Source organism: Helianthus annuus, chromosome 15 (genome assembly GCF_002127325.2).
Source record: "Helianthus annuus cultivar XRQ/B chromosome 15, HanXRQr2.0-SUNRISE, whole genome shotgun sequence".
In the NCBI taxonomy this organism is placed as follows: Eukaryota; Viridiplantae; Streptophyta; class Magnoliopsida; order Asterales; family Asteraceae; genus Helianthus; species Helianthus annuus.
The window spans coordinates 150,899,599-150,971,687 of record NC_035447.2 but is presented as its reverse complement, the minus strand read 5'-3'; the positions used below and the strand labels follow the sequence as shown (position 1 = coordinate 150,971,687).

At 38.6% G+C, this 72,089-nt stretch overlaps 1 protein-coding gene across 1 annotated transcript; it reads right to left on the bottom strand.

The window, feature by feature from the left end:
* Positions 1 to 29,784: 29,784 nt before the first annotated feature.
* Positions 29,785 to 32,596, bottom strand: LOC110912925 (trifunctional UDP-glucose 4,6-dehydratase/UDP-4-keto-6-deoxy-D-glucose 3,5-epimerase/UDP-4-keto-L-rhamnose-reductase RHM1). Its single transcript, XM_022157762.2, has 3 exons — positions 32,389 to 32,596; positions 30,432 to 32,020; positions 29,785 to 30,334 (listed from the first exon to the last, which is right to left on the bottom strand). The coding sequence occupies exons 2-3, from the start codon at positions 32,007 to 32,009 to the stop codon at positions 29,891 to 29,893; spliced, it is 2,022 nt and encodes a 673-aa protein (XP_022013454.1). The 5' UTR covers positions 32,010 to 32,020; positions 32,389 to 32,596; the 3' UTR covers positions 29,785 to 29,890.
* Between the last annotated feature and the right edge of the window lie 39,493 nt (positions 32,597 to 72,089).

The window sequence follows — 72,089 nt, the reverse complement described above, 5'->3', positions numbered from 1 at the left end:
TTTTGTGGGTTCTTAAGAACCTATCCAGTTTAGAAAAAAATGAGAAAAATTAGTGAGAATCTCGTATGATTTGAAAAAAAAATAGTGAAAATTAATAAGAATCTACCAAAAGAAACCCAATGAAAAAAGATCTTAGATCCGCCACTATCATTAAGGATCTAAAAACAAAATGGTTGTAGGTAAGTAACGTTTTGTAAATTGAATCGGTTGTTGAACGGGTACTTGACGATTACACGGTCCAACCAGTAAATGGGAAGCCAAGCATTGGTGGGTTTTTCCTAATGTAAACGAGTTGATTCGAGTTTAACTTTACTCATGAATATTTTTATAAGTATGGGATGGGATGGGATTGACTTGTATATAATTATATAGGATTAGGATCAAATACAAAGGATTCTAATTGTAAGAAGTGTAAGAAGGATTTATAGAGTGACAAATGTCCAATAACCTAAAAAAACCCACTACACAAAAAACCCCACTAAAAAAAAAAAAAAAAAAAAAAAAAAAAAAAAAAAAAAAAACTTAAACATCCACCACCACCAAAAACCTAAACCCTCCCCCCCCCTCCACCCCCACATCACTTTTTTTTTTTGCCGAGGGGGTGGGGGTTTAGGTTTTTGGGTGGGGGTGGGTGTTTAGTTTTTTTTAGGTTTTTTTTTTTTTTTTTTTGGGGGGGGGGGGGGGTTAGGTTTTTTTAGGTTTTTGGGGAAGTGGGGGGGTATGTTTTTTTTAGGTTTTTGGGGGGTGAGGGTGGGGTTATGTTTTTTGGGGGTTTTTTTGGTGAGGTATAGTTTTTGTTTTGTTTTTATGCCGGGGGTGGGGGTTTAGGTTTTTGGGTGGGGGTGGTGTTTAGGTTTTTGATGGTGATGTAGTGGGTTTAGTTTTAAGTTATTGGACACTTGTCACTCTATAAATCCTTCTTACACTTCTTACAATTAAAAGCCTTTGTAGAATAACTTGACCCTAAGTATATATACTAGGATTTTGACCCGTCGCGTGTTGCGGCGGCGTCTAAAGTTAAAGTAACTCGTATTTATACTGTATATTTGACCCGACTCTTTACTTAAAAAAAATACATCGCCATCGAATGAAAACGTAGTATATTTGACCCGACTTGCTTTCAAATACAGTTTACGAACGTACACAAAATAAGCAGAACATAGATAAAAAAAAGTACAATAATTTGTCCAAGTTGCCGTGTAAAGTCGTAAAAGTCATTTAAACCAAATGAGGTGTCAAATTATTAAGTAGAAAAGGTTAAGAAGGTCAAAGTTGTCAATTACTGAAAGTTAGAAGTAAATGTGCAACTTACTTAAAGATAAAGATTAATAGTATTTCATGTCAAAAATTAAGGGTGTAAAGTAGAAAAACTTGAAAGTATAAAGGTCTTTTTTTTGTTGGTTCAAAACTTCAAAGAAAAGAAACGAAAATGTAAAAAAAAAAGTCAAAGGAAGCAATAGAGGTCTGGCAACTCTAAACTCTAGAACTCAGTCATTGAAGCAAATAAATGCACATTTTCTTTTTTATGGAGGATATAAAGACAAAGGTCACCGATCTTTGTCTTTAATATTATATAAATTTGTATACATAGTCATAACATTTATACAACATGTAATTTTATATATAATAACAGATATACGTGTGTAGGGGTAGGTGACCGCTAAAATGAAAACCACCTCGAGTTGTAAGAACCGTGAGAACTACACTGTGCGGGGCGAGGTGGACCAAATTTTTTTTTCATAAACGTAGTTGCGTGTATTATAAACACATTTGTAAAAAAAAAATTCAAAAAAAAATGTCGTGTGTGTAGATTTGAGCACTACAAGTTTGTGTTTACGGGTACCGTAAATCTAACCGGAAAATTTACGGGTACCGTAAACACAAACTTGTGGTGCTCAAAACTACACACACGACATTTTTTTTGAATTTTTTTTTTTTTTTTACAAATGTGTTTATAATACACGCATCTACGTTTATGAAAAAAAAAATTGGTCCACCTCGGCCCGGATCAAAAAGTTCTCACGGTTCTTACAACTCGAGGTGGTTCTTATTTTAGCGCAATTCTACGTGTGTGTGTGTGTGTGTGTATATATATATATATTAAGAATTAAAAAATATGATAAAAAAGCTTGTTTAGGCTCGCGAGATCCTACTTGCGCTCGCTAAATGAAGCTCGGATTCAGCTCGATTCGATCTTTTAGCTAGCCGATCTTGAGTAGCTCACGGGCCACTTACTTATATAGGTTTTAGCCGTGTTGTGTCCTTCACCTAAAATAAGTTGAATCACAATAGCTTTTAGTTTACAGGCGTTGGAGTCGGCCTTTTAAATCATTGTTGATAATTATTGAATGTCAATTATCCATTATTGAATGTGAATTATGAATTACCCAACCCAATTGTCTTTCATATGTGTCACAGGTTACGTACAAATACGGCATTTTAGATGTGAATGGACGGAGACACGGTGAACGCGGAAACACCCAGCCAGCTACGTCGGTGGAACATAAACATTATAGAGGCGGTGATCTGGTGGACCACATGCAGACATGCTCACCCCAACTGTCATCTTTAAATATTCTTCTTGCAAACAAAACAAAACACCTCATTTTCTTCAAAAGTCTATACTATTTAAACTACATCATTAAGATATTTTTACTAATATTTTTTTCAAAGGAAAATGTTACACATACATTTTAACCTTAGTCTTAAGATATTTTTACTAATATTTTTTTCAAAGGAAAATGTCACACATACATTTTAACCTTAGTCTAAAAAGAGCAATGTGCATCTAAAGCGGGCTAGTCTCATATTAATAATTTTCTATTTTACAAATCTAATTTAAAACTATCTCATAATTTATTAAGGAATCTAACAATTTTATTTTTATCAAACTCTTATCGGAATATGTTGTAATATTGTATGATAAAAAAAATACATAGGTACACACGTTTTCAGGCGTGTTTAATAATTCAGTGACGGATCTAATAACCTTTTTTTACTGGGTTCCATTTGTTAGATTTTCACTAAGGTGGTGTTTATTTTTTCAGATACAAAAGGTCTGCAGTTTACGGACCACATTTGCAGGCATCTGCAGAAGAAGAGGTGGACCAAAGGTCTGCAGTCTTCAAAGAGAAGAGGGTTTGTTCTTTTTTACTTCTACAAAAACCCCTCATTTTTAATAAAAAAAGCCCTAACCCTCTGCAGCCCTAACAATCAGTCGCACACCCACCTCCACTCCTCTCGATCTCTCTCCCTCTCCTACTGGTCTGGCTGCCGGCGACGAGATACACAAATCCCTCACCCTCTCGCCCCTCTTTCAGTTTCGACGGGGATAACAGCAGGCCAAAGATGATGTTGCCGATGGTGCACCAGCGACGGTGGCAGATGATAATGGTTGTTCACATTAATGATAATGGTCGAAGACGAAGTGGTCGACGGCAGTGCCGTCCGACAACAATGGTGGTGTTGTTTTCGGTTTATTTTGATTTGATTCGAGTTGCAGCTCAAATCCGGCTTCAGGTTCATCCAGTTTAGGGGTGTAATTGTATTTATATAGGCAGAGATGTGGGGGTGGAGGTGGTGGCGGAGATGTGGTGGTGGAGGTGGTGGCGGGGATGCAAAGAGTGGCAGAGATGTGGTGGTGGAGGTGGAGATGTGGTGGTGGAGGTGGAGAGTGTCTGTGTTTTGAAAGAGAGAAGAGGTGAGAAGAGGTGGGCTTATGTCTGCGTGGGGAAGAGGTGGGAAGGAGATAAAAGGTGAGAAGTGCTTCTGGAAAACAAACAAGCTGCAGGACCCAAAGGTCTGCGCGACGCAGACATAAGTGGCCAGAAGTGCTTCTGGCCAAAAAACAAACAGCACCCAACTCTCACTTTTTTTTTCAAATTATACAAGGTTCTCACTAATTTTTTTCCAAACCGAATGGGTTTCTGGGAAAATGTGAAAGAACTGTTTAATATATTTGTACGTGATGTATTGAAGATAATCAGAAGTAAAGCTGTCTATATCTTATCCTCTGACCCTATCTTAGCTTTGCTATTGGTGGGATTTACGATGATGATGATGTATTGAAGATAATCAGAAGTAACGAGATAGTTATATAACAATTTTGTGGACAAGATTGAAAGAAAATAACAAGAAGTGTTTATTCAGTTGTAGTTGAAGATACATATCCGGATCCGGAATTGATCCCGGAGAACGAACCGAACCACACTTGGACGGACATTCTAAAGATGTCCGTTCCCATATCGCCGAGGACGAACACCCATTCAAGTGCGTTCGGACGAATGACGTCATGCCAGTTGACCATTATAAATACCCCATCAAGTACAAGGCCAAGTATAATTTTCTGAACCTTCGTCCTTATTTTCTCTCTCTACTTTCTCTCTCTACCAAATACTTATCCTCACGCCGGAGGGTGGTCGTAGAGGAGCCCTCCCATCTCTGCGGCGAGCCTAACGGTTTTCTGTTTTGCAGGACGAGTTTCCAGCTTCTACACAAGGTCCAAAACCATCATTTACAGGCTCCAGCCTTAAATCGATTCTTTGGATCTTCAATTGGCGCCATCCGATTTCACAGCTCACAGTCCTTCACTATAGTGAATTTCTTGAGCAGCAAACTGATCTATGGCGGCCTCGGGTTCTATGAACTCGGGATCCACAGCTGCTAGTGTACAAACTACAGCTCCGACAAGTTTTACTTCTACGGTCTCAGCTCCTCTGAGCTCGGGACCAGGTTCAACTTTGCCATTTATTCTGATGCCAACTTCACAAACATCAGAATTCGATGCGGAATTTCTTTCCAAAAATGCAAGCCTCTTACGGCGCTTAAAAGCTCAGCTAGCCAGAGAGCAGCAACTCCTCGGTTTGCGAACAAGACTTTTTCATGATGAAACTCCGGTAAAGACTACAGGTCCTGCAATCTCCGCTTCTCCTACTTTCTCCACAATTATTACTTCGGAAGCTTATAATAATTACATGCAGGTCTCATCCGGACCGTCTCCAGCAATCATGATACGCTCTGATCCGCAGATAGAGGTGATGAATGATCTAGACCTCACAAAGCCGTATCATCCGGTCTTAATGACAACCAAATCCAAATTTAGTGCCCGCATCACGCATGCTAAGCTTCCTCCCAAGATTAAAATGCCAACCACCGTAAAAAAAATATGATGGCACCACGGATCCGGACGATCACATGTTTGATTTCGATGGAGCCGCACGAGTTGAGCAATGGCTGATGCCCGCCTGGTGTTTCATGTTTGCTCAAACATTAACCGGGGCTGCACGAGTATGGTTTGATGCTCTGAATGAGGGCGAAATCAATGATTTCGAGGAATTCCGAAGATTGTTCCTTCAGAATTTCAGCCAACAAAGGCACTACTCCAAATAAATCACCGAAGTACACAACATCCGGAGGAAAGATGGTGAATCTCTAGATAGTTTCATCGATCGATTCAATCGAGAAAGTATGCAGATCAGTGGGGTCGTGGATCAACTGAGAATATCCGGATTTTGTCACGGAGTCAGGAACAACCAGTTGCTTGAAAAGTTGCACGAAAATCTCCCAAAAACAATGGAAGTGCTCATGGAACGGGCCAGAGCTTTCGCTCGTGGAAAAAACGCATGTAATCCGGCACCAGAGTCAGATCAGAAAATGTCTTCCTGGAAAAATAACGGAGGGTCCGTGTTTGATAAAACTTCGTCCGGAAGTAGGGGACGGTCACACCCTTATAGTAGAAATGATCGGCATCAACGAGGACGAAGCTCCGGGTCACGGTTTTATAACCTATCGGATCTTTCGAAAACTCCGAGTGAAATCCTCAGTGCCGAGGGAGCGAATTTTCCCACACCTCCGAAGCTTCGGAATCCGGGAGACAAAAACTCTAAGAAATACTGCGGCTATCACCACGCACGAGGTCTAACACGGATGATTGTTGGTCTTTAAAGCAGGAAATTGAAAAGGCAGCCCGGTCCGGTAAGTTGTCACATCTGGTGAAGGAGGTTAAAGAGGGAAAGTCTTCTAGTAATTCGGTGGATAATCCGAATAACCAGTCAGCAATTTGCATGATACGGAAAATGAATAACCAAGGAATCAAACGGACTAATCATCATATGGCCGTTTGGATGCACCAGCCGATCGCTTTCCCTCCGATGACTCCGGGTGAAATCAAAGACGGATCGATCATTGTGTCTGCTGTAATTGTTGGACACAAGGTCCGGAGGATCTACGTTGATAGCAGAAGTGCTTCCGAAATTATGTACCAACAGTGTTTCCAACAGCTGGCTCCGCAAACCAAGGCAAAGCTAATACAAGTATTTGTGCCATTGGTAAGTTTCTCCAGAGAAGTGGTCCAGCCAATCGGGCAGATCACACTACCGACCACACTGGGTGCAGGAAGTCTAGTTAGGACTGTCAATCTAACATATCTGGTGGTAGGAGCAAGGTCCGTTCATAGTGTCATATTAGGTAGACCAGGGATGTGTGCTTTTGGCATTATCAGCTCCACCACTCATGGATCATTGAAATTTCCTACCGAAGCTGGTGTAGCAACTTTGCATTCTGAATCCACCATGTGCGTAGCTGAAATACGACAAAGCGAGGGAAGTAATGCGCAGCCACCATCTCTCCTCACGGAGGAGTGGGCTATCCACCCACACTTTCCAAAACAAAAGATTGCCATTGGGGCTCAACTCCCCGAAAGAACCAAGAAGCGACTATGGAAGCTACTGTCCAGTTCTCTTGATGTTTTTGCTTGGCAAACTTCTGATATGGTTGGAGTCCCTCGCTCATTAGCTGAGTACAAGTTAAAAGTATCGCACTCAGTAAAGCTGGTCACTCAAAGGAAGAGAAATATGGCTCCGGCTCGTCATAAAGCCATCGCAGAAGACGTACGGAAGTTGCTAAACGCCGGAATTATCAGAGAAGTAAGGTATCAAACCTGGGTTTCCAACCCGGTGATGGTCACTAAAAAAGATGGCACCTGGAGGATGTGTGTCGATTTCTCCGATCTTAACAATGCATGTCCGAAGGATTGTTATCTGCTTCCGGAGATCGATCTAAAAATTGATTCCTTAGCAAGCTTTCGCCTTAAATGCTTTTTAGATGCATACAAGGGCTATCATCAGATACAAATGGCTCTGGAAGACGAAGACAAGACGGCATTTGTGACCAATGAAGGGCTTTTTTGTTACACCAAGATGCCGTTCGGATTCAAGAATGCCGGAGCTACGTACTAGAGGCTGATGGATAAAGCATTTAAAAGTCAAATTGGAAGAAACTAGGAAATTTACATGGATGATTTAGTCATCAAAAGCGAGGCCGAAGATAACATGATCGACGACATACTCGAAACCTTTACCAGGCTTCGGAGTATCAATCTCAAATTAAACCCTAAAAAATGTTCTTTCGGTCTAGATTAAGGCAAGTTTCTGGGAGTATGGATAACTCAATCCGGAATCCAAGCACATCCGGATAAAATTCAAGCCGTAATCTCCATGCAACCTCCGGAGACGGTGAAAGAAATCCAGTCTCTGAACGGCAAACTTGTGGCTCTCCACCGATTTATCTCCAAAACGGCTGACCGTACCATTCCTTTTATGAACGTGCTGAAAAAACGAACCGGTAAAGGCCAGATAGAATGGACGGAAGAAGCTGATTCGGCATTTTGGGAATTAAAAGTTTGTCTTGCCTCGTTACCCACTTTAACCGTACCAATTACTGGAGAAACCGTCACCGTATATCTATCCGCCTCCCATTTTGCCATCAGTGCAGTACTTGTGGTGCACTGAAACCAAGCACAGATACCGGTTTACTACGTAAGCCGCATCTTAAAAGATTATGAAATTCGATACCCTATGATAGAAAAATTGGCACTCGACTTGGTACATGCATCCAGACGACTCCGAAGGTATTTTCAGGCTTTCAACATAGTGCAAACTAATCTTCAAATCCAGCAAATCCTGAGGAAACCAGAGGTCTCCGGGCGACTCACCAAGTGGGCAACAGAGCTCAGTGCTTTCGACGTTACCTACCAAACCAAAGGTCCGGTAAAAGGTCAAGCAGTAGCAGATTTTCTCGCAGAAGTCCCTTCCAGAGAAAGCACCAAGGAGAAATCCGGCTTGCCAAAAGTCTGGAATTTATACACGGACGGAGCTTCTAGCAAAGAAGGATCCGGAGCGGGTTTAATTCTCATAGACCCGGAAGCGATATAATACACCTACGCTCTGCGTTTCAAGTTCAAAACTTCAAACAATGAAGCATAGTACGAAGCTCTTTTAGCCGGACTCCAAACAGCGGCCAAAGCAGGTGCAAATTCCGTCTTGGCTCATGTCGATTCGTTATTAGTCGCTAATCAGGTCAACGGAGAATATGAAGCACGGGAGGAAAACATGATCCAGTATTTAAGCCAAGTCAACAGACTAGCATCTACATTCGACTCATGCAAGGTAGTTCATATCCCAAGGAGTAAGAACAAAAAAGCCGATGCTCTAAGTAAGCTTGCATCCGTAGCATTCTGTCATTTGTCCAAAGAGGTGCTGGTGGAGACTCTGCAAGCCCCGACCATTAACCAAGCGGAAGCCGTAATGTCAATCTCCTTTTAAGAAAAATCATGGGTGACTCAGATCCTCGACTATTTAAAAGACGGCACACTCCCGTAGGATAAAGCTCAGACACGGAAAATGAAAGTGAAAGCGCTTCAGTACCAAATCCACGATGGAAAGCTTTATCGGAAGACGTTCTTGGGACCGCTCCTCAGATGCTTAACTCCGGAAGAAGCTAGCTATGTTATAAGAGAAATCCATTAGGGGATCTGCGATATCCAATCCGGGCCAAGGACTGTAGCAAAAGCAATGAACGCCGGATATTTCTGGCCGGGCATGCATCAGAGCGCCGTTAACGAACTACAAGCATGTGAAGACTGTCAGCGGCACGCCCCCATCAGCCATCGGGCTAAAAACAATCTCGTCCCTGTAACTTTGGCCTGGCCGTTTCAGAAATGGGGAATTGACATCGTCGGTCCTTTCCCTGTTTCCACAGGAGGAGTAAGGTTCTTGCCGGTAGCTATTGATTACTTCACAAAATGGATCGAAGCCAAGCCTCTTTGGACCATCACCGGAGATCAGATACTGAGGTTCGTCTGGGAAAATATAGTATGTAGATACAGAATGCCGCTCTGTATCATCAGTGATAACGGGAAGAAGTTCGCGGAAAAATCGTTCAAAACCTGGTGCGAAAGAATGCAAATTGAGCAAAACTCCTCAAGCTAATGGACAAGTAGAAAGGGCCAACCGTAGCATTGTGGATGGCATAAAAAAGCGTCTAGGAAAGGAAGGAGTCTCCTGGGCAGATGAGCTACCGCACGTCCTATGGGCACTCAGGACGATGCCTAAGACAAGCACCCGGGAAACGCCCTTTAGTCTGACATATGGCACGAAGGCAGTCATTCCTGCCGAAGTTGGTATCCCTACCCCTCGCATGCTCCTAAGCCAAGATGATAACGAACAACAACTCCGCATGAACCTCGACTTGGTCGAGGAAAGAAGAGAACTCGCTGCCATCCGAGAAGCCAAATACAAAAAAGAGTTGGAAAAACATTACAACTCAAAAGTCAAAGAGGTCCGGTTCAAAGAAGGAGATTATGTTATGCGGAGTAATGATGCAAGCTTGGCCGAAGGAACAGGGAAGATGTCTCCAAAGTGGGAGGGACCTTATCAAATCAAAACCGCTGGAAAGAATGGAGCTTATACGCTCACGAAGATAGATGGAACCCCCGTTCCTCGAACTTGGAATGGGGTGCACCTCAAACGATGTTTCCTTTAGAGAACTTTAGAATATTTCAAAATAAGTTTGTACTGCGGAGGCTACGGCCCCGTATCATCCTTACTTTCCTTGTAATACGGAGGGTACTGCCCGTACAACTATTTTATCTTTCCATGAACTGCGGAGGGTATTACCCGCAGATTATTATAATGTTTTTACCAGTATGTGTTAACCGGAGAATATACTCCGGAATTGATTAAATAGAGAAAATTTCTATCGTTAAGAAAATTGCAACATATAAGTTATCATCGGCCGAATCAGGGATACTAACCCTAAAAGGCAAGGACGAACTGGCATCGTTCGTATTCCAGCTTTCATCTAAAAAATTATCCTAAAGTAAAACAAATCGGATCCGTGCATTAAAAAAAACGTTCTAAGAAAAAAATAAAATGTAAGCATAAAAAGCATTGACGCATGTAAGACAAAGTGGTTACATAAAAAATAACCGGCTCAATATAACCGGAAGTCATACAAACCATTTACATATTAAAGGGTAATTGTTAGATACACATGTACGGTAAAAACATCATTACATCTGTTCCAAATCAAAACAAGGTGCATATCCCAAATTGCCGGATATGTCCACCTTCTTAACAGTTGATCAAATAAAATTCACACAGGTGCATACCCCAAGACGCCGGGCATGTCCACCTCATTCTTTCGAAGGTTCTCCACCCGCAAAGAAGAGAGCATCCTTGATTGTAGAAAGCGGTTCATTGACAAGCTTCGGAAGATCTTCTATCACCGGGAAAGTAAGGGAATCAAAGCGAGCAACCGCTGTGTTTAATTCGTCTCCAGCATTACGGTTCAACAGCAGAACTTCGGCATACGGAGTCTTTTTCTTCAGAGCATGGATATACCCGTTCTGAAGTCCAGAGTTGACACCCACGGCACTCATCGCGTTATTTACAGCGGCAACAGCCGCAGTCATCTCCAGACCTTTATGTATATTCTTGGCAAGTAGTTTTGCACCTTTCGAAAGTAGCCAAGTTTTTGTTGCTTGAAGATCCTCCGCATTTGCTCTCAAATCAGCATTCTCCATCTTGATTTCCTCAATTTCGGTTTTACGATGCCCTTTCGTTTCTTCAATCTGAGCCTTTAAGTCGGCCTCCCCTGTTTTAAGTACATCCCGCTCTAACCAATGTGTTATAAAGAAATAAAAAAATCAAGTAAGGTGCAAAGCTGCCATCATATTCGCATAGGCCAAACGAGCATTCGAGCAAGACTCTTCCATCTTTGACAAAACCACCTTGTCCTCCTCATCCTTCTTCTTCGAAGACTCAACAAAATCCTTTAACTCCGCAGCTATCCTGTCTCGGTCTTCTGAAGCAGAAGCAGCGACAGCTTGAGACGATTGATTTTGAGTGGTCAAAGACTTAACTTTCTCCTTCTAGGTCTGAAGGTCTTGAGAAAGCTGGGCGATCTTCTTCTCAACATCCGGAGTCCTTTGAATCTTGCGTTTCAAAGAGAGGGTCTCTTTCTCTAAGTTTTCCCTCACTAACTCCGCCTCAATCCACCTACAATAAAGCTCCGTCACATAAATGTTGGATTGAGCCTGATTGGACAAGACCATGGCACCTAAATCCAGATTTTTCATCTTCCGGCTCCGGGCATGGTCCAGCGGAGTGCTGATATTAAAAAGAAGCATTCTGGCCACAAGTTCATCCATTACCGAATCCTTATTCCGGATGTCCTAATCCGGAACAAATTTCTCATCGGCCGTCGCCGGATCAATCTCCATATCGTCCGAGAACACATCTGCATATCGAAAAAAGGACATCAACTCGGGTCCGAACCAAGATGGAGGAAGAGAGGATACTTGGTCTTCCTCGCCATCAACAAAGCAGTCCGGACTCAGAGATGAATCCAAAATCGTACCTGAAAAGGTCACCATCTTCGGTTCCCCATGAGCTTTCCCATCACCTTTGCCCTCAACCACCGGATTCTCCACATCCATACTTTCGACTTCAGCAACAGGAAGAAAGCCCCAGGAGAAAACAGGGGTAGGTTCAGAACGAGCACGAGCGGCCTCTTTCCTAGATGATTTCCCACTAGAAAGGTGTTCATCAAATTCAGTCATCACATCGCCGCCGGAATGAGAGGACCCCCTTTTGTTTTTCTTCGTTCTCGGTATAGGAAGAGGGTCAGATGGGAGGATTTGCAAGGCTTCATTTTTTCTTTTGCGAACAAGACCTTTTGGTTTGGCATCGGAAGTAACTCCTTTGCTCTTCAAGGAAATAGAAGAAGGTCGATATTGCAAGGCCTCATCCAAGCTTCGCACCTCCGGATCGCTGTCCACGTCATCCAAAATAGACTTTTTCCCAGCCTGGGATCCGGAAGATCCAGTGGTACCTTTCGTGGGCGGTGGAACGGAAGAAGTAGCCTCAGCAGCAGACGGTTCGGGTATATCCTGATTAGGTAAGGGACGAATCTCCTAGGCTGCATAAGCCACTTGCTGCATAAGAGGAACCTCGCCCTCGGCCTGCTTGTCAAAATCAAAGTCAAGAACGTTAAAATTAGGGACCTTCAAAGCATCCCTGAGTGACATCTCCGTTCCTGCATTCCAAAAGAAAAATAAATCAGAAGTAATAAAGGAAGAAAAATGCCGAAGGGGAAGGTAAAGGGCCGGAGACTTATGTTCACGCTTCGTGCGGATAACCGGCCAATCCCTATCCCCTAGGACCCAAGAAAAACAGACTCAACCCAACAAAAGAAAATGCTCAGGAAGGGGACGGATGGGAGATGAATGCTCAATTAGGGCGCCGGCCAGTTCTTTATTAAAAACGAAGTTATCCCCTAGGTCAAAAGACATCGTTTGATCCTTAAACCTCCAGGCCATCTCCGCCGGAAAGCAACGGTCATCCAACCAGAAGAAATGATCTTTCCAATTCTTCAAGCTGGACCACTCGTCTTCGGAGGGATACGGGACACCCTTCCGATGGGCAAAGGTGTACCAATCCCGGCGGTAATAAATTCATAAAAGTATCGGAAGACATTCAAGTCCGGTCTCTGATTCTGGGGCCGGCAAGAAATTTCAAAATGGTTTATACGACTAAGACCGAACGGATTGACCTTACAGATGTGAACTCTAAAAAATTGAAGAACCCTAATTAAAAATCGCGAAAACGGAACCCTGTAATTTGCAAAATTACAAACGCGAGTATAAAAGGGAAACTTCCCTTGACGGAAGGGATAAGTGGTTTCATCCTTTGAAGGAAGGACCGGACGAAGATCTAGAGGGATCCTATATTCCCGAACAAACTTATCCAACTGACGTTAGGTAAGAATGCTAACACTATCGGCAAGATTATCCTTGCCAGGAGCCATGGAAATAACCAGAAGAAGGAACACACCTTTTTTTAAAAAACAAAAGAAGAAGATGATAGAACTAAGAGGATAACAGGCGAGAGAAGAAGAAGAGTGTAAAGGTAAAAATGAAATGGTAAAATGAGATTTTATAGGAAAGTAAGGCGGTTAGGGGATGTCTAATCAAAAAACCGTCCCATCAGGAGGCGGTCACGATTCCCAAAGTGGGACTTTGTAACGGTCACCCGTCGGTGACTGATAGCCATATCCCTTACATCACCTACGCCACGTCAGAACCACTCACCAAACGCCACGTCATTCGGTCAACAGAATCTTATGCATACATTTTATCAAGTTCTTTACAAAACTTAATAAACTGGGGGACTTGAAGATACATATCTGGATCCGGATATGATCCCGGAGAACGAACCGAACCACACTTGGACGGACGTTCTAAAGATGTCCGTTCCCATATCGCCGAGGACAAAAACCCACTCAAGTGCGTCCGGACGAATGACGTCATGCTAGACTGCTAGTTGACCATTATAAATATCCCATCAAGTACAAGCCAAGTACGATTTTCTGAACCTTCGTCCTTATTTTCTCCCTCTACTTTCTCTCTCTACCAAATACTTATCCTCATGCCGGAGGGTGGTCGCAGAGGGGCCCTCCCATCTCTGCGTCGAGCCTAACGGTTTTCTGTTTTGCAGGACGAGTTTCCAGCTTCTACACAAGGTCCAAAACCCTCATTTACAGGCTCCAGCCTTAAATCGATTCTTTGGATCTTCAGTAGTAATTGTATGCCTAAACTTGGTTATGTATCAAAATTCAAACCACACGTTTTCATACATTCCAAATTTGCTTTTGTCCCCCCTTACATACCCCACCCACCTTACCCCATACAAGTTTAGAAAATCCTACATTAGAATTATTATTATTATTATTATTATTATTATTATTATTATTATTATTATTATTATTATTATTATTATTATTATTATTACCAGACAATGTTAATTTGCAGCTAAAACATCTTGATATTTTTACAGATTTATGTATAAAACATGGATTAGCCTTATCCGAAAAGAAAACTAGTCTATTACAAGAGAAAATAGACATTTTAGGGATGAAAATAGATGGAAAGGGAATAGAACTCCAAAGTCACATTATCGTCAACGAGTATTTAATAAAGTTTTTATGTACTAAAAAAGTGTGTTGTATTTTTGCTTAAGTTTTGTATCTTTTCTAAACATCTTCCATTGTAAATCATCCACCATGAAATAAAAGCTTTACTTTTTCCTTATAAAGTCTTTTGAGTGTTCTTTTTATTTATAGATATTTTTCTACTAAAAAGAAAAAATCTCCAATCTTAAACTGTCTCTTTATTAAACTCAATCTCATGCAAAGTACGATCAATATCTAGAGCCCCCGCGAAGGAATTCTGCGTGGCTCTGAAACCATTCAGAGCGGTATTTGCCGAAATATTTTGTCGGTTCAAAATTGATAGCTCAAGTAGGTTATTATCTACAAGATTAAAGATTATATTAAAATCATTTATGTTTATTATTAAGGTTAACCACATATTAAATCTATTTTATATGACAAGAGGTTTAAGAAAAACTTTAAAATTAAAAAGTAACTTTTTTTTCTAGATTATAAAAACAATCATAAAATAAAACTTTGTTTGAATTTGTTTGTTAAAAGTTTCCTTATAAAACCTAATAGTGTCAATTATTAAAAATATTTCAAAACTAAAAAGAACAAGGGTCCAACATGTTTCCGTACCTTTTTCCTTTTTGACCAAAATATTGCCGGGTTACACCACGGGTCTTTTTACTAGGTTCTTTCACACCAAACCTAAGAGGCCTTAGGTAACTCCCCTTTGGATTCTTCAGCAATATCCAGCACAACCTGGTTTCGTTTCCTACCTCCGGTGTAGGGTAAAAGAGACGGTTTAAGATTGGAGATTTTTTCTTTTAGTAGAAAAATATCTATAAATAAAAAGAACACTCAAAACACTTTTTAAGGAAAAGGTAAAGCTTTTATTTCATGGTGGATGATTTACAATGGAAGATGTTTAGAAAAGATACAAAACTTAAGCAAAAATACAACACACTTTTTTAGTACATAAAAACTTTATTAAACACTCTTTGACGATTGATGCCTTCCATCCTTCTTTCCTCCTCTTTTTATAACCTTCTTGTTTAGATAAGCTCTAGTCTTCTTCCTTGTCTTTTCTTTCTTCACATGCATGTCCTTGTAACTTTCATTTTGTCAGGAGGTGTTGCTTCTCTTCTTTATGAAAGAAAGTCCATTTTTGGGAATTTGGACTTCTTTAATGAGTCTTTCCTTCTTAGCCACGTTCTCCTTGTCCCTTAAAGTTGGTGGGCTTGGGAAAAGTAAATTTTGACTCTATGTGAGTCTTAAATCCTTGTTTGTATGCCTTATCTTCGAACGGTAAAAATCTGATGATTTGAATATCATTTTTGGAGTAAAGGATTTATAACATCCTTAATTATCAGATGTTTGACCCTCATTTTGAGAATCAATACTCATAGTGTCCTTGTCTTTTTGTTTATAGCATATTGGACACATATCTTTTGGATTCATACCTTTTTTATGATCCCTAAATAAGCAAACCTTTTCTTGAGCCTGAGGACTCGATCTTATTATGCCTTTTTCTAAAAATTGGATTTTATCTTCTAAATATTTTTTTTGGCTGATGGTGGAGTATTTTTTGCTGGAGAAATCATTACAGAAGAAAACATATTTTTCCCACCATATGTTCTAAATCCATTTTTAAAAGCAACTTGCAATGCTTGGAGTATTACTTTAATTCCTAATCCTCTTCTGTAATGAACATCATTTTCATTAAAATTATGAAAAATCTTTCTTTCAGTATTAACTGAATAAGTAAAGGCTAAATTAACCTTTTCTATCTGAATAAAGTGAAAAGCTGGATAATAAAATTCATTGTAAAAATCAGGCCCTGCAGAAAAGAGTTTTAGAGCCATGACATCTTTTGGAGTTATTGTGGGATTATTTAGATAACAATCTCTAACTCCATCTTTAACCCATTTTGGTAAACAGGAGATTTCGGGAAAATTGGGTAAAGTAAGATATATCTTATTGACTGCTCCAAAATCATACCAGTATCTTATCTCTTCAGCAGAGTTTCCTTGTAGATAATTGATTATAGGTAAGATTCCTATAAAATCAATATATCTTATATCTGTATTTTGAAGGCCATATAGTTCCTTCATCTTGAACCATTTGTTGGTGCATAATTGTGACAACAGCTTAGATTTGGTCTTTGGATATCTTGTAATTAGTTAAACGATAAACAGTTAGCGGGTTTAGCTTTGTAATAGTGAGATTATAGAGTTTGGGCTAAACTAAACCCATTTGGGTCAAGGGGAAACGAATAGGGCTTGCCCATGTAGGAAACCCTAGTCCAACTTGTAAACCTTGTGTTATATAAACAAGGTTAGGCTTTAGGGTTTAGGTTAATCAGTTGATCAGCCAAAACAGTTGCTAGAGAGAATTCGTGAGAGCTTATACTGCTTGGACGAATTTGTGAGGGTTAGGGATCTTGATTGATTGTAATCAGTTTGATAGATAATCAATAAAGATCCGGATTGAAAGTGATTTACTGTTTTCTGTTTCTACACGTTTTCTGCTAATTCTGATCAAGAGGATTCCGCACTCTTGATTGGAAAGACGATTCTGTGAAGATCCATATACATCAAGGGGACTTGCAATTGGTATCAGAGCCTTAGGCTCTTGAAGGCTCGGTTCAGAATTGTGCTTGGCAGAAGGATTTTCGAAACTGTGAAACCTGAAAATTAGGGTTTTAAAATTTTCGAAATTTTTTGTGTGTTTGATTCTGATTTTCGATTTTTGTTGGCTGTTTTGATATTCTGGTTTGTTTGATTGCTGTTTTGCAGGTTTTAGGTTTTGCAGGACTGTTTTTGGTTGATAGTTTTGAAGAATTTTGGCTGAATTTCTTGAAGATTCGAAGACGGTTCTTCGTGTTCTTCATCAAGTTCATTAAGATTTTAGTAAAAACTTTGCTGATTTCTGTTTTCTACTCGTTTCTGTAACAAATCTGATCTAGAGGATTCCGCACTCTAGGTTAGATATACAATTCTGTGAAAGATCCATACATCAAGGGGACTTACAATTGGTATCAGAGCTTTGTAATAGTGAGATTATAGAGTTTGGGCTAAACTAAACCCAGTTTGGGTCTAGGGAACGAATTGGGCTTGCCCATGTAGGAAACCCTAGTCCAATTAGTAAACCTTGTGTTATATAAACAAGGTTAGGCTTTAGGGCTTAGGTTAATCAGTTGATCAGCCAAAACAGTTGCTAGAGAGAATTCGTGAGAGCTTATACTGCTTGGACGAATTTGTGAGGGTTAGGGATCTTGATTGATTGTAATCAGTTTGATAGATAATCAATAAAGATCCGGATTGAAAGTGATTTACTGTTTTCTGTTTCTACACGTTTTCTGCTAATTCTGATCAAGAGGATTCCGCACTCTAGATTGGAAAGACGATTCTGTGAAGATCCATATACATCAAGGGGACCTACAATTGGTATCAGAGCCTTAGGCTCTTGAAGGCTCGGTTCAGAATTGTGCTTGGCAGAAGGATTTTTGAAATTGTGAAACCTGAAAATTAGGGTTTTAAAATTTTCGAAATTTTTTGTGTGTTTGATTCTGATTTTCGATTTTTGTTGGCTGTTTTGATATTCTGGTTTGTTTGATTATTGTTTTGCAGGTTTTAGGGTTTGCATGACTGTTTTTGGTTGACAGTTTTGAAGAATTTTGGCTGAATTTCTTGAAGATTCGAAGACTGTTCTTCGTGTTCTTCATCAAGTTCATCAAGATTTTAGTAAAAACTTTGCTGATTTGCTGTTTCGATTTTGCAGGAAATTGTTACGAAATCTTGGAAAATCTCAAAAATTTGAAACAGATTAAGTTTCCATTTTCTCTAGACCAGCGAATTTACAACATCAGCAAATTTAACAAATTTGCTGACTGATCGGCGAATTTGAGACCCTATATCTCGGTGACCGGCGAACTTAAATCCAAAGGCGACTTTGGTAACAGTGTAATTTTCCACAGCGAAATTACAATGGTTTTCGGCGACTTTACAGTCGTCGTAATAGCGAATTTGACAGCAACCAGCTAAATTGACTGATCAGCGAAGTTGAACTTGATCAGCGAAATAGACCAGCATAATTACCAGCAAATTTAAGTGACCCAGCGAATTTAACAGCATAACCTAGCGATTTTAACAGTTGACCAGCGAAATTAACTATTAACCAGCGAATTTAGCAGCAAAATTAAGAGGTGGATTTTTTTCTGGCAAGCGTCGATAAAATTTCAGTGTTTTGCAAATAGAAAGTGAACCGTAACTCATTTGAAGAAACCGTCTGCACCGTTGAATTCGTGTGATTTTTAGGACAAAAAAAAGAAAAAAAAAGAAAAAAGACTCTGGAAAATCCCGAAATCGGTTTTTGACATTATATATCATTGGATTCGTCTTTTCGATACGATTCTAAGGGTGTAATTTGGTAATCACTGTTTTCGGAGATATTTTGTACGGTTTTTTCAGTCTGCAACGGTTAAAATGTCGAACATGAAAAGTTTGAATGTTCCTAAGATGATGAAGGTGGAGAATTATCTTACATGGAAGGACAACTTCAAATCCTTCATTAAATCTCAGGATGCACGCATGTGGACATGTATTGAAGATGGGTACATAAACCCAGTACATGATTTTGAGGGCAGACCACGAGTAACAGCCTATGTGAACATGAAAGAAGATGATAAGAAAATGTATGAAGCTGAAAAGAGCGCATTGGCTGCAATTAAAATGTCGTTACCTGATAGCATCAAGCATACCTTCACAAAGTACACAAATTCAAAGGATATGTGGGATGTATTACAAAGGCGATATCAGGGAAATGAAAGTGCTGCTCAGGCATTCATGGCAGAGATATTGCCAGTAGATGTGGCTGAAACTACTGTGAGTGATGCTGAATCTGAAGTGAAAAATGCTGAATCAAAAGTGGATGCTGAAGTAGAGAATGAGAGTGAAGCTGAACAGGTTAGTGATGATCAAACTACAGAAGTTCTTGAGAAAGAGGTACAATCTAATTCTGTGTGTTTGAGGTGTTGTGAGCTACAGGGTGAGGTTGACAGGTTGTCAACACAAAATCAAAGTCTGGTAATCGAGATGTCGAGCATAAAAGAGTCAAACTTTTTCGCTAAAAGAAATGAAACTTCATACTTGAAAAAGATAAAAGGGTATGAAAGTGAAATTGAAGCTTTAACATGCAAATTAAATGAAAAGCTTCAAGTCATAGACTTAGCTCATGAAATGATGGCTGAGAAAACAAAAGAAATTTCTGATAAATGCAAAGAGTTGTCAGATGCACAACTCAAAATTGTTAAACTTGAACAGAAATTAAGTCAATTCAGAGATTCGTCTTTTGTTATGAAACAGATGATGCGCGGGTTAAAGAAAAGTAATGATAAGACCACTGTGGGCTTCCAGGGCTTTAATGAAGTCCCACCTCCTCTTAGTCATGACTATTCTTTCCTGCCTGATGAAGATGAGCTAGCAGCCTATATGTCAACTGCACCAAGTAGTTTCGCATTTACATCAAGTCAAGGTGAGGGGTCTGAGAGTGGTGATGCTAGGAAGAACAATAACAGGGAACATTTGAAAAAGCAAAATTCACCTCCAAAGAGCAAAAATCAAACTTTTGTTAAAAAGATTAATTTTGTTCATGGTAGTGATATGAAAAATGAAACCGCTGTTATTGAAAAAGAATCAAATGTAGAGTTTGCTAAAAATAAAAACAAAGAAATATCTGAATCAAAGCAAACTGAACAAAATTCTTCCAAGGCATCATCACCACATCTACCTCAGAGCCTCCAGCTAAGAAGTCTTTGAAAAGGAGATCGTGCTTCCGGTGTCACATAAAGGGACATGTAGCCAGCTGCTGTCCTAACAAAAATAGTGAAGCACAAATGAGTGACAAACAGAGAGGGAAATTACCAGTTAAGAGTGGTGATAGTGAGGAGAAAGGTTCAAATTCTCCAAAGAAATCTGCTCCTAAGCAACCACAAAATGTTGTTGTTGGTGTAGATAAGGCTGGAACAGGAACTTCACAAGTTCCACGTTTTCAAAGAAATCAATCTAGATTTCAGCCTAGATCTCCACCAGGCAGATATCAGAGACCTAGAAGCAGTTCACCAAGAATGAACAATTTTAATTCAAATAATTTTAGAAGTCAATGTCAATATCAAAATCGATACCAGAATAATGGTGGTCGAACTTTTTATAACAATGGCTTTAGAAATTACAACAATAATGCTTCTTGGAATCAAAATTCAAGGTTTCAAAATCAGAATTTCCAAAGGTCAAATAGTCCAAATGTATATAGGAACCCTCAGGACCAAAGACCTAGTGGAAATCAAAACCCATTTCCATCAACAGGTCTGAGATCCAAGACTCCAGTTAGGAGTAATGGATATTGGATGGATGTTCCGGTGGTTGGTGAATTTGGACGACCCAAGACCATTAAGGCTTGGGTCCCCCAATCTAACTAATTTCTTAAGTTAGTGTGTAGGAGCTGCTAAGGAGGATTATCAACTTATGTTGATAGTGGCTGCTTCAGGCACATAAAGGGGGGTGTGAGATTGATGATTTATAAATATTAAATGATTTAAATTGAAGTTCAAAGTGCTGAGTCGACACAGAAGATAACCTGGCAGATCTTTATACTAAAGCATTTGACAAGGCTCGCTTTGAACATTTAGTCGAACTCAACGGGATGAGGAATCCTGAATAACTGGTTTTTCATAAGAATTTTGTAAATAGTTTACTGCTTTTCTTAAAAATAAAAAAAAATACAAAAAAAATTGAAAAATCAAAAACATAAAAAAATAGAAAATAAAAAATGAGTTATCACTGTGTGAAAAAGGAGAAATGATAGTACATCAACAAGTTAGACTGTCACGCTCAAACTGAAATTAAATTGCTTAAGTGTGATAGCAGCTTCATTATACGATGTACCGGTAGGCAAAAGCATGAAATAATCAACTTACCAATGTGATATAAACCTAAACAAACTGAATATGAGTGGGGAACACATCAGTGGTGTATGGTTTAATGACCTTAATTCTTGCGTTGATAGATTGCCAAAATCTGAAGTTTTGGGTCTTTATACTGTTATTTCATCTGGGATATCTTGGATGTCTGACTGTTCAGAACTAAAATTGTACATGACCCTAGGAAAGAAAGTCACTTGGAATTAGCTCATTTCTATTTGAATGTCTGTATGTGTCCCGATACACACAATTTTGATCTGATTATGAAATCTTATCTGAAAAAAGTCGTGTACCTCCTCTGCTGCATCCAGATATATGCTGACCTGGAGGTGCTAGGCAACGACAGCTTCTGCTGCATCCAGATACATGCTGACCTAGCTGTACGTTGTCGCGCTATAGATCTAATACACCCGAAAGAGGCCCTCAAGTGCCTAAAAGAAACCCAAGAAACCTATATCAAACTGAGAAAATCTCATTTGATCTGTATATTATACCATCTCTACTAAAGATCTATTCTGTTCTCTTCTCAACCTATTCCCAGTTAAGATTTCAGAAATCTGGATTGGATTTGTGAAATATGTGGTAGGGAAGATACTTGCATGATAGAGTGAGTTGTTTATATTTCCAGGATTTGATTAGTATTTATTTGGGTGTTCATTGTTAAGCAATCAAAACATGATAAATCAGTTTAAATGCAGACCTAGACACGTTCAGGATATCTTAAAGGATGACTTCAGTATACTCACCTACTACGATGAATCTTTGCGCATACCTTGATCGCGGAGGTATATCCTGAAGTGGGACACGCTAATATATCAGAAATAAAATTACCTTAACGTATCATACGGTAATGGTACTTGAAATGTTCATGCATTTTGTTTAAGTGGACAAACATACTGGTAATCGTCTTGAACTGCTTTTCACGAAAAATTAAATAAAGAATTATCTAATTGTGTGAAACAGTTTGATTGTGCTGATATGATCTTCTTACTAGTGATTCTCACAAAAATAGAGTGTTTATTGTTTTTGTTATTTACTTGCTTTCAGAAAATACAAAAATCCAAAAATAGTGTCTTTTTCTGTTTAAAATTCTTAACGTACGGAAAACTGTTATTCGTGGAGGAATTGTTACTGATAGGTGGAGACGGTGTTAGAAAGTGGGTCCAAATTTTCAATCAGGCAGGATCTTCTGTGTTGGACAAAAGTTTTGCGTGTTGGTGATAAGTTGAAAATGCTTAATCTGTTATACAGTTTAACTAATCTCTTGAAAAATAATAATTTATTTAACTTATGTTGAAAAAATTCTTATGGTTTCTCGAGATGTTTGTTTTATAGTATACAGATTGAAGCAGTTTGTTGCTAAGAAGATGCTGTGAAGTGTGAAGATGAGAGTTTGATTGGATGCATGGTAGAACCTCCTTTCTATATTGCAGACACGATTGAAGAGTTTGAAGATTGCTGTGCAAATGCTGAACTGGAGTTTACTCAAGTGCTAACGTGTTGAAGATTTGGTGATTGGATGCATCAGCTTAGGGGGAGTCTGTTGCTGACAGTCTGTTGCTGACAGAAGCTATTGAAGCTGAAGCTTTCCAAAGACCAAAGACAGTGCAAGATTACTTGAAGATTGCAAGAAGACTGAAGACAAAGTTTTGACTGAAGACAAAGTTTTTATGAAGCTATTGTCAAGGGGGAGTTTGTTAGTGCATAATTGTGACAACAGCTTAGATTTGGTCTTTGGATATCTTGTAATTAGTTAAACGATAAACAGTTAGCGGGTTTAGCTTTGTAATAGTGAGATTATAGAGTTTGGGCTAAACTAAACCCATTTGGGTCAAGGGGAAACGAATTGGGCTTGCCCATGTAGGAAACCCTAGTCCAACTTGTAAACCTTGTGTTATATAAACAAGGTTAGGCTTTAGGGTTTAGGTTAATCAGTTGATCAGCCAAAATAGTTGCTAGAGAGAATTCGTGAGAGCTTATACTGCTTGGACGAATTTGTGAGGGTTAGGGATCTTGATTGATTGTAATCAGTTTGATAGATAATCAATAAAGATCCGGATTGAAAGTGATTTACTGTTTTCTGTTTCTACACGTTTTCTGCTAATTCTGATCAAGAGGATTCCGCACTCTTGATTGGAAAGACGATTCTGTGAAGATCCATATACATCAAGGGGACCTACACCATTGTTGGTCAATATAATTTGGTTGAGTTGGCAATTCTTGAAAAATGTTTTTAAAGGTGGAGCTTTTCCCCGTATTAGGGAAAAATGAAAAAGATTTTTCTTTAGGTTCTTCCTGGTCAGAGATAAGATCTATCGTTTGTACTCCAACTAATGAAGTGGAAGGATTATCTCTTTTTTCCCTTTTTACTTCAGGATAAATGAAAGAAAGATCTACTCTTTCTTTAATGTGATGCTTTACCAGAAGCTTTATCTTCATACTGTCAAACTCATAAAATGATATCTTAGAATTTATGAGAAGACAATTTCTCTCAATCAAATCCTTTATATCTGGGATCTTCTCGGGGATTGTTTCAATGATGTTTAACATTTCTCCCATATCTTTTGCAATTTCTTTTATCGACTTTATTTGTTTATCCATATCATCAATATATTTATCCATCCTTTGGGCTAATCCTTGCTCCTCCATCTCTGGTTAAGAAATCTGCTAAAACATTTTTATCAGATTTGATTATTTCTATATCAAAATGATACTCAAACAATAGTGTTTGCCACCTAATAAGTCTTTTATATTCTGGTTTAGAAGGCAAGTTATTTTTAATAAAAGCCTTTACCTGTGTATTATCTGTCCTTAGCAAAAATTTATTTGGTAATAAAAAATAATAAAGCTTTTGACAACTTTTAATAACATCTAATAATTCTTTTTCATTTATATGATATCTTGTTTCAGTATCACTAAAAGTACCCGAACAATATCTACAAATACTTTCTCCTATTTTTTCATTTTCAGAATTATAATCTATTTTCTTAAGTACCCCACTTCAATAGCATTCGGGAGGCATTTGTTTCTAAAATAAGATTATCATTTTCTTTAGGAAGTTGTAATTTTGGTAGGTTTTTATAATATTCCTTAATCTTTTTAACTTGGTTTTCTAGATTTTTATCAAAAATAAATATTTTATCTTTTTTAAGTAGTTTTTGAAAGGGCTTCCTTAATTCTGCAAGATTTTTTATAAAATCTAAAGCATAATTTAATATGCCAAGAAAATTTTGTACCTGTTTTTTATCTACTAACTTATTAGGAAAGGCTGTAATTTTTTCAAGAATGTGACTTTGGAGTTCTATTCCCTTTCCATCTATTTTCATCCCTAAAAAGTCTATTTTCTCTTGTAATAGACTAGTTTTCTTTTCGGATAAGGCTAATCCATGTTTTATACATAAATCTGCAAAAATATCAAGATGTTTTAGATGCAAATTAACATTGTCTGATAAAATTAAAATATCATCTATGTAAAAAAAAATAAAATCATAATCTTTGAATATTATATCCATTTTTCTTTGGAATATTTGTGGTGCATTTTTTAATCCAAAAGGCATTACAAGCCATTCATATTGCCCTTGAGGAGTAGAAAAAGTTGTGTATCCAATACTATCAGGATGCATTTTTATTTGCCAAAATTCACTTTTACAATCAAACTTAGAAAATATCTTCTTATTTCTTGTCCAATTTATTAGACTTTCTTTATGAGGTAAAAAATATCCATCAAAAAGAGTATTATCATTTAATTTTTTATAATTTATCACCATCCTAGGCTTACCTCTCTTAATTTTTGCATGTTTTCTTACCATGAATGCAGGAGAACTATGAGGGCTATGACTAGGTTTGATTAATTTTAAATCCAGGAGCTCTTTTATCTGGGAGCTAAATTCTTTCCGGTTTTCTGGATTATATCTTATAGGTTTTACTCTAATTTCTTTATCTTTGTCTTTCGTTTCTAATTTTACTGTTATTTGATTTTTATTCCAAAATTGTAATGGATTATTCATATAACACTGTCTTAACTTATATTTTATATTTTCTATGTGGTTATCTAAGTTTCTTAAATTTACTTGGTAATCTAGTGGTTCTTCTGGATAATATTCCAAAATTGGTATACCTTTTTCAAGTTTGGGTTTTTGTTTGTAACCTAAATCACCACGCTGGCTTGCGCGTGTTGTAAAATTAATTGGGAATTTTCTCCCATATGCATTTTTTATTCTTTTTACAACTATTAAGTGGTGACATGGTGTTTTTAATATTATTTGATATGCTATTATATCAAAAGTTATTTTGTTAAATCTTTATAGGAAATCATTTCCTAATAGTACATCTGATCCTGAATTATAAAAATAAAATGGTGGACATTTAACCATATATGATCCTATTAATATTGTTGGATTTTTTACTCCTCTTCTTAGAGGGATTATATCTTTTGAAAAACTAACACCGTTACAAGGTGTTAAATCGTCATGATATTCTTTTGGAAAGCAATCAGGTTTACATATGCATAACCCTGATCCACTATCTATATAAGCAGCAAAGTATTCAGCTTTATAATCCTTATAGGTTATTCCTATAGGGATGTATATACTTTTGGGACTTGTCATTTTGGTATATATATCATCTTATCATTATATGTGATTTTTAACCCATAAGAGGTTATTTGATAAGTTTTAACATTTTCTACAAAGGTTAATCCTAGCATAATTTCTAATGTATCATTTTCATCTTCATTACCTATTAACAATCTTAATGGAATTTTTTCTTCACCAAATTTAATTATAGTTTCTATGGCTTCATTTATTTCATGTAATTCACCATTAAAGTTAATATATTGGTGAGGTTCTTCTAACGGATATTTTTGCAAATGGTCACATAGTTTGTGATTTATATAATTTCCATTTTCACCTGTATCTATTAGTATATTTATATGAGAGAATTTCTTTCCATTGAAATATTCTCCTTTTATTTTATAATTTCTTAAGTTATCTTCTTTAGCATCAATGATATTATAAAATCTACTAGAATTAGTCAGCCTTGCAAGGGGATGACTAACTACACTTTTATTTGTAAAAGATAATCTAGGGGTGATCTGGTTAGTTAATAGAATTGGTTTATCTTGTAAATCAAGACTTAATGGTCTTGAATCTATTTCCTCTATTTTAGGTAGGGTTGGTATTTGTATTTGGCATACTTCATTAAACAAAAAAGAAAAATCTATAGTATCTTTTATACTAAAACAATCAGAATGGTGGGTATTTGATATAGCATATGATATAGCATATGTGATAGAATATGGCCTATTTTGTTGTTTAAAGAAATCTTTTCTTTTAAAATTTTGTAACAAACTTAAAGTTTTATCAAACTCTTTGTCTTGGATATAATAGGAAATTCTTGGGTATATATTAAACTTTAGTTTACCATATTGCAAATTTCCTCGTAGTATTCCTAGACATGCTTCTTCTCTGTTTTGGATTCTATTATCCATAACTGCTAATTCTATAGGGGTATCTATGCCTTCTTTAAAGGTGGATTTTATTATTATTTGGATGGCTCCAACGTGTACCCATCCCAAAGTATTCCTTATTTCAGGCTTTATCTTTTGTAGTTTTTCTTGAATATCTTTTTTAGATAACAATGGTATCATTACTTTGTTAGATGTTATATTAATATCTAAAGCTCGTTCATGAATATTCAATCCATAATATAGATTATGATTTCTTGGTTTTATCCCTAACTTTTGTAAAGTATTTATTTTAAATCCCGAATAATTCGATAATGAAAAATTTTCATGTTGTATTTGTTTTAATTTTTTCTTATCTATTAAAATTTCTTGTTTATATTCTCCTAGTTGCTCTTCTTGACAATCTATTATAAAATTATCAGTTTTACTAGTAGTAGCTATGTCAGATTTATTCATTTTCAGAGGACGTATATTCAGTTTCAGTTAAAATAAATATACTTTCATCAGAATCTATATCATGAAGATCATTAATTTGTATGAATTCTCCTTCATCTATCATTTTTTCCATATCCTCATCTATTTCAAATATTTTAAGATTTTTATTAAACTTTTTAGGACAATTATTTGCAAGATGTCCTTCCTTATGACAAATAAAGCATCTACATTTTTTAGGATTTTGTTTTCTTTTATATGTAGGCTTAAAAGTCTGTTTATATCCTTTTCTTTTATAGTATTTAGTTTTACGCTTTTTAAAATATCTTTTTCTAAATTGGCTTCTTTTCTTATATTTTCTTTTTATCTTTCCATAGTAAAAAGAACTATCACATCCTATCATTAAAGGCATTTTTGGGCTCTACAACATAAAGATATTTTTCTTTTTAAGTTTTTACTCATTTTAGATAGTATGGCATCTCCACACCACTCGCTCAATTTATCTCTAGCATGTGTTATTCTTTTTTCCTAAAGTATCAGTTGTTCCTGGGTTATATGTATTTATTAGTTTTTGCCCCCATGGGTCAGGTATCTTTGCAAAAAAATAAGGGTAAATAATTACATGTATCTGGTACTTGGTTATAAATATGATAATAATAATCTTGAAAAACACAAATATATCTATCAATTTCACAAATATCACATAATTGTACACGTAATAAAGCTGTCAAATATTTTTGTATAGTTGCTGGGTCTTTTATTATATTACCTTCCCACAAAACTCTAATCTAAAAGCTTCAACAGCTCTTGTTATTATGTTTGCTATATTTTGATCTTCTGATTCAAATATATAGCTTTTTGCATCAGGGCTTATGTTTTGCCAATATCTTAAAGCACTGTTTAAAAGAGTCCTTTCTAAAAATCCTTTTATTGTTTCAATGTCCATTTTATTAACAGAAACTGCTATTCTAAAAGCGGTTTCCCATTTATCTATTGCCTCTTCAGTATTGTTCACACAATCTATATCTAAATATATTCCAAAAGGATTAACTGGTTCATTTTTCATAACTTGGTATGGTTTATAATTATCTTCTTGTTTTATTGTTGACTTTATTGCAGCATATCCTAGAGTAGGCATTTGAGATTCATTTCTTATTGGTATATTTTTATCCTTACTTGTACTAGGTGTATCATTTATATTAAAATTTTCACCAACTTTAATATTTATAAAATTTTCATTTAACTCCATATCTCTTACTTTAGTTACTAAATTCTCTACCTCAGAATCTTCTACGTTAGAGACTATATTATTTTCACTTTCCGTACTGAACTCATTTCTAATTTTCTTTATAACCCTTAGGTATTTTCATATTTTGTAAGAGTTGGATCAAAGGATCTTGTAGCCTACCTATTTTTTTCTTTATCTTTCCTATTAGGACATGTAGACTCTAATAATTCCATAATTTTATCTAGTCTAAAAATTATATTTTCTCTATAAAATATGATAGTTTTTTGTACTTCTATGAAATCTTTATCTATTTTTAAAGAATTTTCACTTTCTTTTAGTTTATTAAAATTATAGTTATCCATTAAGATGAATTATATTGCCAATCAGTATCATCATATACAAAGTCAGAACTAGTCCATTCATATATACTAAAATTAAAATTCTCGTCAGATATATAATTTTCATCAAAATCAACTTCAGAATCTAAATTTTCGTTTTCTAATAAATCATTTTGTTGATTTAATCTAAGCATGATAACTTTATTATTTATAAAGTTTAAATTTAATACAATTAAATTATTAAACTCAATCTCATGCAAAGTACGATCAATATCTAGAGCCCCCGTGAAGGAATTCTGCGTGAAATTAGAGTAAAGCCTATGAGATATAATCCAGAAGACTGAAAAGAATTTAGCTCCCAAATAAAAGAGCTCCTGGATTTAAAATTAATCAAAGCTAGTCATAGCCCTCATAGTTCTCCTACATTCATGGTAAGAAAACATGCAGAAATTAAGAGAGGTAAGCCTAGGATGGTGATAAATTATAAAAAATTAAATGATAATACTGTTTTTTATGGATATTTTTTACCTCATAAAGAAAGTCTAATAAATTGGACAAGAAATAAGAAGATATTTTCTAAGTTTGATTGTAAAAGTGGATTTTGGCAAATAAAAATGTATCCTGATAGTATTGGATACACAGCTTTTTCTACTCCTCAAGGGCAATATGAATGTTGTAATTTTGGTAGGTTTTTACAATATTCCTTAATCTTTTTAACTTGGTTTTCTTGATTTTTATCAAAAGTAAATATTTTATCTTTTTTAAGTAGATTTTGAAAGTGCTTTCTTAATTCTGCAAGATTTTTTATAAAATCTGAAGCATAATTTAATATGCCATTATTATTATTATTATTATTATTATTATTATTATTATTATTATTATTATTATCATTATCATTATCATTATCATTATCATTATCATTATCATTTTTTATAATAATGAGTTCGGATACAAACTTGTCTGCTTTGTAACATATAAAAATGAATATTTTTTATATAAATATTATCATTGTCTTCTTATTATTTTTTATAATAATGAGTTCGGATACAAACTTGTCTGCTTTGTAACATATAAAAATGAATATTTTTTTATATAAATAAATACTAGTAGCAACATACAATCATGAGACTTTAAAGATACAATGTAATAAGCAAACAAGTTTAGAAAACACTAAATTAATTTTTTTTGTTGGGTGCAAATACGTATTTAACCAAAGACTCTTTAATCGACAGCAATTCAGGAAACTCTTTCTTCAACTTCGACACATCCAACTCATTGTTGCTTCTTGGTGCCACAATCACTCGACTTTGTTCTTCAAGTGTGAAATTTTTCCATTTAAATTCAGGGTTTATATACTCTTTATACATCTCCAAAACCTCGTTATGACTCACCACACCCGGGTTTGTAAAGTTCCATATCCCCTTCAAGTTACGCTTTGCCATTTCAACCGAAATAGGCAAAAGCTCGTCCAATATGGTCATCGAGTTTGGAATATTCACAACCTTATCATACCGTGCAATTTTAGTAATAAAATTGCGCGGGTTGTTAAGGTCTGAAGATATCGGCATTCGGACCCGAAGTGTGCACACGTTGTCATATTCTTTTAAAAGATCCTCAACCTGTAGAAATAAGTTATAAGCAACAAAATGTTACATTTTTATAATTGCATAAATTTATATGAAATTAATTCATAATCAGTAAATAATTGTGGATTACCATTGCTTTGGTTTTGGAATAGAATGAACCGGTGAAATTGGGTGTGTCTTCTTCTTTAAACCCGATTCCGGATCCTTCAGGATGTTTAGCATCATATTCAAATATGCATCCAGTGGCAAAGTTCATCATCAAGATCCTGTTTTCGCGGCAGACATCTGCTAGATTTAAGGTTCCAGAGACATTGGTGCGAATCGTTTCGGGTTTGTGAGATTCACACCAATCCACATTAGGTCGACCCGTGACACCGGCTGCATTGAACACGTGGGTCGGTTTAATGTTTTGGATATCAGAAATAATCTGGGCCCGGTTCTCCAACCGACCTGTTCCATACTCGTATTGAATCCCTTGTTTTTCGCATATTTTCCCAAGCAACCCACCGATCCACCCGGTTTTTCCATAGATCAAGAACTTGAAAGCCGGTTTACTAGGCGGGTTTGAACCGGTTTTTGAAATGGGACCCACTTTTCGAAACTGGGAAGAGTTGATCCCGGGATGAGGTGAATCTGATTGGACGTTTTCAGACACTTCCACCACTCCCTCAACGCCACCTGGCGTCATCAGCATACGTGGATGAGGAACCAGTGCGCCTGACACGTCACCCCACCAATCAGGGTTGCTGGTGTACCATTCCATAGTCTTTTTCAAACCCTCCTGCCACATGGTTCTTTCAGCCCAACCCAAACTCTTGAGCTTTTCATCATCAAGAAAGTATCTTTGATCATTAAAAGGTCTGTTTTCAACAAACTTGATGCTGGATTCATGATCCAGATTGAAAAGATTGCATATATCTTTAGCAACATCAAGAACTCGCCTTTCTTTCTTGGTTCCAATATTGTAAACATGACCAACTTCACCTTTGTGTAAAATAACTTCAAAAGCTTCCGCAACATCTTCACAGTAAAGATAGCTTCTGACATTCGACCCGTCACCATGGATCGTCAGCGGCTTCCCTCTCATGGATAACAGAAGGAACTTCGGGATGAGTTTCTCCGGATATTGATTCGGGCCATAAACGTTGTTTCCTCTAGTGGTGATCACAGGCAACCCGTAAGACCTCCCATAAGCCATCACAAGCATCTCTGCACCAGCTTTTGTGGCAGAATACGGATTTGTAGGAAGAAGTTGTGAAGCCTCATGGTTTCCCACAACCGCATCTTCCTCTGTTTCGCCATACACCTCGTCAGTGCTGACGTGGATGAACCGTTTGATCCCACCAGTGACTTTGCAGGCTTCTAGAAGTACATGGGTGCCATAGATGTTGTTCTTCGTGAACTCGAAACTGTTTCCAAACGAGTTGTCAACATGAGTTTGAGCAGCAAAGTGCATTATGGTATCAATGGATTCGGTTATCAACAAATAGTTGACTAGATCTGCACTCGCGATATCTCCTTTAACGAATTTAAAATTGGCAGAGGATCTAGAAGGGTTTAGATTTTTAAGATTTGAGCAGTAATCAAGCTTGTCAAGCACTACAATCTTGTAATCCGGATAGGTTCTAACGAGGCGGTTAGCGACATGAGACGCGATAAATCCAGCTGCCCCGGTTATGAGGATGTTTTTTGGCGTATAAGAAGTCATAGTGGATCAATCTGAACATAATTAACACAACACAAAGTTACTTAAACCCTAACATCAGTTTCAAATCAAACATAAATAATAAGTTTTAATCACTATAAAGCCCTAAAATCAAAGCAAAATTGCAACTAGATCTGCAGCAATTACAATAACTGACATCCAATCTGAAACATTTAACAAACTGAAATGCAGGATTATACTGATAGCATGCTTCAATTTCAAGCATAAACCGCAAATCTAAAGCTAAAACACACCTTAAAGTAAACAGATCTGATTAACATGATGAAATTAAGACTATAGAAATCGTTGAATTTTGGGTTTAAAGCAAAGCATTTCCGATCGAAAGTAATAAATTAGAAGGATTTGAGGTGTACGAACTTACATGAACTTGATCCGAATCCGAATTCGTATGGTATCAGAAACAATGTGAAGAAGAAATTCAGAGAAAACTGAAGAAGAAAGCGTGGAAGATTACACAGAGTAAGAAGGTATATATATATAGCAGAGACAGAGTGTGATATGTATATATAAAATCCAGCGGGATGCAAATAAATAATTACTGACTACCGACTAAAACGTTTATATTGGTTTAGGTGGGGTTATTGTGGGAAACGTTTTAATTGGTTTATGGGGGTGGTGTAGGGACGATCACGTTACCCGTTCGGTATCGAAAAACGGGGAAGATTGATACCGGTACCGGTATTTACCGGTATTTTACCCGTAAATATACCCGATACTGGTTCGATTCTGGTACTGAATTTATGAACCCTAAATCTAGACTTACGAACTCTAAATTTACACTATCAAGTTATTGAACTTCCTTCATTCTTTCATATGTATTTTGATGGATAATATGATATTCTGCGTATGTTTGTGTAAAAATGTATATATATTTAAGGGAGTAACGCCCATTCGCCTTTAGAGGGCGTGATAGGCTTGGGATGAAAAGGAGAAAAGAAAACCATCTTACAGCAAACTTTTTAACTAAAAGAAAAATAAATTTTAGAGGTTGATCACTTGCATCAAAAAATAAATTTTATATTAAAGGCACAAATTTCTACGAGACACAAAAGATATATGCATGGATCGTTGTGCCTTATTGTGCTCCAACAACCCATAATGCACAACGATCCATGTTGATGCAATAACTATTGTGCTCCAAATAGAGGTACTTGCCATCTTTTTTGGCATGTTTGCTGTTTGGTAATTCTAAAAACATTATCATATCACCTTACTTTTGCTACTTTCTAACTTAATGTACAATACGTTTTAAGAGATATATGTTTATCTTCTGGTACCGGTTTCTAAAACGTCTTTAGCTTTTGATGATTATCAAAGGCCAAGAGGTTGTTACACATCATATTCTTTTATAATCGGACCGTGAAAACTTTTTATGCTAGGGAGTTTTATTAACAATTATTTGTTATTCAAACTATATATTACATTTACACAATGGTTTTAAACCTGAATCATTACTATATGGTGTATATGTATCCAGGGGCGGCCCTGAGGGTGGGCGGGGAGGACCACCGAACAGGGCCCGTGATTCCGAGGGGCACATCTTATGTTTACAGGGTATCTGCCGTAGTCACCATCTAACAGTTTTACCCCCTGAAAATCGTTTAAATGAAGAAAAAAGGTGATGAAAGAGAGATCTGAGAAAAAAAAAATCAACAGCCGGCGATGATAGTACGAACCGCTGGACTGCAAGTCACAGGTGGTTGCTTTTCAGAAAGGGTAGAAGAAGACGTACAAAACTCACCCTTGTTTTATTTTATTGTTTTGGGCTTTTTCTAAAAATTTGGCCCATACTTAATGTGTTTAGTTTATTATTTTTTTATATGTTACCTATACCGTCCGATTTGTTCAGAACATAACTAAAGATGGCCCCATTCTCCAACGTTGTAATATTCAACAGTTTAGAGTAAATGTTAAAAGAATTTGTAAATAAATTTTTAATTTAGCTTCTACTTTATTAGTTTATTTATTTAGTTAGATTTCTTATTATTGTACTCTACGATTTTATTTGATTCTTATCATTTTATTTAGGGGTTAATTTGTTAGAAATTTTGTTAGATATTAAGGGATTTTGCACTTTTGCTAATTGAATTGTTTGTTGATATAACTTTAATCATTGTATAAAAATAATTTATATTATATATTTCGTTAAGATTTAAGGGGCACATTTTTTCGAGCTCGAACAGGACCCCTGAATTCTCAGGGCCGGCCCTGTATGTATCTGACCTTTTACCAGTTGTTCACTTGGCTTCCAAAAACATAAGTAACAATCAGTTATTTTATTAGTTTTCAAGGGCCTGATATATTTACGAATGGGACAATTTTGGATAAGCACCATATATAAACCGAACATTTTTACTCATGAATAACACTTTAACTCATGACTTGCTAGTCTAAACAGGCTGAACAAACCCTCCTAAAACGAAATCAAATTCAAGTAAATTGTTTACTCATTTCTCATTAACATTTACAGCCGATACATCTTATATATAGACAGGACCGTCCTGGAGATTATCAAAATGTTTTTGGGCCTAGCGCAAGAATAGAAAATGGGCCCCTAAAAATTTCTCTCTCCCTTCTACACACGTATTGGGCTATGGGTTTTATTTTGGGCCCACTAATGGGTGATTAACTAATTGGGTATAGTTCGGGTTTTAAGTTTCTAAAGTAAGGGCTATCGTAATGGGTAACTGGGTATAGTTGGTTTTTAAATATATTGGGTTTAATTTTCTATTTTAAATTAGGATTTTATATTTAATAATAACTGGCGCGGGTAGATTGCAAACGTCGAACGGATTAGTCAAAACGTTATGTGATACACTAACCATATGAAAACACGCGTTTCGACGTATCTGGTTGAACTCAACGTAACATATAGCTGCATTGCGATTGGATCAAAACATAACGAAAATCGAATTTATACCGTACAATCATAACGTATTATATGCGACCCGACTAACTTGAATTTATACCGTCAAGTCAAAAACTTTCGAGGGGTCAAAGTGACATTTTACAAAGTTCATAAAAAGTTATGGGTTAAAAATTACATTTTCTAAACTTAAGGGCTTAGAGGGGGGTAATAATGAGATTTGACAAAGTTGGGGTAAAAAGGAAACTATGACAAAGTTGGGGGTATAAAGGACACTACCACAAAGTTGGAGGGTAAAAGGCAAACTACTTAATAAGACCCGTGTAACGCCCTGCGTCCCTGAACTTTTACCTTTTGTCAATTTTAGTCCTTATACTATGTGAGACTTGACTCTTTTGATACTTGAATCTTATGAAACTTTGAATCTAGACCCTTTGATACTTTGAAACTAGATTCTTGATACTTAATACTAGCTGCTTGATTCTAGAGACTTGATGCTTGACTCTTGATACTTGATTCTTGACTCTTGAGACTCGTGAAACTTTGAGACTTTGTTAAATGAGGAACTAGAGACTTGACACTTATGTAAACGTGGAAACTTGGAAACTTTTGTGCTAATTAAATAATCTTGTCATAATACTACACAATAATATGCAACGCAACGCTTAATCTAACCCGCAAAACAAACCAAAGACGAAAAAGTAAGTGAACAGATTGGACTGTCCGAGTGGACATCCGATCGGAGGGCCATTTGACCGAACGGCCATCTGACCAGCACAATTGCACCACCTTTCTTCCCACTTGCACTATAAATAGAAGCTATCACATCATTCTTCACTGATGTGACAGTCCCCTCCTATCAGACACATGCACTCTCTGTTCTAAGGCACTTTTCTTCCATTTTTCAGCGATTCTTGTAAGTTTTCCACTTAATTCTTGTACAACTTTCATCTATACACATTTCCTCACATGATTCTTCATCAAAATCACACTTTTCACCGTGAAATCACTAGGATTCGAGCCCTTGAGGATGACGTCATCATGGTGGTTGTACAATCGGCTGTGTGATGTCATTTTCGTCAAGCTTTAGCTCAGATCTAAGAGATTTCTACGTATTTTACCATGACTCTTTACAAAATCCAGATGTTTTCGGTTAAATCCATACTTTCTTTAAACTCTCTTAACTTTCTTAAACTTTTACTCAAAACGGTGGAATCTGGATCCAAAACAGGCTTAGGACTTGTTCCTTAGCCTGGAGTTGGCTCGATAACGGAATTCCACCGGAGAAGATGGCCGGATTGCGGTTCAGACATGAAACCCAGCCAAGAACAGCCGCCCAATCGAACGGGGTGATTCCCATCCGATCAGACGAGCTAAACCTTAGTGGGTTTCCGTTGTCTTGATACGTTACCATGTCATCCCTGTTAAACTCAAACTTAGAAACTTTACGAAGGTTGCAAAAGGAACAGATCACACCAGTCGAATGACCATCCGATCGGACGACCATTCGATCGAACGGTCATCCGACCAAACGACATGTTCCTCACAACCTTCAACACTTAAACTATTTTGAATCAGAACTTTGAACTTTGAAACTTACACTCAAACAGTCAGTCGACCGAACGGTCATCCGATCGGATGACCATCCGATCGAACGACCTGGATTTATACTACAACAAAAACTTCAAAAGTTGAAACATTTTGGAAACACACCTTTTGGATCGAATGACCATCCGATCGGATGGTGATCCGTCTAATCTACAGGTCATCCGACCGAATGACTATCCGTCTGGATGGCCATCCGATCAGGAGACTGGTCCGACACTTTGCACGATTCTACTTTCTGTCCGACGTTTATCTGTTAAACTATAATCAGGCTAACTCCATCGCTCCCTCCAATCCAATAGTAGGTGTCGATACTGAGCACCTACTGTGAGTATACTCGATCCCTTTTTGTTTTAACACTTTTGGGATGCAACATGTACTCTATAAACTTGATACTTGAAACTTGTTTGGAAACATACTCTATCCTCTGTGAACGTGAAATTTGATACTTTTTGGATTCTTAAATCTTTATGCTATGTGAACGTTTAATCCTTGTGTTTAATTTCGCCTTAACAATAGTAGCGCTATAGGAGTAATGCACCTCCCCATTACTCTCGGGGGTATTGTTAGGAGGAGTCTATTTTGCTTTCCTTGAGACTTGGGAAAGTGGTAAACGCATTGGGATACTTGGGCTATCACTTGGACTGCGTGAACTAGCATGGCTGAAACTTTTATATGTTTACATGACGGATATGAGTCTTTTAAACTATTATACTATTACTCAAACTTGTATACTCGCCAGTACATTATTGTATTGACATATTTTAATACATGTTGCAGGCTGATAGGATGCTGGATCCAAGAAACAAGCCAGGATGCTGCTTAGAAACACATCTTAGTTAATCTAGGTTCATTGAACAATATTTGAGACGTTGTGTAATTCGATACTTTTGTGGTGGTTGATTGTGTTTGATTTTAGACAATGTTTGAAACTTGATTAATCTATATTGAAACCGTTAGTGTTATGGAAACTTTGAGCAATCTGGATGCTTAGTGCCGCACCTCGATGTTTCCGCCATCGGTTGGGGTGTGACAGATTGGTATCAGAGCCATAACTATAGGGGTGTGACAGATTGCCGCACCTACTGCTGTGAACCCAGCAGTACTTGTCATAATCAGCAGTGCTTGACTCAAGGCAGCAGATTGAACAACAGGGCTTTTAGTCTTCATCAGTTATTGCGTTGATCAGCAGTTGTAGGTCAGCAGATGTTGATATAGGCAGTACTTTGGAGCATATCAGATGTTTAAGCCACATTCAAGGTGGAGCAAAGTGTAGGCTGCTGCTTATTGTTAGTCCACTGATGTGATCCGGTTTTGGCTTTACATTATCTGTTCCTCTGGTAGGGTTCAATCCCAACAATCTCCCCCTGTAACAGATAATGCCAAAACCCTTCATTATTCTGGACCTTTATTTCTCACCAAAAGTTCCTTAGCTTGTCTTTTAAATTCAGCTTCAAATTCCTTGGAACTTAGATCATCTTCATCCCTACACAGTGTAAGTTCAAGGAGATCCTGCAAATCTTCAACACTAAGGCCTAGTGCTTCTTTCCTTGATATGTACTTCACTTCACCATTGGTTCTGACCAGAGTCAATACGTGGGTCTTTTGATCAGATATCCACTTTAGTATTTTTAAACCAAATGGGTTTCTTGGGAGAGATTTATTCTTTGATGAGTTTGGAGATGATGGCCTTGTGAACACTTGCAGACTTTCAGACATTCTTTTGAAGGCCATCTCAATGACATTGTTAGCTGCAGCTATGTCTTCTGCAGTCTCTTTTTAGATCAGCTCTTGCCTTTCAATGTCTGTCATGCCTGTTGTAGTGTTTGGTGATGCAAGCTTGATTAATACCTTCTTAAAAAGGTTCTGAAGCTTTGTTGAGTTCTCTTCTTTTAATCCCATTTTCATGATGGCATCATTGAAGTAGAGTAGGATTATCTGCTGATTTGAACAGTGTTTTGAGGTTTTCAATCTGCTGTTCAAGCTTCATCATTTGTTCACGTTTCTTTGAAGCACCTGAAACAGTTATCTTTCTTTTCTTTAGCCTTTCATAGGCTTCATCAGTCTGCTGTTTTGACCATTTTGATATGGCTTCAGCAGTATCCATTTTTGCATCCACCAGCTCCTTTTTCTTTCTTTTGTACTCAGCAGTGAGGTCAGCAATGAGCTTTTTGTATTTGCTCTAGTTTGGAGCATTCTTCTGTGTAGGATCATCCTTGATTCTGTCAATCCTATCAGCCTCATGCTTTAGAGCGATTATTGGCCATTCTTCAAACTGTTTTTCTTCAGCAGGATAGAATTTTTCTTTCATGATGTAGGCTAGATATTGTTTTTTTAACTTTCTTCGTTGTTCAGCCTTTTCTTTGTTCAGTTCTTGTGCAAACTCTTCTATCTGCTTTACTTTAGTGAGGAAGAAATCCAGTCTTTTAGCAATGCCTTCTTCGCTTAGACCTTCACTTTCACTCTCAACTTTAGCTCTTAGTTTAGCTTGCCTTGCCTTGATCTTGAGGTAACCATCCATATCCTCTGGTGGCATGTAGCCTATGAGGGAGGAGAATCTTCTTTTTGAAGGATCATCTTCTGTATAGAATTGTCTGATCTCATTTTTGATAGCTTCAAGTTCCAGTGGATATTTTGCAGCATTAGGATCATGTATACCTTCATCGGCAGAGATTGGCTTTCTTTTTCTGCTGAAGAGCTTTGGTTGTGATGTAGGAAAGGTGAGAGCAGTGGTGGATGGTTGATTAACAACTGTTGAAACAACTGGTGCTACTGATGTATCAGCAGATGTCTTCTGCTTTTGAGCAGGGGTTGTGGTGGCAGTTGTTTGAGTGGTGATAAGTGGCTGACTAACAGCAGTTGAAACAACTGGTGTTTCAACCACTGTTGCCATTACAACAGATGTTAAAACATATGCCGTCTTCTGCTTTTTGGCAGGAGGTGATGATGGGGTGGCAGATTTTGATGGTGATGATGATTTTGATGCTGTAGACACAGATGGTGGTGGAACAGTAGTTGTGGTGGTGTGTGGTGATGTGGTGTGTGTTGATACTGCAGTTTTAGTTTGGCTATTTTCTGGCTCAACATATATACCATCATCAATTCCCTTTTTCTTCCACTAGATCTTCTCCCCCTTTTTGGCATTATCTGAGAAGGGTTCATTCATGAAGAGAACAGTGGAGGGAACTTTTCCAGAGGCACTTTGAATGTGAGCCTTTATAGCTTTAATATCTGCCTGAGTATCCTTGAATCTTGATTCCACCATATTTGTCAGCTTTTGAACATGTATGGCATGCTGCTGATCTGCCATCTGTTTTTGTCGTTCCAGCAGTGGTTGGAATAAGTTCCATAACTCATTTGCAGCAGGTGCTTGTTGAGCAGATGCTTGAGCAGGAGGGGCAGTTGATTGGGCTTTCTGAGCTTTTAACAGCTGCTGCACCATATCTTTTATTTCAGCAACTGAGGTCTCAAGGTTTTCGACCCTGCCTGTCAATTCCTGATATCTTGAATTATCACATGAGTTAACAGGATCATCTGAATCCCCACCAGCAGTGGTTTTACCAATGAATGACTTAGGAACAGAGTCCCAAAAGTCAGCCATTGATGCCCCTTGTTCTTAGTACTGGGGACTTCTTTCTTCAGCACTTGATAACCTTTTGATGTTGCCAGTAGTTAAAACAATCTCACTGGTGGTTCTCAGTGGTGCTATTGAAGAAATTGCCTTCAAGGGAGTCTTATGAATGTAACCACTGTCCAAATGTAAACCAGTGGGTTCAACATTTGTAGTGGCTGCTCCACTTGAACTACTGACAGGAATTACTTGTAATTCTTGCAGTGTAACCTCCTCAGTTGTTGCTGGGATAACAGAAATGTCAACATCAGACCCAGTCACCTGTTGAAGTATACTCTCAGTGATAGGTGGTTGAGAGGAACTGGTTTGTGTTTGAGTAACATCAGCTGCATGCAACAAGGTTATGGTGGATGGTGGTATTATGTGGGGTGAGGGTAAGGGAGTTGAAAGAGACATGTCCTTGGGATCAGGACTGTGGAAGATGGATCCGAGTGGGTCAAGAGCTTCATATTGTGGTGTCCCTATGTTTACAACCTGATCCTTTTGTGAGGATGCAGGAGGAGTTTGAGGCAAGGGTTGAGATCTTTCTTCCACCTGCTGTGAGGAAGTAGCAGTAGTGGTTATTGGTGACTTTTGTGCTGTCACTGGCATTGACTCTGGGATCTCATCTTCCAGAGATGCCTTTGTTTTGGGTTTGGTGGGCTTTCTGGATATTTTCTTTTTGGTTCTTTTTGTGGTGGCAGGTGTGGGTTTCAAAACAGTGGGAGTGCTGCTTTAATCACCTGGAGCAGTGGGCTCAACAGCAGATACCTGAGGAGCAGTTTCATCTGCTAAATTCTGCTCAGGTACCCCTGCTTTTGTTTTTACAGGGGCTAACATCCTTGAGAAAGTCTCAGGTGTTAAGCCGTTTATTTTAAAAGGAGAACCTTGTTTGAGTAAATCTACTTCTTTCTTTTCAAATTTTTGTTCAAGATAATAACTCAGAAATCGTGGAAAGAGCAGAAATGCTTTGCTGTCAACATTCTTTACCATATCATTAAAAATTTCCTAGGAGTAATTGTAATCTTTATTATTTAAAATGGCATTGCCCAGACATTGGATTTTTAATGGTATTTCATTGAAAGATGTTTTATTTGAAGCACGCATTAAAAGTGTGTGAAATAAAAATCTGGGTGCAGAAGGAAAATAACCTTTTTGTAAGGTATCCCTTTTAGGTTGTTCTGCATATCCCCTGTTCAGAAAATCATTTTTCAACTCGCTTTTTGAGAAAGAGATTTTACCTTTCTGATCATCGAGTTTGAAGACCTCTGAAATAGATTGCGGAGTGATTTGGATGGCTTTACCCTTTATTGAGGAGTTTATGGCTTTGATGACATCATCTTGTTTCTCAAGAGTGGCATTTTTCCAGAACTCTCTTTGGGTTTCCAGGTAGATGGGAGAATTTGCTGTTAACAAAGTTTTATACTTTGATGCAGATATGATGTCTATGATGGAATTGAAGGTGTCGTCGGTTGTGGGTTTTGTGAGTATACCCACGTAGTTGTGAGGAGCTTTGAATGGTATTTTGCTTGCTTCAACAGCCATTTGAGTGGCGTCTGTTGGGGTGGAGGAAGAAGATGGTTTTGATTTTGACTTCGATTTTGGTTTCGTCATTTTTGATGAAGAAGATCGAAGGAGGTTTTATGAGGAAGAGTGGGAAACTGCTTTGTGAAGAGAATGTTTGGAATTCAATTCGACAGTGTGAGCCTCTGTTTGGGTTTAATCAGGGTTTTATTTTAGGGAAAAAGTGAATGCTGATGTGGCAGCGGTTATAATGATCTGACGGCTAAAAGCTGACCACGTGCCAACCCCTGATGAAATGGTAAATAATGGAGGACAGTTGTTTTGAGAACCACTGATGGATCAAGCATCAGTAGTTACAACGGTAATGAAATGCAGCAGTGGTTGTATCAGTGGATAGGACAATGATTTTAAGCATCAGTGTTTTTGAAAGAGCAGGGATTGACTATCAGCAGTGGACAGACTTTAGAGAGCAGACGTTGAGGCACAACAGCATTTAAGGTACAACAGTGGTTGAAGACTATAATGAGGATCATTAGTATAACAACTGTTTGTGCAGCAGTGTTTTGACTTTTGACAAATAATTTTAGCATCTGCTTGTTCAGATGTAGGAGTTTGATTTTGTCTTGTCTTGTGAAAGCACAATATCTTATCTAACATCTGTTGAGCACCAGAAATGTTATTATTAACAAAATACATTTTAGATGTATATTATCAAGATTAAATTGTCAGCAGTTATCTACAGAAATTTTGTTCAAGGTTTTGCCACATGTTCATTACTTCTGACAGTGGTTTAGCATCCCAGATGATGAAGACTTTTCTACTAAAACTACTCATTTTGTGTCTAATTACTTGAACTAGAACATGAGTATCTCAGTAGTTCAAAATCAATTTGCAATCAATTTTTGATCCGTGACAACCAAACTTGAGCTTAACCTGACCTTGATATGTGTGCCATTTCCTTTTGATCAGATTTAAGGATAGTAATTTCACACAAAAATTAAGAAATTACATCTTGACCGGTGAGAAACTTTTACTATAAAAAATGAGTAAAAGAACAAAATATATTATCCAGGAACAAAGAGATAATATATCCGGTTTTATTTGAGAAAAACACCTTAAAAAATTAAAGGAGTTTTGAAAATCATCGAAAGGATCTGAATCTGACAGCTTTTCAAGTAAGTCCATGATCATATCATTCTCAAGTTATTTTGACCATTGTTTGGGGTTATTTTCTAGACAATTGATTGTAAATTCTTCTTTTAAGGACAATCACTGGAGATGCCATTGTTACCTGAACGATTCCTGTATTTGATGAAAGCACACAGTTGCATGATGACCACTGTTTACCCAACTTTGACCTCATAAGTGTTTTATGCTTATACTCTTTTTTCTTTTGGATTCAAAAGTTTTGAGATAACCACACTTTGAGATTTGTTCATTTCCCTTTTCCCTTTTTACCCTTTCCATTTGTCACACCCCGGCCGCGGATAACATGCCACCGCGGCGGAAACGCCGGGGAGTGTTGGGACAGAATTAATTGTTTCATAACCATGGAAATTAAAGTTTCATTTTATTTATTAAACATGAGTGTTACATCGTTTCAAAACAAGAAATACAGAGTTCATAACATAATTAAACTAGTCTATCTTCATTTTTAGTCTCTAAGGCACAGGTCCGCCCTAGTGTCATGATCATCATCCTATGGAATAGCTCCTGAAAACACATGTGAAAGTAGGTACATCAGCATAAAAATGCCTGTGAGATACATAGGTTTTGTGAAAATGGGATTCATGACTTAAGTTTTAAGAAAACGTTAATAACAGTCAGTCATGAACCTTGTAAATTGTTTTGCCTTGTAAATCTTTTGGAAAACGATAAAATCAGATGATATGTATAGATAAATATAAGGTTAAATGAATAACCAAGTAAACTGAGTCGAATATGATAAGTTGTTTGTAAAGCAATGCCTTGTAAAAAGTATGTTATTTGTATAAAACGTAATATGTCTAAACTGAAATGATTTAGATAACGCTACGATATGTAATATTATACAAACATTTATATATAGGAAGTACCAGCGACGTATCCACCATGATTGTATCATACTACATACGCCACGTTACTCAAACCATTTACCCAAACCAACCACCATGTAAATTGTCCATGTATAAATCAATTGTCAAGTGTTATTGTGTAAACCATATCGAAATATCTATGTTCAATGTAAACCACCAAATGTGTATATCAATGTCAAAATGTTTATGTTTAATGTAGATCATGTAATGTGTACTCAAAATATATCATGTATGGTAAGTGAAGTGTATCAACTAAACCATATGTAAAATGCACAAAAACAAGGTGTTGAAGTAAAACATGTTTTAAATCAACGTTATGTTTTGTGGAACAATGCATGCTATACTGATACAAACATTTATGCGGTATTGTGAAAATGCATACATCCAAGCCTTGAGACTGTGGCGATAAACCCTTAAACAAATTAAAGGTTTATCTAAGTTATGTATATCGAATTCGGTCATTCCTTCCAATCCAAACAAACCCAGGATTTCAGGAACGGGAGTTGTCAATTCCTATGGTACCACTACCTACTAACGAACGGCGTAGCTAATGTTAATGAATGTATTGTTCCATATTAAACAAACCAAATGTTATACCAAAATGAAGGCATGTGATGTAAACAATTGTACTAAGTACGCACACAATGGGCATACATAGCATGAAATGTAATATAAAGCAATGTACTAAGTACGCACACAATGGGCATACATAGCATGAAATGTAATGTAAAGCAATGTACTAAGTACGCACACAATGGCATACATAGCATGAAATGTAATGTAAAGCAATGTACTAAGTACGCACACAATGGGCATACATAGCATGAAATGTAATGTAAAGCAATGTACTAAGTACGCACACAATGGGCATACATAGCATGAAATGTAATGTAAAGCAATGTACTAAGTACGCACACAATGGGCATACATAGCATGAAATGTAATGAAAACATGTACTATAGTGTACTAACGAACATAGCAGGTATATGATGTGAAAACAGGGAAAGCATGAAAGTAACAAGTAGGCACATGTGTTTTACCCCAAAACAGTTTAGAAAACAGTAAAAGATGGGGTTCAATGTACTCACCTGAGATTGCTTTGAAGTCCTTGTATAACAACGGAATAATGCTAGAGATCACGGAATATCAAACGACACCTAATAGGTAGCTATATTAATATACCGGACCAAAATCGGAAGGATCGGATAGTATGCGGGTTCGTAAACCAAACGAGTATAAAGACTCGTGTAATATGGTTTAACAAAGCCTTCATACTAAAATGAAACCTAACCTAAGTGCTTACGGCCCATTACGACCCGTTTAGGTAGCTTATGCTACCTTAACGCGTCGTTCGCGTAGAACGCGTTTGGAACGCCTAACATCGTGACCACAAGGTATAACCTCGGAAGGTTACAGCTATGGTCACCTAATGTGTTTGGTCGGATCCTAATGATCGACCAAATGGGTCGGGTTCGAAAGTATAAGCGATGGTTTAGATCCTTACCTTACGACCCTATATAAGCACTATACTAAAAGTGACGAGCTAAGCATGTTAGAACATGCTTAACTAAGTTTAGAAAACAGGTTTGGCATCATAACAAACGGGTTTGATGCTCACGAGTAGTTTGGTTACAAAATACGCAAGAATGCGCATTTTGGCCGAAACTACAACTCGTCACTGAGCCTTGATAACCTGGTAATCAGTAGGTATAGTCACTACGGACTATAACCATCGTGATCACGCTCACGTTATGAAGTTCTAATGAACTTCGTGTTGACCATAGGCTGGTCAACGCAGAAAGTCAAACAAAGTTTGACTTTAGCACTAGAAAGCGATTAAAAGAACGAAAGAACACTTACGAAGGGTCCCCGAAAGCTAAACTTGATCCAGGAGCTCAGGTATGAAGCAATGGCATCAACTTAGAGCTCTTTGATCAGTTTTGTGGGTTTTAACACAAATGGGGGGGGGTATTTATAGGAAAAGTAAAACCGTTAGGATCGTTTCTTGAATTTCGTGCCACGATCTCATGCGTACACTTGTCAAGATGTTGTGGTGGCTTATAATGACCTTAACTCTATAGATTGTGAAAGGGCATTGCCCTTTGGAGTGTTTGAAAGGCCAAGTTTTGCAAGAAAAACAACTTTCTGCATCTGCAGGGCCCACGCGGCCCATGTCAGGAGGCAGACAAAACTCAGGCGGGCCGCCTGGGCATGTCTGATCTGCACAAACTTTCAGAAATGGCAGTTTTGGTCCCTGTTGCATTTTTAAGCCATTTCCGACACTTCTAAGGCCCGTATAGCCAACTTTAGGGCCCTAAAATGATGCCTAAACATTGAGGACATGAAACATGCTCAAAAATATGCCGGATGTTGGTTCGTTTGGCCGTACGATCGCGATGTTCGGTTAATTACGACGGAATGCGCATAAGCGCGGAAATTGATCCAAATTGCGCGACGAATGGATTTTTCTCATGCCAAACACTAAGGCATAATATTATAATGCTTACATAAATTTTTGGATGTCCGGATGTATTCAGAACGTAAGTTATGCGCGAAAGTGCAAACTTGTGCACTTTTTGTCACTTTTAGCCCCTGAATGATCCAAAAGTTTGTTTTAGCATACCAAACCCCTCAAAGCCTATTTATAAGCTATGTAAAGGATATTTATGGTATGTTTAACTTATGGACATGTTCCGGAATGTTCGTTACAGTTCGAATTGGCATACTTTCGCAGTTTGTCAAATTTAGTCCCTATAAGCGAATTAACTTGTTTTTGCCATACCAAGGCCTTCAAAACTTATTTCTAAGTTATGTAAAGGTTATTTAAGGTATGTTGATGTTCTGGAGTATTTTTCGCATTAAACTGAGTACGTTTACGCACCAGTTTGCGTATAATTCTCCAGAAAGCGATGTAGAGTTTGAAATTGAACAAAAGTCAAAACATGAAAAATGTAAAACACAACCAAACAAACATTTGGATAAAATAACATTGTTTTATTGATAATTGAACTGTTCATAATGATTATAAGCACAAATGTTACAGTCTCCCCTACTTGTGGAAATTTCGTCCCGAAATTTATTTAGGGGAAACTCGTGGGAAAAGATGCGGATATTTTGCCTTCATTTGATCTTCGCGTTCCCAAGTAAACTCGGGTCCACGCTTAGATTCCCAGCGAACCTTGACCAAAGGAATGCGCTTGCGTTTAAGCCACTTGACTTCACGTTCCATGATTTCCACCGGTTTCTCAACAAATTTCAGTGTTTTTTCAACACGAATTTCGTCAAGCGGTATGTGGAGGTTCTCATAAGCTAAACACCTCTTGAGATTGGACACGTGAAAGGTTGGATGAACATTTCCAAGTTCAGGAGGTAACTCAAGTCTGTAGGCTACCTTACCGATTCTTTCGACGATCTTGAATGGTCCAACGTATCTAGGTGCAAGTTTTCCTTTCTTTCCGAATCTGATCACACCTTTCCAAGGTGAGACCTTAAGTAATACACGATCACCGACTTGAAAATCCAAGGGCTTGCGTTTTAGGTCCGCGTAACTCTTTTGACGGCTTCTAACTATCTGGAGGTTATCACGAACTTTCTTAACCTTATCTGTTGTCTCTAAAATGAGGGCAGGTCCAGTAAGCTGAGCCTCGCCGATCTCATTCCAGCAGACTGGTGAACGACATTTTCGACCATAGAGAGCCTCGAAAGGAGCCATGTTGATGCTGGAGTGATAACTGTTGTTGTAGGAGAATTCAATCAACGGAAGATGTGAATCCCAACTACCACCAAAATCAATCACACAAGCTCTAAGCATATCTTCCAGTGAAGCTCTAAGCATATCTTCCAGTGTTTGGATTGTTCTTTCAGATTGGCCATCCGTTTGTGGGTGATAAGCTGTGCTCAGATTAAGTTGGGACCCCATAGCAGATTGCATGGTTCTCCAAAAATGAGAAGTGAAACGAGCATCTCTGTCAGAAATGATGTTCAAAGGAACACCATGTCGAGCTACAATTTCATCCACGTAGATTTGAGCAAGTTTGTCAGCCGAAAAATCCTCACGGATTGGCAAGAAATGCGCTGATTTAGTAAGACGATCAACAACAACCCAGATGGCATCGTGACCTTTCTTTGTGCACGGGAGTTTAGTAATGAGATCCATGGTAATGTTTTCCCATTTCCAAACTGGGATCTCTGGTTGCTCCAATAAACCTGAAGGACGCTGATGTTCAGCCTTAACCTTAAGACAAGTAAGGCATTTTGATACATATAAGGCAATGTCTTTCTTCATACCAGGCCACCAATACTGAATACGAAGATCCTTATACATCTTATCTGAGCCAGGATCAATAGAATAACGAGACTTATGGGCTTCATCCATAAGCGGGGTACGAAGATTATCTTGGCTCAGGACCCACAAACGGTCCATGAAGTAATACGATCCATTGTCCTTCAGTTCAAGGGCAGGTGTTATGTGATAAGTAAATTCCTTATCCATCAAACCTTGTGAAACACAAGATTGTTGAGCCTGAGAAATATGGGCTTGGATATCAGTTTGCGCTTGAATAACAGATTGGACACGAACACAATGAAGCTTAGTACGTTCCTTACGACTCAATGCATCGGCTACAACATTCGCCTTACCAGGATGGTAGCGAATTTCGCAGTCATAGTCGTTTAGAAGCTCCACCCAACGTCGTTGCCTCATGTTGAGTTCCTTCTGATTGAAGATATGTTGAAGACTTTTGTGGTCTGTGAAAACCACACATTTTGTACCGTACAAATAGTGTCTCCAGATTTTAAGAGCGAAGACAACTGCACCCAACTCAAGATCATGAGTGGTGTAGTTCTTCTCATGTATCTTCAACTGTCTCGATGCGTATGCTATGACTTTGTTTCTTTGCATCAGGACACAGCCAAGACCTAATTTAGATGCGTCGCAATAAACGACGAAATCATCATTGCCCTCGGGCAAAGTCAGAACAGGCGCGTCGCAAAGTTTTTGTTTCAAAGTCAGAAACGCTTCCTCTTGCTTGAATCCCCAATCAAATGGCTTGTTCTTCTGAGTTAGAGCAGTTAGAGGAACTGCAATCTTTGAGAAGTTTTCGATGAAGCGGCGGTAATAACCCGCTAGACCAAGAAAAGAACGAACTTCAGTAGGAGTAGTAGGTGTATCCCAATCCTTAATCGCGCTGATCTTGGAGGGATCTACATGAATACCTTGTTTGTTGACAATGTGTCCTAAGAATTGAACTTCTTTAAGCCAGAATTCACACTTGGAGAATTTGGCGAAAAGTTGCTCTTTCTTTAGGGGTTCCAAAGTAAGACGAAGATGTTGCTCATGATCAGCTCGCGTCTTAGAATATATTAAAATGTCATCAATGAAAACGATGATGAACTTATCCAAGTAAGGCTTGCGGACCCTATTCATCAAGTCCATGAAAACAGCAGGAGCATTAGTCAAACCGAATGGCATGACTGTGAACTCATAATCCCCATAACGAGTACGGAACGCTGTCTTGGGAATATCTTCTTCATGCATACGGAGTTGATGATATCCAGATCGTAGATCAATCTTTGAAAAATAAGAAGCGCCTTGTAATTGATCAAAGAGATCATCAATGCGAGGTAGGGGATATCGATTCTTGATGGTGAGCTTGTTAAGCTCACGATAATCGATACACATCCTAAAAGATCCATCCTTCTTCTTGACAAAAAGAACGGGAGCACCCCAAGGTGAAAAGCTAGGACGGATAAAACCTTTGTCAGAGAGTTCCTGTAGCTGCTTAGACAACTCTTGCATCTCGGACGGTGCAAGACGATATGGAGCTCTGGCAATGGGATTTGCACCAGGTACGAGATCAATACGGAACTCAACTTGGCGTGCTGGGGGTAGACCAGGTAACTCTTCAGGAAATACTTCAGAATAATCCCGAACGACAGGAATATCTGAAATAGACTTACCTTTGCCTTTATTTGCTGTAACATGTGCTAAGAAAGCCACATAGTTCTTCCGTAGATATTTCCGTGCTTTAAAACAAGACATAAGTTTGAGACCACCGGCAGGCTTCTCACCACGAACCTGTAGGATCTCGCCTGTCGACAGCGGCACACGAACAATCTTCTCAGAACAAACTATCTCTGCGCGATGCTTAGATAACCAATCCATACCCACTATAACATCGAAGCTTCCAAGTTGCATTGGCGTGAGGTCAATAGGAAAAAGATGGTTGTTAAGGTTCAATTGGCAGTTGCGGAGAACAGAATCAAGAACAATGGGTTCACCGCTTGCCACTTCTACTGTCAATGGTTTACCTAGTTTCGTTCTAGACACTCGAAGCAATGGTTCAAAAGATAACGACATAAAACTCTTATCAGCACCCGAATCAAAAAGAACAGATGCTGGATGATTATTAATAAAGAACGTACCGTTCACCACATTATCATCTGCTTGTGCCTCTTGTGCATTCATGTTGAAGACTCGACCTCGAGCCTGAGCCTGATTCTGGTTTGCATTCTGATTCTGGTTGGCTAGTCTTGGGCACCGGTTTCTGTAGTGGGTCAGATCCCCACAGTTATAACAAGCACCTGGTGGGTATTGTGGTCGTGCAGCTTGACCCTGTTGCTGAGCAGGAGGCTGAGCAACTTGTTGAGCCGGGTTCTGAACTGCGCGATTTTGAGCAAACCGACAAACATCGGCAAGATGACCTGACTTCCCACAGTTAGTACAGAAACGGCACAGATGTTGCGGCTGATGGTGACTGTTGCATCGATTGCACAAAGGTGCACTTCCTGAATAGGGCTTCTTTGCTGGAGGCTGTGCGGGTTGGTTGGGAGCTGCCTGGTTAGCTTGGGCAGTGACAGCATAGTTTTGGGAAGCCTTACGCTTCTTTGCCCTTTTTGATGAACCAGAATCCTTTCCATTCTTGTTTTGACCTTTCTTGCTATCTTCCTTGTCAGACGACTGTTTCTTGCCCTTGTCACCCTTCCTGTGTAATTTATTCTTTCGAATCTGCGACTCAGTCAGTGTCGCTGATAACTCGATTGCCTGACGGAGTGTGGTAGGGTTGCTACTAGTAATAATGTCTTGTACCGAGTCAGGCAGGCCGTCGATGTACCTTTTGATGGCCTTGTCGAGTGGGGAAACCATAGTCGAGCAAAGCAGACTCAACTCCTCAAACCTATCAGTATATGCCCTGTGCTCACCACTATCTTGCTTCAAATCATCAAACTCTTTCTCCAACGCTCGTTGCTCATGACGAGGACAAAACTCCCTCATCATAAGAGCTCTAAGTTCAGCCCATGTCTGTGCTAGAGCAACTTCTGCACCACGGTCTCTCATTACCCCATTCCACCATGTAAGAGCCCTCTTCTGAAACACGCTCGAAGAAAACTCGACCTTGCGATTATCCGGACACTGAACGTGGCGAAAAGTATTCTCAATGCTCTCGAACCATTGAAGAAGCCCAGTTGCTCCCTCAGAACCACTAAACTTGAGTGGTTTAGCCGAGTTAAAATTCTTGAAATTGCATGTACCATTGTTGTTGTTGTTGGCTTGGTTCCATTGAGCAAAGAGATTTGGGAATTGAGCAGCCATCTGCTGTGCAATAATTTCTGCCAGCTCGGCAGTTGCTATCTGGTGTTCGCGTCGAGGAGGCATTCTAAAAGAGGAAAACATGAAAGGAAACGAGTGAGATGATTGGATGAAGAGAATGAGATGAAACAGAATCAACAAAAGCAAAGATGGTGGTTACGCATCGCAAAGCAAACAAGCGACACGAAATGTCTAGTCAAAGTAAATGGGTAAAAAATAATGCATCACGAAGACATGTTCGCCTATAAGTGAACACTCACCCCGAGAGTTCCCAGGTAAGTGTGACTGGTCCGATTATGTGGATTTGTACGAACACTCTAGCCTTAGACAGAAAACTCAGGGTACAGGCATTCACTCTTCCAGTTCGCACGTGTTCACACTATTAAAGCCCAAAACTTTGACGAGACTTTTGAAAATTCAAAAGGGTTCAAAACCATATAACAGAGGGTTCAAAACCTAGTAATCAATCATCCTAGAACAGATGATTAATTTTCAAAGCAGATTCGGAATCGAAGTTCCCGTTGTGGTTATCACCTAAGGATAGGTGAATTGCATGTTTTAAAATCTAAACACAAGATAACTTGTGTTAGGGTCCTAGAAAGTTATAGTCTAGGTCAAAGCATTACTAATAACCTAATTCCCTATAACCTTTGGCTCTGATACCAACTCTTCTGTCACACCCCGGCCACGTATAACATGCCACCGCGGCGGAAACGCCGGGGAGTGTTGGGACAGAATTAATTGTTTCATAACCATGGAAATTAAAGTTTCATTTTATTTATTAAACACGAGTGTTACATCGTTTCAAAACAAGAAATACAGAGTTCATAACATAATTAAACTAGTCTATCTTCATTTTTAGTCTCTAAGGCACAGGTCTGCCCTAGTGTCATGATCATCATCCTATGGAATAGCTCCTGAAAACACATGTGAAAGTAGGTACGTCAGCATAAAAATGCCTGTGAGATACATAGGTTTTGTGAAAATGGGATTCATGACTTAAGTTTTAAGAAAACGTTAATAACAGTCAGTCATGAACCTTGTAAATTGTTTTGCCTTGTAAATCTTTTGGAAAACGATAAAATCAGATGATATGTATAGATAAATGTAAGGTTAAACGAATAACCAAGTAAACTGAGTCGAATATGATAAGTTATTTGTAAAGCAATGCCTTGTAAAAAGTATGTTATTTGTATAAAACGTAATATGTCTAAACTGAAATGATTTAGATAACGCTACGATATGTAATATTATACAAACATTTATATATAGGAAGTACCAGCGGCATATCCACCATGATTGTATCATACTACATACGCCACGTTACTCAAACCATTTACCCAAACCAACCACCATGTAAATTGTCCATGTATAAATCAATTGTCAATTGTTATTGTGTAAACCATATCGAAATGTCTATGTTCAATGTAAACCACCAAATGTGTATATCAATGTCAAAATGTTTATGCTTAATGTAGATCATGTAATGTGTACTCAAAATATATCATGTATGGTAAGTGAAGTGTATCAACTAAATCATATGTAAAATGCACAAAAACAAGGTGTTGAAGTAAAACATGTTTTAAATCAACGTTATGTTTTGTGGAACAATGCATGCTATACTGATACAAACATTTATGCGGTATTGTGAAAATGCATACATCCAAGCCTTGAGACTGTGGCGATAAACCCTTAAACAAATTAAAGGTTTATCTAAGTTATGTATATCGAATTCGGTCATTCCTTCCAATCCAAACAAACCCAGGATTTCAGGAACGAGAGTTGTCAATTCCTATGGTACCACTACCTACTAATGAACGGCGTAGCTAATGTTAATGAATATATTGTTCCATGTTAAACAAACCAAATGTTATACCAAAATGAAGGCATGTGATGTAAACAATTGTACTAAGTACGCACACAATGGGCATACATAGCATGAAATGTAATGTAAAGCAATGTACTAAGTACGCACACAATGGGCATACATAGCATGAAATGTAATGTAAAGCAATGTACTAAGTACGCACACAATGGGCATACATAGCATGAAATGTAATGTAAAGCAATGTACTAAGTACGCACACAATGGGCATACATAGCATGAAATATAATGTAAAGCAATGTACTAAGTACGCACACAATGGGCATACATAGCATGAAATGTAATGTAAAGAAATGTACTAAGTACGCACACAATGGGCATACATAGCATGAAATGTAATGTAAAGCAATGTACTAAGTACGCACACAATGGGCATACATAGCATGAAATGTAATGAAAACATGTACTATAATGTACTAACGAACATAGCAGGTATATGATGTGAAAACAGGGAAAGCATGAAAGTAACAAGTAGGCACATGTGTTTTACCCCAAAACAGTTTAAAAAACAGTAAAAGATGGGGTTCAATGTACTCACCTGAGATTGCTTTGAAGTCCTTGTATAACAACGAAATAATGCTAGAGATCACGGAATATCAAACGACACCTAATAGGTAGCTATATTAATATACCGGACCAAAATCGGAAGGATCGGATAGTATGCGGGTTCGTAAACCAAACGAGTATAAAGACTCGTGTAATATGGTTTAACAAAGCCTTCATACTAAAATGAAACCTAACCTAAGTGCTTACGGCCCATTACGACCCGTTTAGGTAGCTTATGCTACCTTAACGTGTCGTTCGCGTAGAACGCGTTTTGAACGCCTAACATCGTGACCACAAGGTATAACCTCGGAAGGTTACAGCTATGGTCACCTAATGTGTTTGGTCAGATCCTAATGATCGACCAAATGGGTCGGGTTCGAAAGTATAAGCGATGGTTTAGATCGCTTACCTTACGACCCTATATAAGCACTATACTAAAAGTGACGAGCTAAGCATGTTAGAACATGCTTAACTAAGTTTAGAAAACAGGTTTGGCATCAAAACAAACGGCTTTGATGCTCACGAGTAGTTTGGTTACAAAATACACAAGAATGCGCATTTTGGCCGAAACTACGACTCGTCACTGAGCCTTGATAACATGGTAATCAGTAGGTATAGTCACTACGGACTATAACCATCGTGATCACGCTCACGTTATGAAGTTCTAATGAACTTCGTGTTGACCATAGGCTGGTCAACGCATAAAGTCAAACAAAGTTTGACTTTAGCACTAGAAAGCGATTAAAAGAACGAAAGAACACTTACGAAGGGTCCCCGAAAGCTAAACTTGATCCAGGAGCTCAGGTATGAAGCAATGGCATCAACTTAGAGCTCTTTGATCAGTTTTGTGGGTTTTAACACAAATGGGGGGGGGGGTATTTATAGGAAAAGTAAAACCGTTAGGATCGTTTCTTGAATTTCGTGCCACGATCTCATGCGTACACTTGTCAAGATGTTGTGGTGGCTTGTAATGACCTTAACTCTACAGATTGTGAAAGGGCATTGCCCTTTGGAGTGTTTGAAAGGCCAAGTTTTGCAAGAAAAACAACTTTCTGCATCTGCAGGGGCCACGCGGCCCGCGTCAGGATGCAGACAAAACTCAGGCGGGCCGCCTGGGCATGTCTGATCTGCACAAACTTTTAGAAATGGCAGTTTTGGTCCCTGTTGCATTTTTAAGCCATTTCCGACACTTCTAAGGCCCGTAAAGCCAACTTTAAGGCCCTAAAATGATGCCTAAACATTGAGGACATGAAACATGCTCAAAAATATGCCGGATGTTGGTTCGTTTGGCCGTACGATCGCGATGTTCGGTTAATTACGACAGAATGCGCATAAGCGAGAAAAATGATCCAAATTGCGCGACGAATGGATTTTTCTCATGCCAAACACTAAGGCATAATATTATAATGCTTACATAAAATTTTGGATGTCCGGATGTATTCAGAACGTAAGTTATGCGCGAAAGTGCAAACTTGTGCACTTTTTGACACTTTTAGCCCCTGAATGATCCAAAAGTTTGTTTTAGCACACCAAACCCCTCAAAGCCTATTTCTAAGCTATGTAAAGGATGTTTATGGTATGTTTAACTTATGGACATGTTCCGGAATGTTCGTTACAGTTCGAATTGGCATACTTTCGCAGTTTGTCAAATTTAGTCCCTGTAAGCGAATTAACTTGTTTTTGCCATACCAAGGCCTTCAAAACTTATTTCTAAGTTATGTAAAGGTTATTTAAGGTATGTTGATGTTCCGGAGTATTTGTCGCATTAAACTGAGTACGTTTACGCACCAGTTTGCGTATAATTCTCCAGAAAGCGATGTAGAGTTTGAAATTGAACAAAAGTCAAAACATGAAAAATGTAAAACACAACCAAACAAACATTGGGATAAAATAACATTGTTTTATTGATAATTGAACTGTTCATAATGATTATTAGCACAAATGTTACACCATTCACATGTACAGAAATACTCACTATGAGGAAACTTAGTCTAGAATCATTTTGAAGTAATGTTTTGAGAGATCTGGCCACATTTGTACATGTTTCATTACCAGGTCTCACATTACGTATGATTTGGACTGTTTTGACACCTTATTTTCTTAATGTGTTTTGACAAAGTTGATTTGGTCCTTTTGAGGATTCTCAACCTGCCTTTGAGCACATAAGAAATTTTGACTAAAGCTTTATTTCCCTCTTTTTCTGTTAGCAGAGCACCAGTGTTTGGATGAACATAGGTTTTGCTAATCTGAGGTGCATACTTTAGTGTAAGATATGATGAAAACATCACAAATTTCATAACAACAGTTGAAATCAATTTTGAATGAAGAGAAACATACCATAGTTACCAGATAAGTTTCCAGATCTGGAAACTATGAGTGATTTGTACATGACATCACCAGTTGTATGAGATTTGTGAATCTTATGACATCTTGGTTGTTTTACAGAGCTTTTGAGTCATCATTTTGAACATGATTTCTCGTTACTCTGTTTTCCAACTAAATACAATCAACCTTAGTATCAATGAATTTTGAGCTGAACTGTTATACTATTACTCAAACTTGTATACTCGCCAGTACATTATTGTATTGACATATTTTAATACATGTTGTAGGCTGATAGGATGCTGGATCCAAGAAACAAGCCAGGATGCTGCTTAGAAACACATCTTACTTAATCTAGGTTCATTGAACAATATTTGAGACGTTGTGTAATTTGATACTTTTGTGGTGGTTGATTGTGTTTGATTTTAGACAATGTTTGAAACTTGATTAATCTATATTGAAACCGTTAGTGTTATGGAAACTTTGAGCAATCTGGATGCTTAGTGCCGCACCTCGATGTTTCCGCCATCGGTTGGGGTGTGACAGATTGGCATCAGAGTCATAACTATAGGGAATTAGGAAAAGTAGGAATGCTTTGCCTAGTTGTTAGGATCGGAGGCTATCATGATTATGCTTGTTTGTAAGAATTTGACAAATCAATGGATATAAAACAATGTAAAGTGCAGCGGAAATGAATACAAACTTTATAAACATAATCAAGGAAGAGAATAGTTTGATAAACACATGCTTTCTCATTAAGTTGAATGATTACAATGAAAATCAAAAGATTACAAGCATGCTTACAATACTAAGCTCCCCCTCAGCCTGATGCCCCAAGGTTGGTTGTACAAGATGAAAGGATTGAATTGAGGAGAAGAACTCACTTAAAACGATCGAATGTAACAGTACAGAGTACTGTTACATTTATAGACAATCCAATCCTCTGAAGCATCTCAGCTGACGTCACCATGAAAGTGACATCTAACAACCTAACAAACTCTATCTACTGATCTATACAACTACTGCTTTGCTAACTATTGATATTGCATTACATTACATAGAACAAACATAAAATTGCTTGCTGCATCAATCTACTATTGTGAACCCAGCAGTACTTGTCATGATCAGCAGTGCTTGACTCAAGGCAGCAGATTGAACAACAGGGCTTTTAGTCTTCATCAGTTATTGCGTTGATCAACAGTTGTAGGTCAGCAGATGTTGATATAGGCAGTACTTTGGAGCATATCAGATGTTTGAGCCACATTCAAGGGGAGAGCAAAGTGTAGGCTGCTGCTTATTGTTAGTCCACTGATGTGATCCGGTTTTGGCTTTACATTATCTGTTCCTCTGGTAGGGTTCAATCCCAACACTAGTCTATAGTTCTAGGAATCTTGACTCTTATTTGTTGTTTAAGACTTATGCATTCTACCGTACTTGCTTCCAAGCAACATATTTCCTGTTAAACTTACATGCCTTCCTAAGGCTGACACAATATACACTTGGATACTTTGAAAACGCTGCTGTGCAGTGTTTGTGTTTTGCACGAGATGTACCCTCAAGCCAGGAGTGACATCCAAACCTTGAAGGAGATTTCCATACTATATTCTAATAGGTCTTATCTTTTGATAAGTACCAACGCTGTTAGGGTACGATGTTGTCAAGTTAGAGGTGAAACTCATACCTTGATAACTAGTCCCACTCTTTGATTTTCTGTCTCGCCAAAGTCTCGAAATTCCCAATCAATTAGGAATGTGTAATGACCAAAAGGACAAATATCGTAGGCCTAACTTCGATGACGTATTTGTCTAAGTAAGTCAAGACACGTTACCTCAATTTGAGAAGGGTTCGATTCACTTTGGTTAGTCACCGTTCCTATACCCGGAACAATCCTATGTTTTATGAGCCTATCTTTTATGTTATTTCGATTTTTGTATGTGGTTTTAAACTTGATTCTTTGTTTACTTCGAGACTTTTTACATGAATCGCACGTATGTCCGTAATCTAAAACAATAATCATAATCTCTCAGGAATCAAACTAAATTTATTGTGCTTTACTCGTTGTGATAAACTACATGGAATCTTGATTAAACTATGGGAAACATAATTGAACGAGATACTATGTGAAACTATTTGGTTAATCTATGTGCTGTTGTGGGTAGCAAAACATTATACGTAACATGGCACCGAGTGACGGGATAGAAGTAACATGGACGAAACATGGTGGATACGCCGCTGGTACTTCCTATATATAAGTGTTTCTGGTATGTTACCGAACTTTCGTACCACGTGCTATATGAAATTCGTGGTTTTGCAGACTCGTGGTGGAAATGTTGAATCTACTAAATTGTAAATGTATGACATGCAAGAATATAATGTTGACGTTAAAACACATATTCACAGACAACAAATAAATACTAAAACAGTACGTAAGTTACCGGTTTCGTGTGGTTTGTCACAAACCCAACTCGAACCCAAAAATCGTATCATACATATGAACCCGAACATGACCAGAAACTTCGTGGGTTGACCCGAATACGACCCATTCATCCCGATTTTTTTATTTTTATTTTTTGAAATTAATATATTAAAATTAAAATTTACTTAAAAACACAAATGTATATAATATAATTACATTTAAATTACAAAATCTTTTATTAAATTCTTTTTTTAAGTTATAATTATGACATAAAATAGACACCTCATTTAATTTATGGCATAAAACATATTGTAAAAAATATAATATAATATAACTATGTGAAACAGATCAATCCGCCAACCCGACCGGGTTGACCCGAACACAACCCGTTAACCTAATCGAGTTCGCGGGTTCAGCCTGAAACTAACCCGAACCTATTTAGACTAAACCTAAACCCGCGAATTTCATGTTAAGTTTGTGCCGTGTTAGAAATTCACAGCCAATGTGTATATGTATATACATTATAATTAATTTATTATTTTTTATTTAAAAGTAAAACAGAAAATTAAAAAAAATGTGTATACATAAATGTTGTGTGTATATATTTTATTACAATTATTTTTATTGTTTTTTATTAAAGGTAAAAAAGAAAGCTAAAAAAATAAAAGAATAAATGAATAAAATACCAAAATCGTTCCGAGTTAACGAAACATTTTTAACTGAGTTAGTGATTTTGATGGAAATTCAAAAAAACTGAAGCTCAAAGACCTAATTAATAAATTCTTATTTTAGATGTGACAATAAGCGTTCAAACCTTTTGACATTTTTACTTTTTTTTATATAAATTAGGAATATTTTTTCAATCGCATGTGTATGCCATATGTCCTAATCAATAATCTTGTTTTTTTCTTAAACAATGGATGTTTGTAATACAAAATAATTTGCGGGTCCAAGTTTTCATTATCTACAGACATATTCAGACAAAAATGCCAACATCTTGTGTTGCTGGCAGAGTTGAACAACTCCACATCCACAGTATATAATAGGGATGAGATCGGTACGATACCGGTACCGTACCGGTACCGATACCGTAAATACCGTTACCGTAATTGAGGAAAAGTGGATACCGATTACCGTACCGTATTTATAGATTCGGTACCGGTACGGTACCGGTATCGGTACCGGTATTTCGGTATTTTACCGTATTGGTACCGCTTTGGTGTAATCCATTGTTTTACCTAAAAAAATTTCATATGCAACGCATCCATCCGTTATTAATTGAACTAGAGTAATATATAGAGGAATGTAAACAAAGGGTAAACATATTTAGTCAAAAAAAATCAAAAGGTAAGCATCTATGGGTTCGACTTTTAACATCCAAATTCCAACATGTCTAAAAAATCATCATAATTGATTAAAAATAACAAAAAAAAAAAAAGAAATTTGATATTGGTTTTTGTAAACAATGTTCAAGAAAATATAACTTCATAGTGGGATCTAAGATAATAGCAAAATAAATAAAGTCGTTATTAAATTCGGTATTAATACCGGTATTTACCGAAAAATACCGGTACCGATACCGTTTTTTACCGATACCGAATCTTGAAAAATCTATTACCGATACCGGTACCGTTTATGATCGGTAAGGTACGGTATCGGTACAGTACCGGTATGGTACCGGTACGGTACCGGTATTTCGGTAAAAAATCTCATCCCTAGTATATAATACACGCACGTTCTTATTTAAAAAATAAAAAGGGCAATAACTTATAAGGCCAGTCATACTAGAGTACATGTATATATCGATTCAGTTTTCAGGTTATTTAGTTTAACTGGTTTGGTTTTTCAAACAAAACAAAAAACCGAACTAAATAGTTTAAAACTGAACCAGAAACCAAATTCGGTTTAATTTTTGGTTTCACCCAAATATTTTTTTCATTAGTTTGTTTTCTTTTATCTCGACATAAATGGGTGTGGATCTCATTTCAATCATACTTGTCAAGTTATATCAAAACAGAAGGTAGACGGGTAACAAGTTACGCCGTCACCCCTTTCTGAATTGCAAACCCTAATCTAACAAGTTACCCTGCCCCCTGGGGCTGAACAGTTGTTGTGTATGACCCGTTGAACCCTGGTTAGGAAGTGGATAACTTCTGGCACTAGAAAGCCAAATGTGTCAAAGGCAGAGGGAACAAAAACATGCTGGTTCATACACAAGTTTGAAGGGGTATGGTCCCAAAAACCTTGCGCATGCGCATAGAACCATACCACAACCTTATCCCAAAACATCTTGAATAAAGACCCTGCGCGGCCGCGCAGCGGTCCTAAACAGGATTTGGGAAGAAGCAGTTCAATGACGAAGTATGGTCCCCAAAACCTTGCGCAGAAGACCATATCACAACCTCATTTCCAAAACATCTTTAATGAGATCATGCGCGGCTGCGCAGTGGTTCCAAACAAGGTATGGAAGGAAACAGTCTTCGATAAATATGCGCCGGAAGGAGGGAGAAATAAACAGTCAGCTAACACCCTTGCGCGGGCACACACAAGAGAACAGTTAGACTTGAAGATAAAATCCTAAACTTCTTCGCACGTCTGAAATCAAGACTTAAACAAAAGTATCTTTTCTGTTACAACAAGATGAACACGTGGCAAGGGCATAACGGTTTTACAGCTGTAAATCTTCTAGAAATTTTGAGTGCTGATCGTGAACAACCATTCTGTTACAACTGAAAGATGACGTGGCACAATCCTGAGCACTCATCTAAATCACGCTGATGGCACTAACTTGGAGAAGGATTTACCCTAAAACCAGTTTACACGTGGCAATTCCCCAACCGTTGATCAAAATCCACGATCCGTGTGCAAAGTTTAACGGAAGGAAAGATAACCACCAACGGAAAAGCACTTTCCGTTATCTAGTCCGTCGCACCAATTTCCAGCCAAAAACCGGCTATAAATAAGACGTTGCAGGTATGATCTCATAAGTTACTTTCACTTCACTTTTACTACTTCTTCTTCTTCATCATCGAGATCACTGTACTTATTCTCACGCCGGAGGGTGGTCACAGAGAGAACCCCTATTCTCCCCGTGGCGAGTCTAACGGCTTTCTGTTTGCAGTGAACACCGGAGAAGGAGATCTGTTGAACCCCTGAATCAGCGAGATAATAACCCTTTATGCAGAACTAAACCCTTGGTTTGGGTTAATAAGAGTTTTGGTTTGGGCTAATAAGAGTTTTGGTTTGGAAGAAGCATCCGATGATAACGATGTCCAGAACAACGTGAATCATGTGAATGATCCTGTGACACCAGGAGTACAGCCTGAAATCCCGATCAGTTCAATTTTACCTCCTAGCGAAACTCCGATTTCATGGTACGTGAAGTCTCAAGGTGCACTAAACGCAGTCTATGCACAGCTCTGTGCACAAGCTGCACAAGCTGCTCAACCTGCAACACAATCACGTAGATCTGCACCTCAGGTGCGAGCCCCGTCTGCACCTCGAGCGTTGCACTACGATGCACCATCACGTATGTCAGTGGATGATACGGAACTCTATTCTAGATCTACCGCTATGTATGAATCCACCCACTCTGAATCCAGGCAATGAGATCACCAGTACTCTCACAGACGTCAGTCGGTCCATTAACGTTTGGGCCCGCATTCCTATCAGAAGCGGGACACCCGAACCGATGAATATGACATGACGTATAATGAAGACGACAACACAAGCATTTTCAGTCGATTGCAAAGAGATCATGCAAACTACAAACCAAAAATCCATGCGGTTTACAACCCAGAAGCATAGTATGATTATAATCTGATTTACCGACCAGCAGAAGCTGCGGAAAACTCAAAGTTTGTTAGCGAGATTGCTCTAGCTCCCCTTGAGCGGGCGAAATTACCATCAAATGTTGGGAAGTTCAACGGACTATCAGATCCCGATGACCACCTTCGTGTGTTCACCAGTGCAGGATTAGTCGGAGCATGGACAATACCCATGTGGTGCCATTTATTTGTCCAAACTTTGACAGGTGCAGCACGTTAGTGGTTTGATAACCTACCAGTGGGTAAGTTAACGTCCTGGGTAGATTTGAGGGAAAAGTTTCTGGTCCACTTCAGTCAACAACGCAGATCCATTAGAGACTCAGCAGATGTCATGAACAACTAGAGGAGGGCCGATGAAAGCTTAGATGATTTCCAATGTTTTCAGAACCGGACCGGAGGTCACCCGGTCGCCTTACGGGGTCAAAGGTCGGACCGGTCTGACCGATTCGACCGTATTTAAGACCCGGATTATGTTATAAATTATATAAAATAAGAAGTATGATAAAATAAGTGTTGTGATTAAAATAAAATAGAAATGATGAAAATTTGTGTGTATTTAACTAAAAAACTAAGCAGGGACCAAGAGTAAAACACTATCTATATCTAGAGGGATAAAAATGTAATTTAATTTAGTCATGCAGCGGTGTCAGGTGTGTTAACCAATATTGTGATTGGAGCATAAATAACAATAAAGAATTATGATATAGATAAGAGAGAGAGGGTAGAATCCATCTCACAGTAACCAACCACCACCAGTCTCTTCATCTTCTACACAGAACCCTAGCTAGCCATGAAACACTTTCTTCTTCTAATCGAAAACTGTCTTCTCATATCTTTGATTTCTCCATCTAATTCATCGCTCGGAATGAAGCGGATCGAAGACAAGAGCAGCAGGTTAGTCACTTTCTCCAAGAGGAGATCAGGTTAGTCACTTAGCCGGCCCGACCCTACGTGAAGACCCGCCGGCCCGACCGCCCGGCTCCCGGCCCGACCGCGGGGCTAATGTTGAAACGGATCTATGTGCTGAACCGGCCCGGTATGTGCTCCGGATCCCGGCCGGACCGGTCCAACCGGCCGGCCCGGTCCGGTTTTGAAAACCTTGATGATTTCATAACAAGGTACAACAAAGAAGTACTAGAAATCGGCGATGTGCACGAGCATTTAATCCACGCGTAATTCAAATACGCGGTGAGGTGTGATGATATGATAAAAGTCTTGTCAGGGACTGAAGGTCTGCCAAAAAGTTGGGAAAAATTAATGGCCGCCGCCAAAGTATACGCTCAAACAGAGCGTAATCTAAGTTCCAACAGGCCACCACTACCACAGAACCGCCCGCATGACATGAGTGGGAACAGTGGTAGGAAATTCAAGAAAAACTGGAAGGACTCAACTTCAGGCGCACACTCCTCAGATGATGCCCACGCGACAATTAACTAGATAACAGCGCAAAAGGAGGCTAAACAGGAGAACCGAGACAGGCAGTGGACGCCTCTTACCAAGACACCGACGGAAGTGCGTGGTACTGGAGACTACTAATTCAAAACACCCCCGCCGATGAAAAACAAAAGAGGACCAGACCCAAACCTTTACTGCGAGTACCACAAAGAAAATGGCCACATTACAAACAACTGCATCAGTCTCCGCAGGAAAATAGAGAAAGCACTGAAGAGTGGGGAACTTACCCATCTGGTTCAAAACGTGCACAAGGAGATCAAGCAGATCACGCACGGGGACGAAGGGCCGAGTAACAAAAAAGCTAAACAAGCTTAAGAAGCCCAAGACAGATCAGCGCGCATGCAATCATAGTTTTCCTTCATATTTGGCAAAGTTCTTCAACTTACCAACTCATGGCACAAGGACTATTTGCATGCGCATTAAATTAAGTCTCATTATTTATCCTAAAACAACTTTGTAACTCATGGCCTTTGCGCCCTATCCAAATAAATACAAAGTTCGTTACATTCTCTATGTTTGTTACAAATGCATGCAATTCCTTTTGGTAAGCGCAAAAACACTATGGTAACATAATATAAGTCTCATGAACGGTCTGTGGTCACAAGTACCGCACAAGGTCTAGCCCTACATTCACATATGAGCTTTATACCATCTTTATTCGCCTTACCTAAGCAAAGTAATTGTACTCATGCAAAAAATTGTAATTCAAACATACCATACATTCAAAACGTTACTTGCGTAGCAAGCGCATTAACAAAATTTTACATGCACAACAGTGCATCAACAACGTTACTTGCGCGGCAGCGCAATCACACCATTACAAACGGGATCTACATCTCAAACCTTTCAACTAAGTGTTCAAACAACCACAAAAAAATACAAAGAAAACCTACTCCAGGTCCTCATCATCATCCGCTTCATTCGGAAACACCTCTTTCAGCTGCGCTACAAAATCATCAGACACAAGTGCAGCAACTACCAGGTCCAACACGGGCAAGTGTAAGTTGTTATATTCAGTCTTGGCAGCAGCATGTGCGGCTCCGGTATCAACTCCATGCGTGGCGGATCTGCGGGTATCCCAATCAACCCTTAGCGCATTATTAACATGCTAGGCACATTCTGCATACCCTTGGGTATATCCATCATTGCGCGCACTAACCATCAGCTTCGCAACCGCTTGATCCAAATCAACGGAGTTAAGGACAACATTTGCAACCTGCGCAATACAACAAATAAGAAGATGTACAAGCACATCAAAATATTACAAGGAGCTGACACACTTACATTTATAATCCCACGATGCTTCATCTAGAGCATCTCATCCTTCAGCGGTTCAACCAGACTCTCCGCCGTCACCTGAGCAGTCTCAGAGTTCTCTAACTTCTCTTCAGTTACGGCCAAACGGCGGGAAGTCTCCGCTTTCTCAACCCTTTCAAGCTGCAAGTCTTTCTTGGCAGACTCGAGTTTCGCTTTAACTTGTTCCTAGTCAGATAACAAAGAAGTAAGTTCTTCTATCTCTTTATCTCTAAGGGCAAGAGTAGCGCAGGTATGTACCTCTCTCTACTCACTTCTCTCTCTATAGATCGGGCTTCTTCATGGGCTGCTTCAGCCTCTGCCTTCTCCTTCTTTAACTTTTCAACCTCCGCCTTGAGATTGTTAATGTTATTCCGAAGACCCATCTTCTCATTGTTATCTTTCTCACAAATTTCTCTCCAGCGTTTATGCTCTTCTGAGAGAAGAGCGGCTTCAGCTTCAGCCTTCCTCTTCCACCCCGCAGCAGACCACTCTTCAGTTTTCTGCTCGCTCTCAAACTTGGCTTGATCAGCCTCCAAATTCGCCCTCAGCGGGACAACCCTTTCCTTCTCTTCAGTAGCTTCTTTCTTGGATGCTTTGAAAGCAGCCCATTCTTTATGCATACTGCGCCATTCGCGCACTATGCGGTGGATGGTAGAGGTTGAGCTGGCAGTTTCTTCAAGGAAAGCATGATACGTTTGATCGTGAGAATGCTCCTCTTGAAATTTAACCTCCGCGGGAGGGAAAACACCTTGTAACTAATCACGGAAAATCTGCTAGTCTGAAAAAGTATCGCCTTGTTTAAGCTTCCATACAGGCACATGAATATCAGAAGCTCTCTTCTCAGAATAAGACCTACAATAGTAATCCCCCAGGGTTTCCTCTGGGCGGATGGGAGAGTCTTCCTCAACATGAGTAAAAAATCCCTGATCACCAGCCGGGCTCTTTTCAACATTCACTGGCACGGATGTAGTGGTGGATAAAGGAATAGTCGCTACTGGGTCTTCCTGAATTGATTTCCCTTTCTCAGGCTCGCGCGCCACAATTTCAGGAGACTTAGGCTTGGTAACACCAGCATCCACAGCCTCCGTCTCCACAACATTCTCCGCCTCTAGCTCAACTTTGACAGTTTTCTCAACTTCAACTTCAGGGTTTTTCACTTCAGCAACCATCTCTACCCCCGTCTCAGCATCATTGGTGCCTTCCAACTGTTCCTTAACAGATGCGCGAGGTGATGAAGGCAGGAGATCATCATTAAAAATAGACGCTGATTCCGCGCGGACAGAAGGAATAGGCTTCTCTGCAAAATAAAAGAACATGTTAACTTTGCAAACATGAGGAAACAAAAGTAAGAAGATACGCACCTGGAGAAAACTTTGCAGCAAAAGCATCCAAGTTTCCTTTCTTGCTGATCCTCTTCCGGATAATCTTCTTCACAGGCTGCGCCGCAGCATCACCCTCGGGTTTCCTCTTCACCGCCTTCGACCTTAACAAAGGCTCTGGGCTCGACTCTAAGTCAATGGGATCATCAGGGTTCGACGGCGAAATATCCATAGTATCTCGAGGCTCCGCCTTTGGTTTTCTTAAAGCTATAGGCGCAAGTCCTTCCAATACGTCAGACACCACTATATAATCACACCAGGATTCAGAGAAACGACACGTAACTTTCTTCTCGCCCTTTGAAACTTGGGCCTTCGGCGCAGCAGTTTTCTTCGTCGCAGCAGTAACAACCGGTACACGTTTCTTCTTCTCCGGGCCTATGCCCAAATTAATCAACTCGCCTACTTAAAAAGAAATATTGCAATATTACCCTACGCGCAAAGACAACAAAGAGCAATATTGCAATATTGATCAAAAAATTCAAGAGCTTACCAGCACCAGTCGAAGGTTGCGCTGCTAGATCCTCATCCCGCGGAAGCCCAAAGTTCCTCACTATCTGTTGATACCAAAGCTCTTCATCAGCACCCTTCGGGATAGTGTCATTTTTCCCTTTCTCCCTCATGTATGCAACAACATACAAGGAAACAACTACAAAGGCAAAAACAATAACAAGTTCATATTATTTACAAAAAAAGGAAAACAAAGGGGTAAGAAAATCCCAAATCTTGCTTCTATCATCCTCCGTGTACACCGACTTGTCTTCACGATCCATTTTCTAGTGAAGATCCATACCAGCGGCAACCAGGGCCCTCTCAGGAAGCTCGATAGATGGAATATCTTTCAGGTCCTGATACCAAATTTCCGACTCCGGAGTCTTCATATTCTCTACCACAATGTCTTCTGTACCCCTAAAGGCCATCTTCATTGGAATCACTCTAGCTTTAATAAAGAAAAACTTGGGTTTCCAGTCATGAAAGGATTTGGGAGCAAAATCTTCTTTGCCGATGAACATTGGGCAAAGGAATAAAAACCTTATGAACAATGAAGTTGGTAAAATACTCGAAAACGGTTAACCATCGGGTCAATATGCATTGACCGGCAAAGGAATTCGAAATGACGGTTTGGACCATTCCTATAGGGTGTAGTTGAGAAATATGAAACTTGTAATGATCAAGAACATCAAGAACGAATCTGGTAGCGGGTAGACGAAAGTTGCCATCGGCAAAATAGTCCCAGAATAAAGTTATGTAACCGGCTGGAGCATCGGCCGCCGTTTGACCTTCATCTGGGTATCTAACACCCCAGCCATCGGAAAACTTAAAATTCTTCACGACACCGTCAAAAGTCTTCCCGGACCACTTCAATGGTGGACGGGAGGCAAACGTTTCTTTAGAAGAATCTTCGGGATGCTCTTTGGAAGACATAAAGAAAGAACACGAACTTGCTGGTTTCTTCAGAGGAAGATTGGGGAAAGACGAAAGAATTCGAAAGCAATTAATGGAAAAAGGAAGGCACTCAAGAGTTTATATAGGGATCGCCATTAATGCCCTCGAGAACCGCAGCCCCCTTTTTTTCAGGAAAACACGGTTATCAAAGCATCAAGGGCGAGTGGGGAACAAACAATAACCTCATGCGCATGTGCAGACCACGTTTGACGACGCACATTTAATGAATAACTGACAAAGTGACAGCCTATCACCAAAACCGTCACATGTCAACAGTCAGCACAGTACCTTTTACCTACCATGAGTCAAATTTTTCAAAATTTGAAATCATGAAAACATCTACTTGAAGAAACAGAAATATCTTCAACAAGAAGATTCTTCTTACTTCGCGCCAAAGGAACTTGCTACTTCTCAAAGCAAAACGCGCACACTTCATTTTATATAGTCTAGTGCTCCACCTACATGCGTAGAAGCAACACTGGACTGGGGGGACTTGAAGGGGTATAATCCCAAAAACCGTGCGCAGGCGCATAGAACCATACCACAACCTTATCCCAAAACATCTTGAATAAAGACCCTGCGCGGACGCGCAACGGTCCTAAACAACATTTGGGAAGAAACAGTTCAATAACGAAGTATGGTCCCCAAAACCTTGCTTAGAAGACCATATCACAACCTTACTTCCAGAACATCTTTAATGAGATCATGCGCGGATGCGCAGTGGTTCCAAACAAGGTACGGAACGAAGCAGTCTTCGATAAATATGCACCGGAAGGAGGGAGAAATAAACAGTCAGCTAACAACCTTATGCGGGCACGCGCAATAGAAAAGTTAGACTTGAAGATAAAATCCTAAAATTCTCCGCGCGTCTAAAATCAAGACTTAATTAAAAGTATCTTTTCTGTTACAACAAGATGAACCCGTGGCAAGGGCATAACGGTTTTACAGCTTTAAATCTTCTAGAAACTTTGAGTGCTGATCGTGCACAACCATTCGGTTACAACTGAAAGATGACGTGGCAAGATCCTGAGCACTCATCTAAATCACGATGATGGCACTAACTTGGAGAAGGATTTACCCCAAAACCACTTTACACGTGGCAATTCCCCAACCGTTGATCAGAATCCACGACCCGTGTGCAAAGGTTAACGGAAGGAAAGATAACCACAACCGGAAAAGCACTTTCCGTTATCTCTCCATCGCACCAATTTCCCGCCAAAAACTGGCTATAAATAAGACGTTGCAGGTATGATTTCACAAGTTACTTTCACTTCACTTTTACTACTTCTTCTTCTTCTTCTTCATCGAGATCACTGTACTTATTCTCACGTCGGAGGGTGATCACGGAGAGAACCCCCATTCTCCCGTGGTGAGTCTAACGGCTTTCTGTTTTGCAGTGAACACCGGAGAAGGAGCTCAGTTGAACCCCTGAATCAGCGAGAAGAATAACCCTTTTATGCAGAACTAAACCCTTGGTTAGTTTTGGTTTGGGTTAATAAGAGTTTTGTCACTACGTTTTGTCGCTATATCTTGTCTCTGTTGTTCTTTATGTTTTGATTGATTGTTGCAATTGTTCATCATACCATAATCTCTTCATGGTATCAGAGCCCCTGTGCTCCTGTTGATGATCGATTGCTTCTTCTGTTGTCTGTTCAAGTGTCTTTGACTGACTGTGTTTGTTGTTTTTTGATCTTTGTTGACTGAAGATCTGTTTCACTTGGAGGGTTTCTGTTCTTGGAAATCCTTGTTGACGGTAGATATGCGTTGATTTGTCTCTATTGAAGGTGCTTCTGGTTTATTGGATTGAAACCCTAACTTAGCGTTTCAGAGTGTCTTCTCGGATTTACACTCTGCGTTAGTCTCTACAACCCTAGAAGGTTCAGGGCAAACTAACCAGGAGTGTTATTTGAGGCTTTTCTATATCAGATCTAGTAGTTCTTGAAAACTACTGTTCTGATATTTCTTGGAGCTTTTGCACCCACTGTAAGATCGTTCCTGCTCACCTAGCACGCCCCCGTGCCCGTCTTACTGTTGTCACAAATGCTCTGTCCAGAAGGTGGCACGGGACGTGCTCACCCAGCACGCCCCCATGGCCACCCCACTGTAAGTCTTCTGATTTCAATTGTTACATGGCACTTTGGACACGGGGCCGTGTCCCCATAGCACGGGGTCATGCTGCAAGTGCCAGTAACAAAATTTTTTTGTTGTTTTCATACTTTTTACACATTTTTCCAAAATAAATCCTTTATGGGACACCTTGCGAACAATGTGTAATTTAAGTATGGGGGTGGGAGGATAATAAAAACCCTTGAATCGTTTGTCCTAAACCAAGCGTTACACAAAACTCACATTGGAACCGCTAAACACCCCAAACTTTTTCAAAAAAAAAAATTCATTTTTTTCACTTATCTTAAGTTTAGTTGGGTAAATAAGTTCTAAAAATTATGTTTTTACAAATGTACAACCGATAGCGTCGTGATAAAAAGAACCAATTTAGAAAAATTACGGAAATGGGCATGATAAATCTTTGTAAAATTTGATTATATATACATTTTTACACTATGACCCTTTTTCCCACAAAAGTGAGTTTTGAGCCATTGTCGAGCATAAAAATATACATCTTTAATAATTGCTCAATTTTCGTTTCTTGTGTGAATAGCTCGTTTGGTTCTCACGAATCTAGAACTTGACAACCCGATACATTCCAAATCCTTACCGACAAAAATTCAAGTAAGTAAATGATAGAGGTATTAGGACAAACCCATTTTTCAAACAAAACCTTTATTTTCTTTGCTTTATACAAAAGCACCCCCCCCCTAGTTAAACCCTTTGAGCCTTAAAAACCTTTTTCATTTTTCATCTTTCATTTTTGTAAATTTATCGGTTATGAAATTACGACTATGGCTCAGTTTCAATCTTGGCAACCAAGAAAAATCAGAAAAAATTGAAAAAATTGCCAATGTACTTTTTTTGCTAAGCCAAAAAGCAATAGAAAAAACCGATAGTTTACGTTTTTACCCCTTTCTCGAATAAAACTTACCAAACCCGAACCACCACCTAACCTTCAAAGTCCTCTTGATATTTATAGGGATTTAACGTCAAAAGGAGGAGGTTTGATTGATTGTCAAGCCTACGGTAGGAGTAAGTTCCAAATCGGGCACGAGCGTTTCACTTAATATTGGCCGAGTGTCATAACAACCCTCCTAATTGTTTTCGATAACCTAATATATTTGAAAATATCCCAATATGTCCTAAAATACACCCCATATGCGAAAACGGGCCCCGATTACCTTTATTTTCATTAAAATTAATTAGAAATCAGATTTTATGGTCTCTCGCGGGGCACGTAGCCCTTGGCTACTGCCTACGCAGGCCACGACAGCAAGGAGTCAGGGCGAGCCCCTGAGCCGCCACGTGTTCCAGTCGTGTCGTGCCAAGTGGTCGACTCAGCAACCCTAGGGTCTACCCTAGGGAGCTTCGCGGGCCGCGAAGGCCCTGGCTGTGTTCTACGCGGGGCACGATGAAGGTGAAATCAGGCCCTATAAATTGCAACGAAGGCCTTCAGTCCCAACTCGCTCACACCTCTCTTTCTCTCTCGAATTTCTTAAGTGTAAAAGCTATTCTCGGGTATAACACCCCCCTAAATAACGAAGTTCTGCCCCGTTGTAAGTATCATAACCCAGTTACGTATTAGATACGCTACCCGATTGATCCAGGGTTCCGTAACGGCTGTCGTGGTTCTGCTCGACGTAGTCGTTGGAATGCCATCTCGGGGAGGGTATTACTAATGTAAATATTGGGTTATTATACTAACGCGTGTGCATTTGTGTAAATTTTAGATAATCACCAGGAAACCCTTACAGAAAACCCAAGACAGCAATGTGAGTAATCTCCATTTTTGCAAATTGCTTTTACAAAACCTCACACGATTAATTATATATTAAACAGTTATTGAGCATTTGTATTCTACAATTATCGTCGGTATGTTGGGGTTTTGTATACAAAATTTGTTACTACCTTGCGAAGAGTAACATTTCCACAAGTCGGGTTGACAGGTCCGTGGGTGGTAATTGAATAGATGGAAACAAATGTAATTGCGGGACCGCCCTCAATACTGTACAATGGTTTTATTAAACTTGATTAAACTGAGATTCACTCACTAGTATTTCCCACTGACAAAATGTTTTTAACGCGTTTCAGGTAACAAAATGGAAAGCCAAATAGA

Excerpts from the sequence above, each read along its gene's own strand:
- LOC110912925 (XM_022157762.2), bottom strand. The coding sequence starts at position 32,009 with ATGACTTCTTATACGCCAAAAAACATCCTCATAACCGGGGCAGCTGGA. Across the intron at positions 30,335-30,431 it reads ATTCCAAAACCAAAGCAATG|GTTGAGGATCTTTTAAAAGA; the intron begins GTAATCCACAAT and ends TTATTTCTACAG.